We start from the raw sequence: 72089 nt of genomic DNA, 5'->3' as shown, positions 1-72089 counted from the left end.
ACACAGATGTATCTTTCTTTAACTTTTTAAAATTTATTTATTTGAGAGATAGAGGCAGATAGATACAAAGAGAGAGAGAATGAGGGCTGGAGAGATGGCTTAGCGGTTAAGCGCTTGCCTGTGAAGCCTAAGGACCGCGGTTCGAGGTCGGGTTCCCCAGGTCCCACGTTAGCCAGATGCACAAGGGGGCGCACGCATCTGGAGTTTGTTTGCAGAGGCTGGAAGCCCTGGCGCGCCCATTCTCTCTCTCTCCCTCTATCTGTCTTTCTGTCTGTGTCTGTCGCTCTCAAATAAATAAATTAATTTTAAAAGTTTTTTAAAAAAAAAAAAAAAACAAAGAGAGAGAGAATGAGTGTGCCACAACCTCCAGTCACTGCAAAAGAGGTCCAGATGTATGTGTCTCCTTGTGCAATGGCTAATGTGGATACTGGAGAATCACACCTGGATCCTTAGGCTTCGCAGGCAAGTGCCTTAACCGCTAAGCCATCACGCCTGCCGAGACGTGTCTTTCTTTTGGGGAAGGAGGTAACCTCTAAATCCCAGAAAAGTGGGGCAAAATATTGTTTCAGTGCTTTTTTCACCTTACAAACAATTCCCAGTTTTATGTACAGAGTTTATCTTCATGATTGTATAAAAGTATTTTGTTGTCCTTTGTGCATTGAGATAAGATCTCATGACATAGTCTGACCTTGATCTCACAATTCTTCTGCAGCAGTTTCCCACGTTCTGGGATTATGATATGTGTAGCTAAAAAATGAAATCTACCCCCAGAATGGTCTGTTTCTCCTTTTTTATATTATCAAGTCAATTAGACATAATAAGGGGTTTCAGCGTGACATGTGGTACATGTATATAATATATTTTTATCATATTCACCTCAGTCATCCTCTATTGTTCCCCTCCATTCCCACTATAGCCCTTTGTCTTCCTAACTAGTCATCTTTCTACTTTTTTGGTGGGAGGCAGGGATGGTAAACAGTGAGTTTCATTGGGATTATTGACCAGAGCAAGGGCTCCTTGCCAGTGGTGACACAACTAAAGAAAATGCCTATTCTTTCTCCCAGGGATCATTAACTGTTTATAGATACTGATAGAGCAGTGGTCTAATAAGCCCTCTTTTCTTACCTACCATTATCTACCTATAAGTCCAAAGGGAGGATCCTCATGGGCCCTTTTCCCTCCATGACAAGATGTTTGACATGCCCACTCATGTGTAGGTCTTGTCACAACCTGTGTGTTATCACAGTCACAACCACTGTGAAATCAAGAGTGCAAGCGTAATAACATGCTCCAAATGACAGCACTCCACAGCATTCCTCTTCATCCTCCAGTTCTTCCAGTTTTCCCACCCATTCCCTTCTACAATGTTTTCTGAGCCTTGGACATGATATACATGTCCCATTTATGGCTGAGAATTCAACAGCCCCTATTTAAAAAAAAATATTTATTTAATTTATTTGAGAAAGAGAGAGAGGGCACACCAGGGCTTCCAGCCACTGCAAATGAACTCCAGATGCATGCGCCCCCCATGTGCATCTGGCTTATGTGGGTCCTAGGGAATTGAAACTGGGTTCTCTGGCTTTGCAGGCAAGTGCCTTAACCGCTAAGCCATCTCTCCAGCCCAACAACCCCTATTTTTCATCATGTTGTGACTGGCAGTTGCTTCTCCCCATGACAGAAAAGCTAACAGAACACAAACAAACAGTGATTGAGAAGGCAACTTGATGAACACATCATGATCATTAAGCGAAAAAATAGCAGTAGCTTCTCCACTAGGGCCTATATCCTCCCAGCCATGGCCTTTAAAAAATATTTTTTATTTATTTATTTATGAGAGAGAGAGAGAGAGAGAGAATGAGCACACTAAGGCCTCTAGCCACTGCAAACGAACTCCAGACACATGAAGCCTGGAGTTCATGAATCTGGCTCTACATGGGGATTGTGGAATTGAACCTGGGTCCTTTGGTTTTGTAGGCAAGCACCTTAACTGCTAAGCCATCTCTCTAACCCACTGGGTGCTTTTTTTTTTTTTTTTTTTTTTTTTTTAATATAGAACACATCATGAATTTGTGTGTTGTCCTTGTGCAGGGCCAAGCTAATCTTCTCTGTTTCGTTCCAATTTTCGTATATGTGCTGCCGAAGCAAGCACTCACCACATGCTTTTGAATGGGTTTATAGTACCAGATGTGGATTCCCACCAGTGAAGTAGGTTTCAGCTCTAATCAAAAAGCAGTTGGGGGATGGAGAGATGGCTTAGCGGTTAAGTGCTTGCCTGTGAAGCCTAAGGACCCTGGTTCGAGGCTCGGTTCCCCAGGTCCCACGTTAGCCAGATGCACAAGGGGGCGCACGCGTCTGGAGTTCGTTTGCAGAGGCTGGAAGCCCTGGCGCGCCCATTCTCTCTCTCCCTCTATCTGTCTTTCTCTCTGTGTCTGTCGCTCTCAAATAAATAAATAAATAAAAATTTAAAAAAAAAAAAAAAAGCAGTTGGGCTAGGCGTGGTGGCTCACACCTTTAGTCCCAGCACTCGGGAGGCAGAGGTAGGGGGATCAGCATGAAATTCAAGGCCAACCTGACACTAGCTAGTGAATTCCAGGTCAGCCTGGGCTAGAGTAAAACCCTAACTTGAAAAACCAAACAAACAAACAAAAAGTGCAGTTAGTTACCTCTGTTGTTGACTTTCCAGTTGGTACTTCTTGCCTGGCCATTCAGCAGGATGGCATCATAGCTAAGTAAGCATTTAAATAAATTTTTTTGACAACTTCTGTAATTATAGACAATAAACCATGATAATTCCCTCTCCCCCCTCACTTTCCCCTTTACAACTCTACTCTCCATCATATTCTCTCCCCCTCTAAATTTGTCTCTATTATTTTGATGTCATGATCTTTTCCTTCTACTATGGTTTTGTGTAGATAGTGCCAGGCACTGCAAGGTCATAGATAGATATCCAGGCCATTTTGTGTCTGGAAGAGTGCATTGTAAGGAGTCCTACCCTTTCTTTGGCTCTTAAACTGCTTCTGCCAATTCTTTTGCAATGAACCCTGAGCACTGGAAGGTGTGGTAGAGATGTTTCAGTGCTGAGCACTCCTCTGTCACTTCTTCTCAGCACTATGGTGCCTTTTGACTTGTCCCAAGGTCACTGCCATCTGAAAGAGAAGCTTCTTTAAGCAAAAGTGAGAGTAGCATTAATATATGGGTATGAACATTAAGAGAAGTGCTTACTGGGCAGTTTGGTGAGCATAATATATGCATTTAGCCAGACACCAGCAGGTGTTACACCCCTAGGGCTCATGACTTCCCCCATCGTAGGTTTTTAGTACCAGGCATGTATTCCATCTCATGGAGCAGGCATCCTGTCTGAATAGACTTTCCCCCATAACAGACATGCCACTATTGTACCAGTTGGCTCATTTGGCCTGGCTGGCCAAACTTAAGGCTTGTAGTGTCCACTGTTGTTTATCTCCACTGATGACTTCTCTCACTTCTACAGATTGCATGCAGCTTTTTCCAGCTTTCAGTCAGCTGGTCTACAGGGAAGAAGTTTTCAGCTCAGTTCCAACAGGATTTCTCAGTGACCTTACAGCCCCAAGCATAGGCAGTCTTCAAAAATAGGGTCTTACCATCTATTCCTAGTGGAAAGCCAAGAGCCTTGACAATGGCCTGTAATGTCCTGGGGGCATTAGGTACCTCCCTGACCAACAACTCACTGGAAGGTATCCCATCCCTGGCAATGACACTAGTGTCTAAAAAAGTAGGTTATTCATATCCTCTTAGATTCTGATTAACCCTCCCACCACCCTTTCTTTTCTCAGTCTCTTCCCCTGACCTCACTTAGGCCTTTCCACCCCCAGGATTCTCTTCTGCTTACACATATACAAGATACCATTCCCTTACGTCCTCCCTTTTCTACCTTATTGGCCTCTGCTACCAAGTTTTATTCCAACTCAAATACAAGTCCAAAGATTTGTAGCTAGGATCCACATGAGAACACATGATGTTTGGATTTTTCGGCTGGGGTTACTTCACTAAATATAATCCTTTCCAGGTCCATCCATTTCCCTGCAAATTTCTTTTTTCTTTACAACTAAATAGAACTCTGTTGTATAATGTACCACATCTTCATTATCCTTTCATCAGTTGAAGGACATCTAGGCTGGTTCCATTTCCCAGATATTGTGAATAGAGCAGCAATAAATATGAATGTGCAAGTTTTTCTAAGGTAGTGAGATGAGTCCTTAGGATATATGCCTAGAAGTGGTATAGCTGGGTCATATGGTAAATCTATTTTTAGCTGTCTCAGGAACCTCCACACTGGTTTCCACAATGGCTGGACCAGTTGACATTCTCATCAACAGTGCAGAAGGGTTCTTCTTTTTCTATATCATTGCCAGCATTTATTGGCATTTGTTTCCTTGATGAAAGCCTTTCTGATCTGACAGGAGTGAGATGAAATCTCAAAGTAGTCTTAAGTTGCAGTTTTTTAGATGTTTATGGCATCTATATTTCTTCTTTTGAGCACTCTGTACTTAGTCCCATAGCCCATTTTAAAATTGGGTTGTTTGATTTCTTATTGTTGTTTCTTGAGTTCATTGTATATTCTGGCTATTATCCTGTCAGATGTATAGCTGGCAAAGATTTTCTCCCATTCTGTAGGTTGTCTCTTTGCTCTATTCAGTGTCCTTTGCTGTATAAAAGCTTTGTAATTTCATGAGGCCCCATTGGTTGATTAGTAATGGATTTATTTCCTGAGCAACTGGGGTTATATTCTGAAAGTTGCTATCTATGCCAATATGTTGAAGGGTTAAGATGCTCACCTGTGAAGCCCTAAGGTTTGATTCCCAAGTACCCACATAAGCCAGATGCACACGATGGAGCATGCATCTAGAGTGTATTTGCAGCCACTAGAGGCCCTGACACATCCTTTCTCTTGTCTGATTTTCTCTCCCTCTCTCTGTCTCTTTCTCTCATATAAATAAAAATAAAAAACATTTCTCAAGCTGGTATGGATGCACATAAGTACAGCCCCACACTGAGTGGGGGTTGGAGACAGGAGGCTCACTAGGACTCCCTGGTTAGCCAGTCTAATTAAGAAATGGCAACCTCTAAATTCATCAAGAGGCTCCATCTCAAGGAAACAAAGCAGATAAAGGAGGACACCCAGCGTCCTCCTCTGGCCTCCATATGTATGTGCAAAGGGTGTGTACATGTGCACACTCCAAATGCACACACACACACTACAGACATACACTAAAAAGTATATACAATAAAAGATGAAATGTGGATGACGTATTTTACAATCATTTGTCTCACATAGCTCTAACACCGCAAGTAATCACTCTCACTAAACTCTATTTTGCCTACATATGCTAGTTTTATGTCTTTAGCCCTTGTCATGTGTATGTGTGTATGTGCCACAACATGCATGTTTAAGTCACAGGGTAATTTTGAAGGGTCTGTACTCCACTTTTTTTTTGTTGTTGTTGTTTTGTTTTTCAAAGTTGGGTCTCACTCTAGCCCAGGCTGACCTGGAATTCTCTGGGTGGCCTTGAACTCATGGCGATCCTCCTACCTCTGCCTTCCAAGTGCTGGGATTAAAGTCGTGTGCCACCACACCCTGCTTGTACTCCACCTTACTTGACACAGGGTCTCTTGCCATTAGAAATGAACTACTAGACTACAAAGAAATGTCAGGGTATCTGGCCTGGGAGTTTCGGATTCTTCTGGCTCCTCCTCCAATTGTCATGGGATCGCAGATCCATGTACCACTTTGCATCCAGTTTCCATGGGAGAACTGAACCTGGACTGTCATGCTTTGCAAGCAAGCACCTTTTACTATTGAGTCATGTCCCTACTTCCTCTCCCTTGTCTTTTAGTAAAAGGTTCTACTCAGTGTTTTTAAACAGCAGATTTGGCCAGGGGTGGAGGCACACGCCTTTAATCGCGGTACTTGGGAGGCAGAAGTAAAAGGATTGCATATATATATATTTAGGGGTTGGAGAAATGGCTTACTGGTTAAGCGCTTGCCTGTGAAGCCTAAGGACCCCAGTTCAAGGCTCGACTACTACCCCAGGACCCAGGTTAGCCAGATGCAAAAGGGGGCGCATGCGTCTGGAGGCCCTGGCATGCCCATTCTCTCTCCCTCTCTCTATCTGCCTCTTTCCCTGCCTCTCTCAAAAAAATAACAAAAAAATTTTTTAATAAAAAAATATATACATATATATTTATTTACTAGCAGAGAGAGGTAGAGCAGAGACAGAGGGGGGAAATAAGAGACAGAAAGAGAATGGGCATGCCAAGGGCCTCCAGCCCCTGAAAAAAAAAAAAAAAAAACAAAAAACCTCCAGATGCTGTGCCAACGTGTATCTGTCACTAGGCTGTGCAGACCTTAGCAACTGAGCCATCGAACCTTGAACCAGTATCCTTAGGCTTCACAGCTAAGGGCTTAACCGTGAAGGCATCTCTCCAGCTTCCAAGATTTGATATTTTTTTAAACAAAAAGGTCAGTATGCTTTCTATCAGTTTTCCTATAGATGAATATAGATCATAGATTTAAATTTAAGCATGTCAAGTTACATGCCAGTGTCATATAGGGATTCTCTCAAAAGGCCAATAAATTGATAAAGCAATAATTAAGACTTCACTCTGTATTCGCACAGTGGTCTTGAACTCATGGCAGTCCTCCTACCTCTGCTTCCCTGGGATTAAAGGCGAGCACCACCATGCCCAGCTAATATTTAAGATTTTTATAATCCACTAAGATAAAAACAAGAAAAGAGCTGAGTAGAGAAATATCAGTAATTTTAGAACTAGAAAATGCATATGAACAGTTACTGCCGCAGCAAAGGAAAGGAAGCTGGTATATAGGTTACAACAAGAGAAGACATTAACACACAAATTGATCCAGGCAATAGACCCTTCAAAGGATCATAAAAGGGGGACATATGGTTTTGCTAAGAGCATGGGTACAATAGAGGGCTAGAAACAAGACAAGTCGGTATCTGGGCTAGAGAAATGGCTGTAGTTAAGGTGCTTGCCTACAAAGCCTTACGACCTGGGTTCAATTCCCCAGTACCCACAAAAAGCCAGATGTGCAGAGAGGTGCATTCATCTGGAGATTGTCTGCAGTGGCTAGGGTTCCTGGTACTCCCATTCTACCTCTCTGCTTGTAAATGAATTAAAAAAAAAATGTTTGGTTTTTCGTTTTTTAAAAAAGATACATCAGCCATGCATGATGGCACATCTTTAATCCCAGCACTGCAGAGGCTGAGGTAGGAGGATCGTTGTGAGTTCAAGGCCACCCTGAGACTACATAGTGAATTCCAGGTCAGCCTGGGCTAGAGGCAAAACATAACCTCACCAAAAAAAAATTTTTTTAATTTAAAAAAATCAATCACAGGCTGGAGAACTAATTTAGTGGTCAATTCACTTGCCTGCAAAGCCGAAAGACCCAGGTTCAATTTCTTATGCCCCACATAAACCAGATGAACAAGGTGGTACATGCATCTGGAGTTCATTTGCAGTGGCTGGAGGCCCTGGTGTGCTCATTTCCTCTTTCTTTCTACTTCTTTATCTCAAATAAATAAATTAAAAAAGAAAAGATGCATCAGACTGGAGATGGCTTAGCAGTTAAGGTGCTTGCCTACGAAGAACCCAGGTTTGATTCCCCAAGACTCAAATGCACATGCATCTGGAGTTCGGTTGCTGTGGTTAGAGGCCCTAGCACACCAATTCTCTACCTGCCTAATTCTCTCTCAACTAAATTTTTGAAAAAAGATACATCAATACCATGTTTTGCCAGTTTAGTTATTTTTAGGGGACAGAATGAGTAGTGTAGGTTGGATAATTATCATGTATTTCACTGTCATAACCACCTGTTTTTTTTTTCTACTTTTTTTTGTAGTATCTCAAACAGTTTAATTCATTTTTGTTTACAAGGAGAGGAGACAGAGAATGGGTATGCCAGGGCCTCCAGCTACTCTAAAAGAACCCCAGACACACGTGCCACCTTATGCATCTGGCTTATGTGGGTCCTTTGGCTTCTCAGACAAGCACCTTAACCGCTAGGCCATCCCTCCAGCCCCTACTTTTATTTTTCTATTATTTTTGTGTATGCATTCATACAATATGTATGTACACACACTTGCCATAGTGCACACATGTGGAAGTTAGAAGACAACCTCAGGATGTATCTCTTCTCCTTTATCATTGGTGACAGGGTCTCTTTTTATTTTTATTTTTTGTTTATTTTTATTTATTTGAGAGCGACAGACACAGAAAGAGGCAGGTAGAGAGAATGGGCGCACCAGGGCCTCCAGCCACTGCAAGCAACTCCAGATGTGTGTGCCTCTTGTGCATCTGGCTAACATGGGTCCTGGGAAATGGAGCCTCAAACCGGAGTCCTCCTTAGGCGCCACAGGCAAGTGCTTAACCTCTAAGCAATCTCTCAAGCCCAAAAGGGTCTATCTTGCCTCTTGTTACTCACAACCTTCTGCCTCCCATTGCCATAAATGCTGTTGTAGTGATTTTCATATTGCTCGGACAAAACACTCAACGAAAGCAGATGAGAGGCTTATATTTTCAAGAGGACGCTTCATCACGGCAGGAGAAGATAGTAGAACAGAGCCTGACATCGCAATTTGCCAGGTAGACTATAGCATCAAGACTGAACCCAGGACTGGAGAGATGGCTTAGCTGTTAAGGTACTTGCCTGCAAAGCCAAAGGACCCAGGTTTGACTTCCCAGGAACCATGTAAGCCAGAGGCACAAGCTGACACAAGTGTCTGGAGTTCATTTGCAGTGGCTAGAGGTCCTGGCACTCCCGTTGTCTCTCTCCGCTTCTCTCTCAAATAAAAATAAAACACTAAAAGATGGGGGCGGGGGAGTGGGCTGGAGACAGCTTAAGAGGTTAAGGTGTTTACCTGCAAAGCCAAAAGATCCTGGTTCAATTCTCCAGGACCTATGTAAGCCAGATGCACAAGGGTGTGCATGCATCTGGAGTTCATTTGCAGTGGCTGGAGGCCCTGGTGTGCCCAGATCTGGTAAGAGGACACTGCTACAACACCTCTAAGCCCACCAACAACACACCTTCTCCAGCAAGGCTCCCCACCTCCCCAAATTGCCAACAGCTGGGAGCCAAGCATTCAAATCGTGAGTTTATAGGGACATTTGATTCCAACCATCATTAAGTGCATTTGTATTGCAGGCGTCTGTGCCACGTTGCATCTGGAGTTACACAGGCACTGAGAAACAAGTCAGCAGGTTTACAAGTGCCTTTAATGGCTGAGCCATCTACAAAACAACTTTTTAGGTAACTGTGCGTGCTGGTGCAAGTAAGCCATGGCACAGCTGGAGATCACAGGGTCATTCAGTCCTGGCCTGTGCATCTCATTCATTAAAGGCAGTTTCTCACTCTGGATTAAAAAAAAAAAAAAATGCAGACAGACAGAATGGGCATGCTAGAGCCTCTAGTTGCTCCAGATTAACTCCAGACACATGTGCCAATTTATGCATCTGCCTTTATAACCTCATTCTGGATTCTTGCTCTGACAATTCTTTGTTGTACTCACAAGCTTCCAGGAAATTCTCATTTCCACCTCCAATCTTGCTGTCAGCATCAGCACGCTGGAATTATAGAAATCTGCCATGGCTTCATGTTTTTCACATACTTCCTAGGGATCAAGCTCAGGTATTCCAGATAGAGCAGAGCTTTATCCACTGAGCTATGTCCTAGCCCACTATATTTTTAAGGAGGTGGGGGAGCAGGGTCTCATTCTAGGTCAGCCTGACCTCAAACTCATAGCAATGCCTACCTTAGCCTCCCAAGTGGTAGGATTATAAGCATGGGCCACCACACTCAGTAACTGCCATTCATTTTAAAGGCATAGAAAACTGACTTCTGGAGCCAGGAAGATGGTTCAGGCAGTTAAGAGCACTTGCCACACAAGCATGTGAGCCTACACTGCAACTCCAGGTCCAGAAAGACTCTGTCTCAAGGAAATAGACATTAAAGGAAAACATACATCTCCTCTGGCCTCCACACACACATGCACACATCACACCACATATAATACACATATACAGAAAATGGGCTTAAACTGTGACTTAAAATCCTATATAAAATATTTGTGTCCTGATGCTAAATAAAAACACAATTATTGCTACAGAGCTATGAATTTAAATATCTAGTCTAGTCCCTTATTTTACATATTAGAAAACCAAGACACCCAAAAGGCAAGTTCTCTACTTCTGAGTTGTAACTCTTTCTACAATAATCAGTGTGATTAAGAACAGGTTTATCATCCAAGTTCCAAACCAAAAGTCTTATATACTGCTTGTTTTCCTATATATCTCAAGTAAAGCTGAAGAGCTTGTCAAAGTAATCCCACTTGCCAGACGTGGTGGCACATGGCTTTAATCCCAGTACTTGGGAGAGAGGTAAGAGGATGCGGTGAGTTTGAGACCAACCTAGAGCAGGACCTTACCTCAAAAACAAATAAATAAAAATTCAACTGTATAAGCTGTTGGAAGCTGTCTGGAGGAATGTTCAGCGAGGAGCTGATTCACTATTAGTTGTGCTATGGTGATCTTAATTCTTTACCATTCATGCATTAATGCATGATATCAACTCTTCTCTGCACCACACAACACTAAAACATCAGGGTTGTTCTAAGTTGCACATAAAAGCAACTCATCTTGAAATGGGAGTGTTAGAGTGAAAGACATTGCCCTAATCCCGAGGAAAGCTTACATTTGGAGTTGAGGCACATCCAAAAAATCAACATGTTAAAATAACAGTGTCTACATAAGTAGTGTATTGCATGTCAGAATATGAATTCAGGGGCAGGAGAGATGGCTTAGCAGTTAAGGCACTTGGCTGTGAAGCCTAAGGACCCAGGTTTGATTCCCCAGGACCCACATAAGCCAGACACACAAGGTGGCACTATCACCTATCTGGAGTTCACTTGCAAGGACTGGAGGCCCTGGCACACCCATTCTCTCACAAATAAATAAAATATTTAAAAAGAAAATGGTGGCTCATGCCTTTAGTCCCAGCACTTGGGAGGCTGGGGTAGCAGGAGTACATGAGCTCTATCTATCTCCAAAAACAAAGAAAAATTAAAAACAAAAAGAAATGTAAGTAATTATACAGGCTTGTGTCACTAAGGGAGATGCTATGGGCTATGAGTTGGGCTTTGGATCTTATTAAAGGTCAAATTTATGTCAACAGGTAGATGCAATCCTGTTTGCAGTGAGAATTTACTGGACCATTTATGATGTGCCAGTTGCCGTTAAGAACCACCTAACTCCCAACAACTTTAAGATTATATCCATTTTACCCTCAAGGAACTAAAGCACAAATTGTCATTTTGCCATCTAGTATGTAAGGCCTTAGAATTCAGTTACAGCCAAGCTCAACCTTTGGTTCCTTTCTCACCCTCACATTGCCCTCTACAGCTCTAACTTCTCTTCTGAATATCAAACTGTTTCTCTGCTCTCAACTATGTAATCTATTGCATGTTATGCCAACACTTCACACTGTAGATCCTCATACCCAGGACCACCCATCTCCTCCCCTCACAAAACTTGCTTGATTTAATGTTCCATTTCAACTATCTGGTCATCCATCTGAAGCCATACTACCAGACTCTTTCCAGGTGACAAAAAGTCAACCTGGACCACAGGACTTCTTTGTTAAAATTCCAGGAGGCTGAAAGAAGCAAAAGCAGGAGTTCCTAGGCTGGAGATGGCTTAGAGGTTCAGACACTTGTCTGCAAAGTCAAAGGACCCCAAGTTTGATTTCCCAGTACCCATATAAAAGTCAGATGCACAACGTGGCACATGTATCTGGAGTTTGTAACAACAGAGGCCCTGACACACCCACTCTCTATCTGCTTCTCTCTTTCAAATGAATTTTTAAAAAAATCTTTTAAAGACAGGCATGGTGGTGTATGCCTTTAATCCCATCACTCAGAAGGCAGATGTAGGAAGATCGCCATGAGTTCAAGACCACCCTAAGACTACACAGTGAATTCCAGGTCAGCCTGGGCTAGAGTGAGACCCTACCTCAACCTCCCTCCCACCCAAAAAAACTCCGACTTTTAAAAAGCAGGAGTTCCTCAAGCATGCCAGGCAAGCCACAAAAGCACACACTTATCCCGTCACAGTTGGTGCTTACATTATCTACTCCTCACAAGCCATGCAACATTGTAATTCTATTCTCGGTCCAGCATGTACAGCCATTTTTATTTGCTTTTTAACACATCTTAATATAGTAATAAGTGTAAAGCTTTGTTTTCCATCTTCAGCATCATGATGAGATCTTAGGTGTCTGGCTCTACCCTGAAGTTACAGCTTCTCTGGGATGGGACTTCTAAGCATATGCTTAGCCAAGAGGTTAAGAACATCTACCCTCAAGGTGTTAATTTAACGTTTCATTTAATGTCTATAAATGAGAAAATTCCTACCATTTCGTGATTACAACTGAGGTTTGGAGTTTACTCTGCCCAACATCAGTGGGCAAAGAGCACAACAGGCCCTCAGCCTATTTCATTCACATTAATGTATCCTGAGCCAGGCATGATAGACCACACCTTTAATCCCCAAGGCAAAGGCAGAGGTATAAAGATCACAGTGACTTCAAAGCCACCCTGAGACTACATAGTGAATTCCATATCAGCACAAATAAATACTGTTTTAAAAGCTCTCAAAAGGAATGGTATAGATGGTTAAAAACCTAGAGGCACCAAAAGACCAATCTTACTAGTTTCATATCTTTCCGCTAGAACTTTCTGGAGAAAATTAAAATTGCTTTTTCTTCTGCCAAATTTGTTGTCTCCACCTGTAGTACAACTTGGCTAACTGTATACAAACTCCTAACTTTAATTATGATAGTTCTCAACTGAAAACAAGATTTCAATAGATCCATTCAACAGGATAGTTTAAATTGGAAGAAAAAAAAGACAGTGCAAAAAATGTGTGAGTGCTGTAAGAGTTTAATTTGTAAGACAAAAGCACTACATTATAATTTAAACATAAGTAATCTTTCAGAAAAGAAAATTTAGTGCAAATTAAAACCCCATGAAAGCCCACTATAAGCTTTGTTTGAAGACTCTAGAAGTAAGATTCTAGAAATGGAAACATTTTGTTCCAATGGATTTTGTTGGGGGAGAAGAGTTTTGAAAATGTTAAATGGTACAGAGAACATCACGTAACTTAAAATCATGTTAACCAAGTACTGAAAAAAGGGACATGCTAGTAGGTCTTAATACATAAAACTACTTGATTAGCAGTAGCATGCTTTATATATCCATGATTGTAGAAGCAATACACAACAAATTTCTGAGCATTTCAGTTTTTTTACTGACTTAGCCAATCTCTGTATTACTCAAAATGCAATATTCCAATTTTTAATAAGGGTTCCGCTTCATCCATTTCATACCTGTTTTAGAAAAGTGTGATTAAGCTTGGAGTAGTCCAAGTCCATTCATACAACAAAAAAGGCAATTATATAATTCCTTTTAAATATTTATTCAAAGCAGTTTCCATGACATGTTAAATGTCACATTTAGGTACTGACATTAATAGACCTTCCAATCCTCTTCCAAAATTTAAAGCCAGGAAAGTAACCTTGCCTTCATATTCTGAAGTGGAAACAATACAGCCAATCCAACTACAAAATAAAATGTATACAAATTAACTTTTTTATTTAAACTGCTAACAAGGTTTCCAAAATAGAACCCCATAACCTCTTATTTTCAGTGTAATGAATTAGTGCCTATCTGTTCTGTGAAATCTTTTAAAGAATTCCATCACAAGGTAACAAGTTTGAACTTTATAACAACCTACTCTTACACAGGATCTTATAATGAAACATTGTAACATTTTTTTCACTCTTTTTAAAAATAACTGGGAATTGAACCCAAGTGCTCCTCTTTGCTTAGGCAATTAGTTGCTCTACCATTGAGCTAATAATATCCCCAGCCCTTCAGTGTTTTTGTAAGGCCCTTTTCCCTAACCTTTCAAGAACCATTCTTCCCCCTAAATTTTCCTGCCTTTAGAGGGGTAACAGAAAAATTCATTAAAATGTAGAAAATTGCCCTACAGCTCTATCTTATAATTACAGTTCCCTGGATCCCATATTCTTTACCTAAGGCCATTTATAATGTAAGGCTGCTAGAACTATGTCTTTCTTGAGAATCTAAGGTGCTAATGACAACAGGGCAATATATAACCAATCCAACCTAAGACTTGAACAGGTGTTGATTACCAATGTACAATGCAAGGGATGACTGAGATGACTTATACACGTACTGGTCAAGATACAGATAGTAAGGAATGTGTATTGCCTGCAGAAGTTCACAGTAAGTCAACTCGCCATGTTCCCAATCTACAGTGACTCCCTGCGTCTTCTCCCTTAGGTATATGCTAATACAGGTGGCCTACAGACCTCTTTAAAACATTATAACCAACCTTTCTCCAAATCAGATTACAGGCAAGTTGAAAGCAAATTACAGTATGGGAGGTTGAATTTGCACAACTGGATATTTATCTTGCTAGAATCATTTTACTCATTAAAAATTTCAGGGAAGACTTCTATGCTAAATCATAACCATTTTCATGTGGCCCATAGCAAATAGAGGTCATACCCTTCCCAAGTTTGTGAATGGTAGGGTGAAATAAAAACTTTATGAATAGTGTGGGTGGGGGGTTATCCTTAAATGTTAACACATTAACTACACTTGAGAAAACTGACCCCAAATCAATTTATTTATTAAGATATAACTGATTTATGCAAGGACCTAGATTTTTGATAATACAGGTTAAACACCCAAATTTAAAATAAAATAAACTCACTACAAGACTAACAATACTGTGATATATGTTCAAAATTCCTAATGCCTCAAGACCCTAAACATAAAGTACTTACAAAGTACAAGGCAGCCTTCACTACCCACCCCCCAAATTGCCAAGCAGTAAAAGCACATACACTAAATGAATTTCGAATGTACATCTAATAACTATCTTAATACTGAGCCTACCTCAGGATGAACTGGCACCTGAACAGATGATCTACATAACCCACTGAATTCTAACTCAGGCACAACAAAGTACAGTGAAGAAACTGCCATCCCAGTGTGCAAAGACGAATAAAAAGTTAGAATCTTGTAACACATAATGAAATTTAGGAAAAGGAATTGATAAAGGAGAAACACAAAAACCCACGAAGAGAAAACTCACCTGGCAGTAGACACCTAGTAAACCAAAAGGCATCAAATTTTGATTTAGAACAGTAAACCTAGAAAACTTACTATTTGAAATTAAGTGGAATTGATGGTTCTAACAAGCCTACCAAAATGAGAAATGAACTAAAAATATGGTAACAGTCCACTAACAGTTTCTGTAATAACTAGCATACAATTTTTGGTTAGTTTTTCTGCTTGTTAGTTCCCTGAAAATTTTCACCACTAACTTCTCACACACACTAAACACATCCTAACATTGTCCTTCTGAAACCTGAAAAGCCAACAATTTAAAATAAGGAGGGAGGGAGGGGAAAATAGCAACAAAACTTTAAAAGTTGCAGAACTTATGTTGACTAAGAAAACAACAGATTGTCAGCACTGACAACTCCCATTTTCCCTCAGAACCCAACAAGGGCTTAGGAAATCCAAGTCCAAAAGCAACAGAAGAGGTGAAAAGAGCCAAGCATGGTGGCTGGCGCACACCTATAATCCCAGCACTCAGGATGCAGAGGTAGGAGGATCGCCTTGAGTTTGAGGCCACCCTGAGACTAAATAGTGAATTCCAGGTAGGCATGAGCTAGAGTGAGACTACCTTGAAAAACAGAAAAAGAAAGCTAAAGTTGAAAAGGTTGACCCCAAAGCCAGCTAAAAACCCAAGACTTCCAGATCATCTGTGTTCAACTGCCTATCCTGGCAAGAAGCTCAAGACTTACTCTCAGCAGATAAAATAGTTCAGGTATAAAACAAGGTGGGCCTTCTTTCCTCACTCAAACATCACTGGCACCCTAACTTGTTACTCTCAGGCAAAAAGGAAGACCTCTAAGTAACCCTGACCAGTTTAGAATAATAAATATGTCGCTCAATAAATCCCATGGTTGTAAGCTCTCCTCCTGGCCCAACATTCTCAACATTAGTTTATAAAGTGTTCCTCTACTCTATGTGACTCAAGTATCACCTAACATCCAGAGAAATTTTCACAAAGGAAAGCCAGAAATCAGTTATAGTCAAAGCACCTTGGGATGAGCAAGTTGTTTTGTCTGTCTGAGTTGGGCACTTGCCATTGTCCGTGCTGGCCTTGAACTCAGTCTTAAGGATCCATTTCAGCTTCCCAGGATTGCGATTATAGGACTGAACTACCAGTGATAGCTTTAGTGATGAGAAAAAGATGGTGTGCACTAGAGATTATTTGTAATAGACTGAGCAGAAGCCTTGGGAATTTAAGATGACACTTTTTTAAAACAGAGAGGACCAGTTCATCAACATTTCCCAAGAACCCACTGAGTCCAATAGTTAAGAAGCTTAAAACTTGTGACAAAACTAAATGATGTCCTAGTAAAAGACTTTCTATTAACATCTCTATTCACAGTAAGAGTAGCTGAAAGACAGGAAAGATACACCATACCAAAATAAGCAAAAGCAATGGATTTAGGGGGAAATGAAAATAGAGAAGCAAAAGGAACTCATAAAAAGGGGACCAGTTCAGACTGGTAACATGTATGGCAAACAAGAAAAAAAAAACATAAAGCTATTTATCAGAAACTTGCACAAGAGCAAAAACTCCACTACTTAGAAATAAATCAGTGTTCAGTGGACAGAAAAAGTTGTCTAGGTCAATCAATTTGAGAATAGAACCATAAATGTGACTTAACGGAACAAAATAGCACAAAAACCAGGTTGTCCACAATTCAAGCAAAACATTGCTAGTCAAATCTGAGAATACTGGTTTCTCATTTCCTAAAGACAGTGGCCAAAACACAAGGCTTGTGAATATTCCCATCACACAGGATTTCATCTGGCAGAACATCATCAGCCATGCTAAACTGCCTTTACTCTACTTTTAACCACCCATTTAAGTTTCTGATGTCTAGTATTTATGCAAAATTGGCAGTGATGTATTGTAGCCTACTAACTCCCAAGACAATCTTTTTCCACTGATTTAGACTGGGGTCAGCAAGTCTTGTTCTATTAATAGGACAGGTCATTATCTCAGGTTTCCAGGTTTGTCATACTTACACAAATCTGTCCACTGTGATACCAAAGCAACCACAGGTAAATGATGAAAATGGCTGCATTTCATTTCACAAAAACAGACTTCAAGCCTTCAAGACCCATGATAACCATTCTCTCTGTGTGTGACACACACACACACACAAAATCAACTTACTACCATTGTCTAGCTCCACAAACTATTTGATTACTCAGCTAGTGCATCATCTATTGTTACTTTCTAGACAACTATTCTAAAGTCTGGTTTCGAGTAACTAATTAGTTTATTACCCATATTCCCTACCTTGCTAATTTTAGAATGAAAAAACCTGAAACACAACAATAAAGAGATTCTCTAACACAAAGAACTAAAATTTTTAGGTGGGAAAGAAAAAAAAAATCATTCAAACAAGCACTCACACACATAAACACAGTATGAATTTCTTTAATCCTCCCTCAACACCTGAATACCTGAAGCATAAGTCTATCACAGCTCACAAAGAGCCCAAAACTAACTGCATTTCTATTTTCATTAACAGATTTCCTTAAGTCTTTTGTTTTTTACTTAACGGAAGCATAAAATATTTAGTATCAGTGCAAACCAAGTGTTTCTTGCACATTTTTCCAGATTTGTTCTAAAAAACACAATACATATTAAAGAAATGGGCATTTGGGAAAGTATCTCTATGAAATGGAATGGCTACATAAGGAAGTAGTATTAAAACAATCAAATAGCAAACTGACCACATTAAGTCATTTCCAAATTAGGCAGAGGACATAGCATAGAAAAATTTTTAATTTTCCTAAAAAATTTTAAATTTCACTGCAATTTCAATCTTATGTCTCCATTTGACAAGGTTTATTTTTTTAATTTATGCTTCTACATAACTTTAGTCTAAGACAATTTTAGTATTCCTCAATTTTTCCTATTCTGATGATAAAAGGAGCCAATACATTTTTATACAAAAGGATTTATTAAAAAACCAGTAAGACACTACTACATCATGACACTGTCACACTGGGCTTTGAACACAAGACTTGCTCTACAATACTGGGGGGAAGGGGAGGGCATGAAACACAAGTTGATTCTGAAGCATAGCAATTAAGAAATAAAACAATGAAAAGTAAATTTCTTTTAATGAGAACTCAGAATTAAACTTCAGAGGGACCCAACGTCATACTTCCATTCGGGAACTTGATACAAAAAATTTAGTTTGAACTGCTATTAAGCAGGTGGCAGGAGCCACCTTCAAATGAATCTTCAAATTGGAAAATACTGCTTCACCACCTGGAGACAAAGAGAGAAAAAGATGTATCACTCTGGGCAGGCTACCCCCCCCTTACCAAAACTTACATAAAACTCAATTATCCCTATGTTCCACTACATGTAAATACTGTACAACATTAAATGTGTGGTATGTCTTATAAGTTAAAGCTGAACAGAAGATTCCATGAGCTGTAAATCCACATGTGCACCTCTGGTTTAAGATGTGATATGCTTTCATTGGAATTCTTTAAATTTATAAAAAGCATTTCAAAAAAGCATTACCTAAGGAACTCATTAAAAGGCCAGCCAATTTTTGGTAAAAGGACATTTTGACCCAAAAGCATATGATATATTTAACTTATTTTATTGGATCAGCATATCTCTTATTCATCACAAAGTTATGGAAAAGTAAAGTGCAACTAAAAGAAACAGTTATCTTATTATAAGTAATCAATAGATATATAGGAAGTTGTCACAACAGGAATTCAGCTCAAGAACTTCTTGCAATTACTGCTACAATGTCTATAAATGGGAAAAGCAAGCATTAAAATAGATTAATAAAATATAAAATTAAGACTGGAAAATCCAGAGACAAGCTGTATCCTTAGAAGAATAAATAGTTAAAATTATTCAGTAAGCTGACGTATTTAAACCATTACTGGGCCTGTAAAAAATGCATTAAAATTACATTACAAATAGTATTTTAAAAGCAAAGAAATAAGTGAAGGCAAAGCTTGAAGTATCCATTTTATTTTATAATGCTGATACAGGATGTTGGAAGAGACCATACCAAATGGCAGCATTCGAGAGCGTGAGCATCTCGTACCCTGTCCGCATTGAGCGGGCCTGTGAGAATCGTGAAGTCAGCGCGACACAGGGCCTGCAATGAAGTTCCCGCTGGCGGGTACAAACAAGGTATAATATCAGAGTTAGTAGGCAATACTTTTTTGCTGCAAATCCTTAATTTGTACCCATTAGCAGTACTTTACCTGTTAACTTTACTGACTTGTTAATAAATAGGACAAAAAGGTAAAAAACTTAAAAGTACCTGGGTTACATATCTTGAAAAGTCACTATGTAATAATACAAGCACTCTCTTGGTGCTGTGAAATTCTAAAATATTAAGTACTGTTTTTATACAATATTGATTATTATATAAGGTACTGCTTTAAAATAATTTTTAAAAAGATATTTTTAGAACATACCTGCTGGGGGATAAGTTGCAAATGGAATAATTTAGTATGGTTTGTAGCTATTTTGATGACCACCTCGCCTGGATACTTTCCCATAACCACTCTGCTGGTCTAAAATTAAATAAATAAATAAGTGTTAGCACCATGTGTGCAGTGGTTACATACTAACAGTCAAAACGGTGTCTAATTTTCTCAATAACAAAATGTGAAAGTCACCCCAAGAAGTAATTCAATTTAAAACTATGCAGCAAATTCTTAAAATGGCAAGTAGGCAAGGCAAGTTGATTACTTAATTGCTTGCATAAACTTGTAGGCAATTCTATGGCCCTTATATTGGTTTAACATTTAAAGCAAGGAAGGCTGACCCTTTCACAGCTGCCAAGCAAAATTACCTTAAAATTTACAAAGAATTACCAACCACAATTAATGCTTTGTCTCTGCCCTTCTAAGCAAAGGGCCCCATTCTCACCCAATTCGTCTTTGCTGACCTTCTGACTTAAGTTAACCTATTATTGTGCAGCAGGCCTAGTCACCTAAGAAAAAGGGTCTAAAAACTGGTCTAACCAAGGAAAAGAAATACCACTTATTGCAACTACTTGCCTCCAAAAAAAGGTAATTCTGATTCTAATAGAGCCTTTCCCCAGATGACTCAAAAGTCACTGCAGAGTAAGCAGGGACATCTATCTAGTTGCACAATGAGGCCAGGGCTTTTCAATGTCTAAAATTTCAAGTTTTCTTTTTATTTTTTGGCGTTATGAGGTATGGAGTTTACATTAATCTTAAAGAGAGGATACAATTAAATTTTAACTGGCAACATGTGATATTACTCAACTTTACGGAATTATTAAGACACATCATGCCAAGATTATTGGTTGGTCCAAGAATTGACATAAACAATCTCTGGAGCTTGCAAGATTTGACCTAAATCTTTTTTTTGAATGCAAGGTAAACAAAAGCCCAGCACTTATATGAAAAAATTCACATACACCCTACCCTTACATTGTGCATGTGATCAGGCTGGGAGGAACCTAGCAATAAAAATGGCTGCAGTTTAATTTCCAGGAATTTGAAACCAATGAAGTTTGCACTTGGCAAAACTACACTAACTTTTCTACCTATCCAAATTTGTACAAAATAAATGTCAAATAGCAGTTAATATAAAAAGTATAGTACTTACTGCTATAATCACCATATCCATAGTAGTTGTTGTAACCAGTGTAGTCATATCCTCCATAACCACCGTAACCTTGGCTGTTATATCCATAGTTGCCATAGCCTTGATTCCAATAGTTACTATATCCCTGGTTCCAGTTTTGACTGGGGCCTGCAGCACATTAATAGGTTCACTAAAGTCAGATCAGCAAAGATCTTTATTTACTTCAGGATAATTAAAAAGCAGAAAAGCTTAAGATAAACTTAAGGCTATAGCTTACCACCACCTCTTCCACGAGCTCTTCCAGCAAACCCTCCTCTAGATCCCCACTGTTGTTGTTGCTGATACTGTTCCTTCGACATGGCTACTTTTATTTCACACTAAAAGGGAAGAATCAAGTTATTGAATTAACTCAAGAAATACCTCAGCAGTTAAGGCACTTGCCTGCAAAGCCTAATAACCACAGCTTGAGTCCCCAGTACCCACATAAAAACAAATATATCAAGTGGCACATGCATCAAGAGTTTGTTTGCAGTAGGTAGAGGCCCTGGTATACCATTCTCTCTCTCTCTACCTATCTCTCTCTCAAATGAATAAATAAATATTTTTAAAGAGAGAAATTAAAGTAAATTACAAGTTAGTAAAAATGAGAATAGCCAATATTATACTTTAGATAGAACTGGCTAAGCTGGTATTTTCCTCCAAACTAGTAATCAGTTAAATCAATCATTAGTTACTAAAAGAAATAATTATCACTTCTGATGCTATTAAAAAGTGCTGGCAAAGCCGGGAGTTGTGGTGCACGCCTTTAATCCCAGCACTCCAGAGGCAGAGGTTGAAGGATCGCTGAGTTTGAGTCCACCATGAGACTACATAGTGAATTCCAGATCAGCCTGAACTAGAGTGAGACCCTACCTCAGAAAAGAAAAGAAAACAAAAAAAAAAAAAAAAAGTGCTGGCAGGCTGGTAGAGAAATTGCTTGGAGGTTAAGGCACTTGCCTCCAAAGCCTAAAGACCCAAGTTTGATTCCCCAAAACCCATGTAAGCCAGATGCACAAGGCAGCACCAGCATCTGGAGTTTGTCTGCACTGGGTAGAGGCCCCTAATGAATAAAGAAAATATTTTTAAAGAAGTGTTGGCTAGCCAAAAGTGGTGATGCACAACTTTAATCCCAGCACTCAGGAGGCTGAGGCAGAAGGATCCTTGTGAGTTCAAGACCAGCCTGGGACTACAGGTCAGCCTGGTCTAGAGTGAGACTACTGCAAGATAAAAAAGCAATGGCTAAAGAACTTTTCATACTATTTGTTAGATCTTAAAACTTTTTTTTTTATAAAAGCCTAACAACCAGGTTCAATTCTTTAGTACCCCTAAGAAAGCCAAATGCAAAAATGGCACATACATCTGGAGTTCATTTGCAGTGGCTACAGGTCCAGGCAAACCCATTCTATTCTGTTTCTCCCCTCTAATTGCAAATAATCAAATAAAGATCTGATGATGAAGATGAACTGAATGAGCAAACCTGTATGTAGTATTAGGTGAATGATGGAATTTATGGATCGGTTAATTCCATCCTTTATGATCATGCACAGGTAAAGCCCCTGCTGCAGAACACTCAAACTAGATGAAAAGTACTCCTCCAGCATTTCAGGACCGACATGTGATGGCCTTGATCAGATCATTAAGCGCTATAACCTGCTTGAAATGCATGTCGGGGACTGGATGCTCTTTGAAAACATGGGCTCATACACTGCTGTTGCTGCAGCTTCTATTCCCAGTCTATTCCAGAGGCCGACTATTTAGTTGTGATGTTACCACCAATGTGGCAACTCATGAGACAAGTTGATATGGCTTCCAGCATGAAGTGAAGGAGCAGGACGTCAGCACTCTGCCCATGTCTTGTGCTCAAGAGAGTGATTCCACTAGTATCAATGTGTACATATCATTCTTGTACCTCTTAAGTGTGAGTGTGGCTTGAATTAAGGAATTTGGGGGTCCATTTAACTTAATGACTGCTAGTTTTAAAATGTGTTAAGAGTAGGGCTGACAGATGTATCAGTATGGAAAGATAGGCAGTGGGGTCACACCTGTGTTCCTATGGAAACTACTTGAAAAAATATACATATGGTTTGTTTGGTTTTTTTTTTGGTTTTTTGAGGTAGGGTCTCACTGTAGCCCAGGCTGACCTGAAATTCACTAAGGAGTCTCAGGGTGGCCTCGAACTCACGGCAATCCTACTACCTCTGCTTCCCAAGTGCTGGGATTAAAGGCATGTGCCACCACACCCGGCCTACTTGAATATTTATTTTATATGGACTTTTATTCGTTTTTCAACCATACTAAAGTGTGACCCTCAGCTGCTAAGCAAGCATTTGTAGCTTGTGCAATGGCAGAATGGGCCCAAAGCTGAGTGACCTACTGCACCCTTAATCTCAGCACTCCACAGGGAGGACTGCTGTGAGTTTGAGACCAGCCTGGAACTAAAGAGTAAGTTCCAGATCAGCCTGGATAGAACATGACCTCAAATAAGGGGGGTAGGGGAACAGTTTGGACAGATGACTTAGCAGTTAAGGTGTTTGCCTGAACAGCCAAAGGACCCATGTAAGCCAGATGCACAAGGTGGTACATGCATCTGGAGTTCTTTTGCAGTGGCTGGAGGCCCTGGTGTGCCCAATGCCCATTCTCTCTCCTGTCAAATAAATAAAAATTAAAACAAGAGCTGGGTGTGATGTCTCATGCCTTTAATCTCAGCACTCAGGAGGCAGAGGTAGGAAAACACTGAGAGTTCAAAGCCACCTTGAGACTACATAGTGAATTCCAGGTCAGCCTGGGCTAAAGTGAGACCCTACCTTAAAAAAAAAAAAAAAAACTCCTCTTGCTTCTCAGTAAAAGCAAACTGTTGATCAGTAATTTTAATAAATAAGGAGCCAATAAGTACAAGCAAGCAACAGAAAGCTTAACCATTACAATAACTGGTTTGCCAATTAATGAACACGTTACTTACTTTACTAAGACCAACATTGTGGTATTTCTTTTCCATTATCTTCTTCACTGGTTCTTCTTCCTTAAAGGTAATAAAGCAGAACCCACGCCTTTTATTGGTCTTGTTGTCCATAGGGAGCTCTATGGATTCCACCTGATAACAAAAAACAAGATTTAGTATTCCACTTTGTGTTTGACAGTAATAAGTTTAATATAGTCTGCACTCCTAATCAAAGCCAAATTTCACAGTTACAGTTGCTGCCTAACTCAAGGATCACAAAGCCCTAAAACGGGATGGGGGGTGGGGGGAGAAGAGGGCATGGAGTGGGCAACCCTACCACGAACCAGTCTATGTACCTAACCCAAGGTAGGCTGCAGCTCAGTCTGAGATGACTGCTGCTAAGCAGCAAAACAGTATTTCCAATGTTGTTTACTCTTGCAAAAGCTTAAGAAAATTTATATACTCAAATTTTTGTGTGCAGTATCTCAATTCCTAGTAACTAAATCATGTGTTCTGCCTGAATAAACTAAAGGATAGTAACATACTGTATCTGGAGCCTAAGGTCACAAAATTCTCTCTAGGATTGGTAATTTCACTAAGTCTATACTCTAATAGAATTGCTATGTATGTTTCAATTGGTACGGCACTATATTTTAAAGTTTGTATTAACAATTAGTGTTTGGGTTGGAGAGAAGGCTTAGCAGTTAAAGCGCTTGCCTGCAAAGCCAAAGGACCCAAGTTCAATTCCCCAGTACCCACATAAAGACAGATGCACAAGTTGGTGCCTGCACCTGCATTTCGTTGGCAGTAGATGGAGGCCCTGACATACCCATTCTATCTGCCTCTTTCTCTCAAATAAATTAAATAGTAGAATTAGGGTTCATTATGTTTTCCCGAACAAATTTTGTTTTCTATTTCCCTTCTTCCACTCCACTGCTTTCCTATGGTTAAGAAAGTTTCCTTGTATGTCATACAGTTCAAATGCACAACAGAGAGGAATCCAGCTAGAACTGAGCCATTCCTCTTTTTGGACAGTTTTTACAATGTTCAAAAATGCTATGCAGGGGACAAAATTATCAACAGTCTGACCCAGCAGGAGAACCTGCATATTCTCCAACCTACCTGCCTATGGCCATACCATGCCTATTTCATCATATGGGTGTGGGGTGGCGGGTGGGGGGGGGACCAACTGCTTTCTGCCGAGATTTGAGGCCTGCTCCATGAAGAATTCATACCTCTACTGAAAACCTAGCCAAAAGCTTGTGACTAGGGAAATGTCATGGCCCTTGGTGGGATGCTACCATTATTGTTTGTTTTCCTAAATGAGTATGTGTCCGTCAAACTGCCTTCCAAGTATTTACATATCTGCCAGGTGTGGTGGCATACACCTTTAATCCCAGCACTCAGGATGCCAACGTAGGAAAATCACCACTGAGCTTGAGGTCAGCCTGAGCTAGTGACACCCTGCCTCAAAAAAACATCAGAAAAGCCAGGTGTGGTGGTGCACACCTTTAATCCCTACACTCAAGAGGCATAGCTAGGAGGACCACCACGAGTCGAGGACACCCTGAGAATACAGAGTGACTTCCAGATCAGCCAGGGCTAGCCTACCTCAAAAAGCAAAAATAAAAAAATTATATTGATGCAGAAAGATTAGTGCACTGTTCCCAGCTTTCATCAGAAGTTTCTGTAGAAGACAGCAATTACTGGGGAGCCTAAAAACTTGTCAGCAGGGCTTGATGGCGCACATCCACTTGGGAGACAGAAGGAGGACTGTCCTGAGTTCAAGGCCAGCTTGAGACTACATGGAAAATTTCAGGTCAGTCGGGGCTGGAGCGAGATCCTATCTCGTTAAAAAAGGGGGGGGGGCTGCTGGTATGCTTAGCCCTAAATCCCTGTATAACTTTATCACTCCTAAGGTCCAGGGAACATTGCAAAGAAGGGGGCACGAAGAATTTAAGAGAGAGAAGTTTGAGAGTGGTGCTATGAAAACACTTTTCCAGACATGGCTGCTCTACTCATGAACTCAGAGTAACCCTGTCAGCTACACTGCAAAAGTCCTGCCCAAGACTGGTCCATGAACATTCCATCATGGATGGTGGAGGGGGCTCCATGAGCCATTTCTTCAGTTTGTAGCCACTAGCAAGCTGCTAATACTCCAGTAACAACTGATTCCCCACACTACTCACATAAGAGACATGAGAAAGCAGTAAGGGATAGATATAACCAAATGCATTATGTACATGTATGACTTGGTTGAGGAATATTTTAGTATTTTTTTTTCTTTTTGGTTTTTCGAGGTAGGGTCTCACTCTAGTCCAGGCTGACCTGGAATTAACTCTGTAGTCTCAGGGTGGCCTTGAACTCACGGCGATCCTCCTACCTCTGCCTCCCGAGTGCTGGGATTAAAGGCGTGCGCCACCATGCCCGGCGATTTTAGTATTTTACTTATTTATATATTTGAGAGCAAATGCCCACACCAGGGCCTCTAGCCACAGCAAACACACACCAGATGCACATGCTACCTTATGCATCTGGCTTTACATGGGTACTGGGGAATTTAACCTGGGTCCTTAGGCTTCTCAGGCTAAGCCAATTATCCAGTCTAAGGAATAAATGCTTTTTTAAAAAGAAAATTTCCTCTATATGTTAGGTAACTCAATCTTTACTTCTTTCTTGTATTATCTATATTTCTTATTCTTTCTACTGATGCAGTAACTTTCAATCAGTTAAACTCAAACTTTCAAGGACAGCCTGAAACAAATCATGACCTGCCTCCTTAAAAATGATCAAACCAATAAATGTTTGCTTATTTCATCTGTGTGTCCAGTACTTTCAAACATATAGATGTCCAATAAATGAGGAAATGTTGCCTAACCTTCAAAGATTGGCTCACATCAATACTCCTTTTCTGAAATGTGTTATCTAATCTGTACTAACTTTAAATTGCTTTGAAAAACCCATGACTTTCAGTCACTAACTGTGCAATCACATTCACACCAATGTTGACACAAACTGGGTGGAAACACAACATACCTCACCAAAACCACCAAAGTACTCCCTTATTTTCTCTTCAGGTGTATCTGGAGAAAGGCCACCAACAAAAATTTTTTTAACAGGCTCTTTTGTTTTCATGGCTTTGGCCCTTTTAGGATCAATCACTTTCCCATTCAATTTATGTTCTTTCTGATCCATGACCTAAGGAAATTAATTTTTTTAATTTTAAATATGTAACTTAGCTAAGGTTCAAAAAAGACATATAATTATTGTTAATATAGTTAGCGCTAGCATTATGTTGACTTGCTCAAGATTAACTGTCATGTGATGATATAATATATGAATATCCAAGTATTAAGAACAGTAAAAATTGGGGAAGGGAGGGCACCACACAAATTTAACCCATAACTAGGTAATGATCATCTCTAATTACTAACATTAACAAAAAAATGGTCCTTATTTCCCCTTAAACCAGAACCAAAACAATGACTTAATCAAAGGCTGCTTGCCGACCCTGATACTTGGTTATTTCTGTCTAAAAATGTCAACTGAGGAAACAAACTATTTTGAGACTTAGGGGGCAGGGGATGACTGCTTTCCTAATAGAATTTTAAAATCGGAAATTTTCTGTTAACTTTTGTCAAGATGTTTAGTCATAGCACATCGTCTTATTTGGGCATTTAGAGTCCTGTTCTCCAAGATCTCCTTGGAGCTGCTTAGGGGACGAAGAGGCCTTGACATACTAGGAGTAAGCTATAGCCCAAGTCAAATCCCAGTCTTAAATTACTTCTAATTGAATAGAGCCTAGCACACAGATCGTATACGGTGGGTAATCCCACATGTGCCTCTCCCTTCATGAAGTGTACTGGCAAGAGCTAGGCATACTTGTGGTACATACATGGTAATTCCAGAAATTTAGGTGGTGGCAGAAGGTTCAAGGTCATCCTCAGCTACATACCAAGTTCAAAACCCAGGTTATGAGGGACTGTCTCAAAAAAAAAATGTATCGGGAATGAAGGGGAACAAAAAGTTGTGCACAATTTCATTATATTAACTGCCCAAGCTTCATTAGCTGATCAGAGTACATGACACACTACCTTATCTACACTCTCCGACTCTTTAAATAACACAAAGCCAAAGCCCCTCGATCGCCCTGTGATAGGATCTAACTTCAGAGTGCAGTCTACAACTTCACCAAATTTGGAGAAGTAGTCCTTCAGATCTTTCTTTGTAGTGTCCCAGCTAAGGCCTCCTATAAACATTTTCCTGTAAAGACAAAAAGCAGTATTAAAATGCTAAGAAGGAAATTAAAATTGTGCCTTAAAATTACCCACACCAATAACACACCTTTTCCAAACTGCATCAATATACTGGGACGTATACTAAAATGCCAGTCTTCTTACATGGGTATGTATCAAGAACATCCTATTCTGTGTCACTTAACACTGGTGCTCCTGATCAAAAAACAGTGAGCAAGTAGCAGTTTAGGTCTTTCAACTTGCTTTAAAAAATAAATAAAAAATAAAAAATTAGCCATGAATGGTGATGCACACTTTTAATCCCAGCACTTGAGTCAGAGTGTAGGAGGATCACCTTGAGTTTGAGGCCACTCTGAATTTACATAGTGAATTCCAGGTCAGCCTACTAGAGACCCTACTAGAAAAAACAAACAAACAAACAAAAAAAAAGAGTAATAAAAATTTTAAACAGGCTGGGTGGGGTGGCGCATGCTTTTAACCCCAGCACTTGAGAGGCAGAAGTAGGAGGATCATCTTGAGTTCTAGGCCACCCTGAGACTCCATAGTGAATTCCAGGTCAACCTGGGCTAGAGTGAGACCCTACCTCAAAAAACCAAATATATGTATTTTAAACAAAGCATGCCCAAAGTACAAATACTAAACATTTATTTTAAGAGAACTGTGGTCTCCAGTGACCCCCAAGCCCCGACTGTGCTGAAATTCCTCTACCTTTAAGCTCTCCCATCAAAGTTCAGAGCACATAAAATGTGAAGTTCCAAGGCTCATAAGCTGTGAACCAACTGCTGTGATATGCAAAGATCCTTAATCAAGACAAAAGTAATAAACAAGCTGGGCATGGTGGCACACACCTTTGATCCCAGCACTAGGGAGGCAGTGGTAGAAGGATATCCATGAGTTCAAGGCCACTAATACTACTTATTGAATTCCAGACCAGCCTGGGCTAGAGTGAAACCCTACCTCAAAAATCCAAAACAAGGCTGGGTGTGGTGGTGCACACCTTTAATCCCAACACTTGGCCTTCATCTCAGCACTTGGGAGGCAGAGGTAGGATGATGGCAGAGAGTTCAAAGCCACCCTGAGCTAGTGTGAAACCCTACCTCAGAAAATAAAAACAAAACAAACAACAAAAAAACCGTAATAAACAACTTGGTGAAAAGAAGTGTCCACTGATTCACATTTCACTAATTAACTTCATAAATGCCTTTTGCCTTTTAAAAACATTTAAGAAGTTTTTAAAGGAACTGTCAAATTTTATTACATGAGGGCTAAAATTTTCACAAGGAAAAAAATCATGTTTGTTCAAGATTTTTCTCATCTTTTTAAGTGGAAGGGATTAAAATATGACTCCAACCTCCAGCTCTATAAAGAAACTAAAGCAAGTCATCCATGCAAAACATTTTCACTTTGTAGTCTTTTAAGGTATTGCCACCAACACCCATTCTGGCAGTCAGAAGCCAATTACAGGCTCTGACTGAAATCAGTCTTTGTCCCAAAACATGCCTATACTTGAGAGGTTACTATTATTTTACCATAGACTTGTAACAAAGCTTTTCGGTTCAAAAGAATTCTTACTTTGAAATGTAAGGTTTAGATGCTACATATTGAAGCTTCTCATTTAAAGTTAGGTTTTCAACCTACAAATGTTTCTATAGCCCAATTTTCAGGAATACCTTAAAGTTTGCTATTCCTGAAGATTTACAACCAAAATGGTCTTTGAATCAATGCATATAGCCACAAACTATAATTCTATGAAGGTACTTTAAATGTCTGCTTACTTGCCAATTCCATAAAAATTTGACATTTCTCAATACTTTCAATTGAATAAGACATACTATTTTACTATAATTACTATAAACACATTTTAACCCAAAAGTCCAGAATACTTCATGGATGAAAACTCATTACCAACATTCATCTTGCTAGGTAAGAAGGATGATGCTATTTTTTTAAGACAAAAGAGACTACTTGTTTAAGTACCCATAGCCAAGCTCCACAGCAGATAGTTTTAACTGAGATTAACCATAAAATCACTTGTGCAATCTCAGAATATTCCCACCAGTAACTCAACAGTAGATTTCTTTGTTTTGTTTTTTTCAAGGTAGAGTCTCAACTTTAGCCCAGGCTCTCATGGAACTCACTCCATAGTCCCAAGACAGGCCTTGAACTCACATTAACTCTCCTACCTATCTCTCCCAGAGTGCTGGGATCAAAAGCATGCACCACACCACACCCATCTAACTCAACAGTTTTAATATACTTCAGACTAAACAAAATTAGAAAAGACTTTTACCCTGGGCCTTGTGGTGCATGCCTTTAATCCCAACATTTCGGCAGAGGTAGGAAGAATGCAGCTATAAACCAAAGGCCAGCCTAGAGCTACACTACATAGAGTTCCAGGTCAGCCTGGGCTACAAGAGAGACCCTACCTGGAAAAAAAGAAAAATCAAGACTTTTTTTTTGTTTGTTTGTTTTTGTTTTTCGAGGTAGGGTCTCACTCTGGCCCAGACTGACCTGGAATTCACTATGGAGTCTCAGGGTGGCCTTGAACTCATGGCGATCTTCCTACCTCTGCCCCCCAAGTGCTGGGATTAAAGGCGTACACCACCACTCCTGGCAAGACTTTTGTACTGTAAAAAGATAAACTTTAAGGAACAAGAAAATTCTGTCTCGTCCACGAATCAATCAAGATAAAACTATTATTTCTTGAAGGTAATATTTACTTTGGAAAAGTGTCAATTTATACTACCTACACAAGACTATCATAATAGGAGGAAAAGATCATGACATCAAAATAAAAGACTGATTGAAAGGGGTAGGGGATATGATTGAGAGTAGAGTTTCAAAGGGTAAAGTGGTGGGAGGAAGGGAAATTACCATGGGATATTGTTTACAATCATGGAATTTGTCAATAAAAATAAATGAAGGAAAAAAAGAAAATAGAGACGAAAAAATGGTGTTGAGCTGGAGAGATGGTTTAGTGATTAATGCATTTGCCTGCAAAGCCAAAGGATCCCAGTTTAATTTTCCATGACCCACATAAGCCAGATGCACAAGGGAGCACATGCATCTGAAGTTCATTTGGAGTGGCCCTGGTACGCCCATTCTCTCTCTCTGCCCCTTTCTCTGTCAAATAAATAAATTTCATTTTTACAAAGTGTCAAGTTTAGGGCTAGAGAGATAGCTTAGCGGTTAAATGCTTGACTGTGAAGCCTAAGGGCCCCGGTTCGAGGCTCGATTTCCCAGGACCCACATAAGCCATATGCACAAGGGGGCTCAGGCATCTGGAGTTCGTTTGCAGTGGCTGGAGGCCCTGGCATGCCCATTCTCTCTCCCTTTCTCTGTCACTTTCAACTAAATAAAAAGTATAAATTTTAAATTATTAAGAAACAAAATAACTACATAGAAATGTTAACACCTACCCAGCATTTCAAATAGGAAGTTATTTTTCTTAAATATTAGGTATGAATGCCAATTCACCAACCAGCCCTGTTAAGTGTGTTAAATAAAACTTCTGGGGCTGGAAAGGTGGCTTAGCAGTTAAAGTGCTTGGTCTGCAAAGCCAAAGGACACAGGCTAGATTCCTCAGGACCCACATAAGCCTGATGTACAAGGTGGTGCATGTGTCTGTAGCTTATTTGCAACAGCTGGAGGTCCAGGTGCTCTCATTACCTCTCTCAAATAAATAATAAAATATTTTTTGTTTGTTTTTGTTTTCCGAGGTAGGGTCTCACTGTATCCCAGGCTGACCTGGAATTCACTATCGAGTCTCAGGGTGGCCTCGAACTCACAGCAATCCTCCTACCTCTGCCTCCCGAGTGCTGGGATTAAAGGCGTGCGCCACCACGCCCGGCTTTCAAATAAATAATAAAATATTTTTAAAAAGAAGAAAAAACTTTCTACCTTATAGACATAGACAGGGGTCACTAAAGATATTTTCTTTTCAATCAGGTATGGTGGTGCACACCTTTAATGCCAGCACTTGGGCAGAGGTAGGATAAGCACTGTGAGTTCAAGGCCAGCCTGTGACTAACATGAGTTCCAGGTCAGCCTGGACAAGAATGAGACCCAACCTAAAAAACACCAGATACTATCTTCCTAAACAAACCCATTTTAGGTTTTTTTTCTAGATAGGATTTCACACTAGCCCATGTTGACCTGGAATTTAGTATGTAGTCTCAGGGTGATCCTCCTACCTCTGCCTCCCAAGTGCTGGGATTAAAGTCCTGTGCCACCACACCCAGCAACCATGTGATACTGTTTACAAATATGGAAGTTGTTAATTAAGATAATAATAATGAAAACATTAAATGTATGGTCAACTCTATTTATTTAATTTTTTTGAGCCAGGGTTTCACTCCAGACCAGGCCAATCTGAAACCCACTCTATAGCTCATGTGGACCTTGAATCCTATCTTGATCCTCCCAAGTGCTGGGCCTAAATACATGAGCCACTGTGTCAAGCACAATTGTTAACTTTTGGTGTATCCCATACAATCATTTCCATAGTTCTCAAAAAACTGTAGTAACAATTAATTCAATTTCAAACACCGTTGACCTTCTTTTTCTTTTAACCTTCAACTATTTGGAATGAAATGCTATGTTTTGTTGGGTTTTCTATTTCTAATGTTTGTATAGCCGAAGCTGGATTCAAGCCCATGGCAATCCTCCTGCAGGTTTCCCAAGGGCCATGATCATAGGTGTAAGCCACTACACTCAACTTCTTTGGGCCAAATTTTTCTACAAACTACACACTGCCTTATTGTTCACAATTAATCATGAAATCAATGCTTTTTCAGTCACCACTACTAAGTTGCTGTGGAATTTCCAATGGGCTACTAATACTAGTACATCTCATTTCTTAGCTCTTTAACAAATTAAACGAATTTTCTTATTTTTGCCAGATCAATCAGTAGTTGATATATTCTCTGTCTTCTCTATTTTATAGGGTAAGCAGCTGGGTCTCAAACTTTCCAAATTTTGTACAATGTACATTAACTTCTGAGCTACAGCCCAAGGGGCTCCTTGTTAAGACATATGTTTTAGTGTATGACAAGTGCGGACACTCTGGCTTTTTCATCTGCTCTAAGACAGAACAGATTACCAGAAAAAGAAACACAACACCAAATCTATTCCACCTTTACTAAATGGAATTTATTAAGTATATTCCATTTTTTAAGAAAAGGTTAATCTGTTAATCCTAGTTATGAACAAATTCTGCCTCTCCAGAACACTGCAGTCATTTTTCCATATTATGATGTGGCATAAGGAAAATGGAGACTTAAATTATTTTATACTACTCTATCTTGTTTAAAGCACAATGCCTACTGCCTGTACATCAGACTACCATGAATGAAAGACTGACTTCTAAGTTGCTGTCACTCCAGAAAATTCCTAAGCAGCCAAGTTAAAGCTACCAAGAGACTTTTCCAGAAAGCAACAAAAATGACTTCTAATACTGCATAAAATGTGTTCTTTAGTTCTAAGTGAACCAATAATCTCAAACTATAGGACTGCATCTTCAGTACATATTAACAAAGTTTCCCTTTTTTGAGACATCTTGCTAGGTAGCTGACTGAGGCCAGCCTCAAACCTGCCTCAGCTTCTTGAGGGCTGAGTGCTGGGAATTACAGGAAGGGGGGGAAGGGCAGAGAATGGGCACATTGGGATCTCTAGTGACTACAAATGAACTCCAAACACAGGCACCATGTGCCATCTATCTGGCTTACATGGCACTTGGAGAATCAAACCTGGTCCTTAGACTTCAACAGCAAGTACCTTAACCACTAAGCCATCTCCGCAGCCCATGAAGTTTATTTTCTTAATAATCCTACTTTTAAAAGCAAAATATTTCTGAACTCCTAAAGGTAATACAGTAGGTCTACTTAAAACACCAATTCAGAAAAGCTGGGCGTAGCAGCAAACGCCTTTAATCCCAGTACTCAGGAAGCAGAGGTAGGAGGATCACTGTGAGTTCAAGGCTGCCCTGAGACTACATAGCAAATTCCAGGTCAGCCTGGGCTAGAGTGAGACCCTACCCTGAAAAACCAAAAAAAAAAAAAAAAAAAAAAAAAAACCCACCAATCTGGGGCTAAAGAAATGGTTTTGTGATTAAGGTGCTTGACTAGGAAGTCTAAAGACCCAGGTTCAATGGCCCAGTACCCACTTAAGCCAGATGCACAAGGTGGCACATGTGTCTGGAGTGCATTTACAGTGGCTACAGGCCAAGTCATGCCCATTCTTTCACCCTCCTTTTAAAATATATATGTATTAAAAAGGACACCTATTCAAGGGGCTAGGGATATGGCTCAGTGGTCAAAGGTACTTGCTTACAAAGCCCATTGGTGAGTTCAATTCCATATTACCCATATAAAGCCAGATGCAGTGGCCAGAGACCCTTTCTCTTACTCCTTGCAAATAAAAGTTTAAAAAGGGCATAAAACTCAGTGAAGCTTCTCTGTATTCACAGTTACTGATACTACACCAAGTTAAATAAATGATAAGCATTAAGATCTACAAACTCAGTGCCAAGGTCTCTCCATGCTATGTAGTGTCACTCAGAAATCTAAGCTATATTATGAGCAACACTTTATTTTAGGCAGAGAGAACACATATTGCCTGGATACTCTAGCTCTGCCACCTACTAACTACACAACTCAAAAGGGAGAAAATAAACTTAAAACTGTTAAGATTAGCTGCAATTAAGACTAATTTAGGAGCTGGAGAGATGGCTTAGAGGCTAAGGTGTTTGCCTGCAAAGCCAAAGGATCCTGGTTTGATTCTCCAGGACCCATATCAGCCAGATGCACAAGGGGGTGCATGCATCTGGAGTTCGTTTGCAGTGGCTGGAGGCCCTGGCACAACCATTCTCTCTGTCTCTCAAATAAAGAGATAATTATATATTAAAAAAAAAAACACGACTAATTTAGGGTCTAGAGAGATGGTTTGATGGTTAAGGCACTTGCCTGCAAAGCCTACTAACTGACCTGGGTTCAATTCCCCACAACCCACATAAAAGCCAGATGCACAAAGTAGCAAATGAGTCTGGAGTTCATTTGCAATGGCTAGAAGACTTGGCATACTTCTCTCTCTCTCAAATAAATTAAAAAAAATAAAATAACTGGGGGCTTTACCTCCTTTGGCATTCTCATGGGCAGGAGCTCTTTAGATAATCTGGCTCCTTCTCTTAATCTAATAGTCTCTGGAAAAAACCATGGTCTTAAAATACTGCATAAAACTTCAAACATCCCAAGTTTGAAAACATAAGACTAAGACTGGGGAGAAATGCTGAACAACTAAGAGTACTTGCTGCTTGGGCTGGACAGATGGTATAATACAATAGTTAAGGCATTTGCCAGCAAAGCCAATGGACCCAGGTTTGATTCCTCAGGACCCATGTAAGCCAGATGCACAAGGTGGCACATGCGTCTGGAGTTCGTTTGCAGTGGTTGTAGGCCCTGGAACACCCACTCTCTCTCAAATAAATAAAAATTCTTATAAAAAAAAAAAAACTCAGGCTGGAGAGATGGCTTGGCGGTTAAGCTCTTGCCTGTGAAGCCTGACGACCCAAGTTTGAGGTCCCCAGGACCCACGTTAGCCAGATGCATAAGGGAGCACACGCATCTGGAGTTTGTTTACAGTGGCTGGAAGCCTTGGTGCGCCCATTCTCTCTCTCTCTGCCTCCTTCTCTCTGTCACTCTCAAATAAATAAATAAGAATAAACAAAAAAAATTTTTTAAAAACTCAGCACTTGGGAAGCACAGGTAGGAGGATTGCCATGAGTTTGCGGCTACCACCAGCACTCAGTCATGGCCCACCTGCAATCATAAAAGACAGTACATATTGAGAAAATGTTGGCTGATAGAAAATGTTCCAATTTAATAATCCAAGTATGAGCTAGGTCTAATGGCTGGTACTTTAAATGCCAACATTCAGAGGCTGAGACAAAAAGCACCTTACATGACACTATCTCAAAAAAACTAAAAAAAGGGGCTGGAGAGATGGCTTAGCGGTTAAGCACTTGCCTGTGAAGCCTAAGGACCCCGGTTCGAGGCTCGGTTCCCCAGGTCCCACGTTAGTCAGATGCACAAGGGGGCGCACGCGTCTGGAGTTCGTTTGCAGAGGCTGGAAGCCCTGGCACACCCATTCTCTCTCTCTCCCTCTATCTGTCTTTCTCTCTGTGTCTGTTGCTCTCAAATAAATAAATTAATTAATTTAAAAAAAGAGAGAAAAAAATTAAAAAAAAAAACTAAAAAAAGCTGAGCGTGGTGGCGCACGCCTTTAATCCCAGCATTTGGGAGGCAGAGGTAGGAGGATCGCCGTGAGTTCGAGGCCACCCTGAGACTTCATAGTGAATTCCAGGTCAGCCTGGGCTAGAGTGAAACCTTACCTTGAAAAACCAAAAAAAAAAAAAAAAAAAAAAAAACAACCTTTCTGGGTGTGGTGGCCCATGCCTTTAATCCCAGCACTTGGGAGGCAGAAGTAGAAAAATGGCCCTAAATTTGAGGCCAGCCTGAGCCTACATAGTTAATTCCAGGTCAGCATGGGCTAGAAGACCACCCTACTTTGAACCCCTCCCAAAACCAAACAAATTTATTTTCGATGGTAATGGTATCTGAGATTACTCAAAAGGCACCACAGTGCTGATTAGAAGTGACAGAAGAATGGCCAGCACTGAAACATTTCTCTAACACCTTCCAAGGCTCAGGGTCCACTGCAGAAGAGGTGGTGGAAAGAATTTAAGACCAAGCCTGGCATGGTACCACACGTCCTTAATCCCAGCACTCAGGAGGCAGAAGTATGAATGAATGAAGATCAACACGAGTTCGAGACCACCCTGAGACTAGTGAATTCCAGGTCAGACTAAGCTAGAGTGTCAGGTACCTCAAAAAAATAAGTAAATAACTAAGAGACTGATTGAGCAGGTGAGGGGATATGATGAAGAGTGAAGTTTTGAAGGGTTAAGTTGGAGGGAGAAAATTATCATGGTTTATTGTCTGTAATTATGGAAGTTGTCAATACATTTAAAAAAAAAACACCTGATTTTCAGCCAGGTGTGACAGCACACACCTTTAATCCCAGCACTCGGGAGGCAGAGGTAGGAGATCAGCCTGTGTTCAAAGCCACCCTAAATCCACATAATGAATTCCAGGTCAGCCTGAGGTAAAGTGAGAGCCTGCCTCAAAAAAAGAGCAGCCGGGCGTGGTGGCGCACGCCTTTAATCCCAGCACTCGGAAGCAGAGGTAGGAGGATTGCCATGAGTTCAAGGCCACCCTGAGATGACAGAGTTAATTCCAGGTCACCCTGGACCAGAGTGAGACCCTACCTCAAAAAAAGAAAGAAAGAAAAACCAAAAAAGGCTGAGACTCCTGAGGTCACAGATTTAACATACCAATATCAACAACATATATTTTAAGCCACTTTCCCCGACTAAGTCTTTATGGCAAAATCTATTCATTACACTTACTCCCAATTTTAATAGGCTGAAAAAAAGGCACTTCTTGCAAAGCCTGCTAGCCACCACCTAAAACCACATACACAAGGTGGCGCACGTGTCTGCATGTATCTGGAGTACCTTTGAGCAGGAGGCCATGATGGGCCCATTCCCATTCCCTCCCTCCCTCTTCCTCCCTTCCCTGGCAGCCATGTGAAGCCCATACACTCTCTATGGCCGCCACATGCACAAGGTGGTGCAGCACGTGTCTGGAATTCCTTTGAGGCAGCAGCAAGCAATGGCATACCCACCTCTAATTTTTTAAACCCCAGACTGCACGTACACCTAGTGCACATGTGCTACCTTGTGTCACCCTGCATCTGGCTTATGTGGGACCTGGAGAGCGGAACATGGATCCTTAGGGTCGCAGGCAAGTGCCTTAAAATCTAAGCCATCTCTCCATCCCTAACCTTTTTTTTTTTTTTTGTAATTTCTATTAATTTTTTTTTTTTTTGATTTTTCTAGGTAGTGTTACCACTCTTGCTCAGGCTAGGCTGGAATTCACTGTAGTCTCAGGGTGGCTTCGAACTCCCAAGCAATCCTCCTACTCCTGAGTGCTGGGATTAAAGATGATGGCTCTATTAACTTTTAAACACTACTTGATAACAACTTCCAACAGTTTGAAAAACAGCAGAATGTTAATATGGTATGCTTTTCAGTTATGTACCACAAGGGACCACTCAGTATCACCTTTTACAATAATGCTATTTAAACATACCATTACAAATTTTTTTGGTATTTTATCATTATTCTTAAAATCCGACAATGATTAACTATAATGAAATCTCACCACCATTTAACAGATGAGCATTTTTCTTTAGAAATGACTTACTAGCTGACTATGTGGGAAATTTTCTTTAAAACTATCACATGATGGAGTTACTTTAAAATTTGTATAAAAACTACTCTTGGAGGGGCTGGAGAGATGGCTTAGCAGTTAAGGTGCTTGCCTGCAAAGCCAAAGGACCCCGGTTCAATTCCCCAGTACCCACATAAGCAGGATGCACAAGGTAGTGTATGCATCTGGAGCTCGTTTGCAGTGGCTGGAGGCCCTGGCATGCCCATTCTCTCTCTCCCTCTCTCAAATAAATAAAATATTTTAAAAAACTACTCTTGGAGATACCTTAACAAATTAAAAAAAAAAAAAAACAGGCTTTTAGTATCCGATCCGGCTTACAATACACAAATACATTTCTAAGTATTTAAACTACATTCAAGATTGGACAATATAGTTCCTCCCCCCTCAAAACACATTTTAATTAATTAAAACCTAAGTTCCAATATTATTTCATTATGAAACAATCCTTCCTTGAGCTTTCTATTTATTAAGATGACATTTTAAAAGTATGAAATTTTATTGTTCAAAATTAACACATACAAATAGTAGTAAACTTCTCATTTTCCTGTTTTTTTTCAATAGGGTCTCCCCCTATCACAGGCTGACCCCCTAAACTCACTGGAATTAAAAGTAGTACATGTAGTCAGGCATGGTGCATACTTTCAGTCCCAGCACTAGGCCAGCTTGAGACCACATAGTGAATTCCAATTAAGTATGCGTGGTAGTTTGAATAAATGACCCCCAGTGTTTTATTAGCTTGTCCCCTAGAGGCAGCGTCACTAGGTGGATCTTAGGGTCCACCCCTAAGGTGTGGTGATAGGTTTGACATTCCAATATAAAGATATGTAAAGTGCCTAGTTCTGCCAGGAGTTCCTGAAGTGTGCTGTGTGGCTTCTCTCTCTGCTTGGACCCGTGAAAGCAGGGCCAGCTTCTTCTGCCATTATGAAATTTCCCCTGAATCTGTAAGAAGTTTCAATAAATCCCTTCCTCCATAACTGTGCTTGGTCTGGAAGTTCATCTCAACTAACCTGAAATACAGTATGGAGCTGGGCATAGTGACGCACACCTTTAATCCCAGCACTCAGGAGGCAGAGGTAGGAGGATCACTACGAGTTCAGGCCACCCTGAAACTATATAGTGAATTCCAGGTCGGCCTAAACTAGAAAAAGAACCTACAACATTAAAAAAAAAATAAAAAAAACAATTCAAGCAAGGGGCTGGAGGGATGGCTCAGTGCATAAAGTGGTACATATGTCTACAGTGCATTTGCACTGGCAGGAGGTCCTGGTGTGCCCATTCCCCCCCCCACACCTGCCTCTCAAATAAATAAAACATTTAAAAAATCAAGCAGATAAAAAAGATTAGGAGCAGGAGGTGGCTCAGTGGTTAAGGTGCTTGCTTGTCTGCAAAGCCTAACAACCCAGGTTTCACACCTCAATACCTATGTAATTCAGATGCACAAAGTGGTACAACCATCTGCAGTTCCTTTGCAGAGGCTAAAAGCCCAGGCACATCAATTCTGTCTCTATCTGCTTGCAAATGAATGAACAAAAAATCTGAAGAAAAAGAAAAATCTAAATAAAAGAAAAAACAGGGCTGGATGGATGGCTTAGCAGATAAGGTGTTTGCCTGCAAAGCTAAAGGACCAAGGTTCGATTCTCCAGAACCCATGTAACCCCGATGCTCGAGGCTCTGGCACACCCATTCCCTCTCTCTGCCTCTTTCTGTCAAATAAATAAATAAAATATTAAGAAAAACATTGCTGGGCATGGCAGGGCATGCCTTTAATCCCAGCACTCAGGAGACAGAGGTAAGAGGATTGCCATGAGTTCAAGACTACCCTGAGATTACATAGGAAATTCCAGGTCAGCCTGGGCTAAAGCGAGACCCTACCTAGAAAAAACAAAATAAATAAATAACTAGAGTGAATACTTAACATCTAATAAATTATACAAGATAGCTTTTGTTTGGTTTTACGTATTTTACTTTTTATTTACTTATAAGCATAGAGATACAAAGAATATGGGCACACCTAGACCTCTAGCCACTGTAAAGGAATTGAAGACGCAAGCACTTGATGCATATGGCTTTACATGGGCACTAAGGAATGGAACACAGGTGATTAGGCTTTGCAGGAAAGTGCCTGAACAAAATAGCTTTTTCTTAAAAAAAAAATGTTATTAAGCAGGCATGGTGGTATACACCTTTAATCCCAGCACTTGGGAGCCAGAGGTAGGAGGCCACCCTGAGACTACATAGTGAATTCCAGGTCAGCCTAAACTGGAGTGAAACCCTACCTCAAAATACCAAAAAAAAAAAAAAAGAGTAGTCTATTTTTACTTGAGAAAAGGAAAAAGGCAAGGAACTCCAGACACATGCATCATCTTGTGCATTTGGTCTGCATGGGCACTGAGGAATCAAACCTGGGTCTCTGGGCTTCGCAGTCAAAGGCCTTAACAACTAAGCCACCAAAACAGCTTTTTAAGTTTTTTTTTTAATTCTTTTGTTTATTCTAGGTAGGACCTTACTTTAGCCCAGGCTGACCTGGAATAATTATGTACCTGCTTCAGAGTGACCTCAAACTCACTCGTGGCGATCCTACCTCTGCCTCTTAAGTGCTAGATTTAAAGGTGTGCACCACCACATCCAGCAAGATAGCTTTTATAAAGACGGACTAGAGAGCTGGGCGTGGTGGCACACAGCTTTAATCCTAGCACTCAGGAGGCAGAGGTAGGAGGATCGCTGTGAGTTTGAGGCTACCCTGAGACTCCATAGTGAATTCCAGGTCAGCCTAGGCTAAAGAGAGACCCTATCTCGGAAAAAAAAAAAAAAAAAAGAGGGACTAGAGAGACAGACAATGGTTCAGTGGTTAAAGGCACTTGCTCACAAAGCCTAACTGCTGGTTTTTGATTCCCCAATAACCACATAAAGCCATATACAAAGTGGCACATGCATCTGGACTTTGTTCACAGAGGCATGAGGACTGGGCCCACCCATGCTCTCTCTTTCTCACTCAAATATAACAAAAAATGTTTTAAAAAATTAGACCTTTAGGGCTGGAGGGATGGCTTCGTGGTTAAGGCGCTTGTCTGCAAAGCCAAAGGACCCAGGTTCAATTCCCCTGGACCCATGTTAGCCAGATGCACAAGGGGGCGCATGCGTCTGGAATTTATTTGCAGTGGCTGGAGGCCCTAGCACACCCATTCTCTCTGCCTTTCTCTCTCCCCCACACAAATAATTAAAAAAAAAAAAAAAACTAAACCATTAGGTGTTTAAATCAACATTTCTTTTTTCCTTACAAAAATGCAATAGTGGGGGCTAGAGAGTTAAGTGCTTGCCTGTGAAGCCTAAGAACCCCATTCAAGGCTCGATTCTGCAGTCCTCACTTAAGCAAGATGCACAAGGTGGCACATGCATCTAGAATTTGTTTGCAGTGGCTGGAGAACCTGGTGCACCCATTCTCTATCTATCTTCCTCTTTCTCTGTCGCTCTCAAATAAACAAACAAAAATATTTTTTTAAAACTGCAACAGTGCCGGGCATGGTGGCACATGCCTTTAATCTCAGCATTTGGGAGGCAGAGGTAGAAGGATTACCATGAGTTTCAGGCCAGTCAGGAAGTGCAGTGAATTCCAGGTCAACGTGGGGGGAGATGCTGGAGAGATGGCTTAGTAGTTAAGGAATTTGCCTACAAAGCCAAAGGACCTCAGTTCGATTCCCCAAGACCCACATAAGCCAGATGCGCCAGGTGGTACATGCATCTGGAGTTCCTTTGCAGTGGCTGGAAGCCCTAGTGCACCAACTCGTATTCTTTCTCTCTCCCCCTCTGCCTTGTTCTCTCTCTCAAATAAGCAAACAAAAAAAAAATTTTTAATACCATTTTGGGGCTAGAGGGATGGCTTAGTGGTTAAGTCATATGCCTGCAAAGCCAAAGGACCCACATTAGATGAACAAGAGGGTGCATACGTCTCAAGTTTGCAGTGGCTGGAGGCCCTGGTGTGCCCACTCATTCTCTCTCTCCCCCTTTCTCTGCCAAATAAATAAATAAAATTTTAAAAATTAAAAATAGCATTTTGTCTTTTAAATAAGGAGCTGAAGAGATGGCTTAGCAGGACCCATGTAAGCCAGATGTGAAATGGCACACGTATCTGCAGTTCATCTGCAGTGGCCAGAGGCCCTGGCATGCCCATTCTCTCTCTCTCCTTCTCTCCCTAATAAACAAATAAAAACAAAATAATAATGAAGGCTGGAGAGATGTCTTAGGGGTTAAGGACCCATGTTTTACTCTCTGATCCCATATAAGGCAAATACATAAAGGTGAGGCAAGCACAAGGTCACAATGCCCACTAGATGGCACAAGCACCTGGAGATCAACTGTAGTCTCTGAAGCCCTGGCATGCCAATTCTCTAAAATTTAAAAAAAAAAAAAAAAAAATTAGCCAGGTGTGGTGGTGCACACCTTTAATCCCAGCACTTTGGAGGCAGAGGTAGGAGGATCACTGTGAGTTTGAGGCCAGCCTGAGACTACATAGTGAATTCCAGCACAGCCTCAGCTACAGTCCTACCTTGGGGGAAGGGGTAGTAATGGTGTTTCCTTAACCTAAAGATTAAGGGTCTGGTTAACTGAGCTCACTATACCTTCACAACTTTATGAAGTTTTGTATTGAAAAGCAATTTTAATATCACTGCTGAAATCATAAAGACTTGAACTTTTTACACTCTTACAATGCTTTAAAGTCACATTGCTTTTTAGCAATGCGTTATATTTTTTAAAGCTATTTTATTTTATTTGAGAGAAAGAGGCAAAGAGAGGAAGAGAGAATGGGCACACCAGAGCACCCACCCACTGCAAATGAACTCCAGACACGTATCATCTTATGCATCTGGCGTATATGGGTCCTAAGGACTCAAACAAGCTAAGCTATCTCTCCAGCCCTATTTGTGGTTTTTTTTTTTCCCCTTTTGAAGCTGTCTCACTGTAGCCCAAGATGATTTGGTACTCTGTAGCTCAGGCTGGCCTTGGACTCATGATGATCCTCCTAGGCCAGCTTTGCCAGTACCAAGATTAATGGTGTCAACATGCCTGGCTTTGTTTGCTTTTTAAACATTTGCTGACATTTTCATCTTCATGGGTCTTGTAAGACTAAAGGATGTGGACTAGAGAGATGGTACAGTGATTAAAGGCACTTCCTTGCAAAGACTAGGTTTGATCCCCCAACACCCACACAAAGCCAGATGTACAGAGTTGAGTATGTGTGTCTGGAGTGTTTTAACAACAGGCCCTGGCAAGCCCATTCTTATTCTCATTCTCTGCTTGCAAATTAATAAAAATATTTTTTCAAAAAGACTAAAGCGAAGCTGGCATGGTAGCACACACCTTTAATCTCAGCACTCAGGAATCAAAGGTAGGAGGACCACCATGAGATCAAGGACACCTTGAGACTACATATTGAATACCAGGTCAGCCTGGGCTAGAGTGAGACACTACCTCAAAAGACAAACAGAGACTAAAGAGGGATACAGGATGGATTTAATGGCTTGAAGACTAGATAATTAAGAATTTGGGGCTGGGGAGATGGCTTAGCGGTTAATGTGTTTGCCTGCCAAGCCAAAGATCTAGGTTCGATTCCCCAAGACCCACGTAAGCCAGATGCACAGGGGGGCATACACATATGGAATTTGTGCTGTGGCTGGAGGCCCTGGCGCACAAACTCTCTCTCTCCCTCTCAAGTAAATAAATAAAGATAAAGGAGCCAGGCATGGTATCACACACCTTTAATCCCAGCACCCAGGAGGCAGAGGTAGAAAGATTGCAGAAATAGGAGGATCGCTGTGAGTTCAAGGCCACTCTGAAACTATGTAGTTAATTGCAGGTCAGCCTGAACCAGAGTGAGACCCTACCTCAAACCCCCACAAAAAAAAAGGAAAGAGTTTACATACAGTATATGATGTTGAAACTATCACCTTGATTACTGCCCAAACTCCAAGTATAAGTCTTCCCTCCCTGCACCTAAATTTCCTTAAATACATAGCATGACCATGCTAATATAACACTCTAAAAACTAAACCATGCTAACCTTTAATCCACAAAGCAAATCACTAACAGTTATCAACTATTAGGACATGGGATAATAATTATATATAAGCAAGCTATGAAGCCAGTTTTCCCATAGTGGACATTTTTCAACATTCAAGTCAGAAAACCAAGAAACCGGCAATGCTGTATCACCTGAGACCACATCTGAGAGTGAGCATCCTCGTTCCCAGCATCCCACTAAGTGTCCTATCTATCTGTGTTGAAGCAGAACTCAAAGCAAATCAGACCTATCCTGACAAGTTATATAGCACTCCCATTTGTTAATGTGCACACTTGAAGCAGTTTTTACATGAAATGGAAAGGGCATTCTATTTTTTAAACATGTTTTCAAGCATGGCTTCCAATAGCACTTCAAGGCTTTTTAAAAACTTGTCATCCAAGGTGGAAAAGCAAAGGCTAAAAAAACAACTTTCCACCACAGCCAGGGGCATGGCTTGCTTGGTCAATGATGGACCTGGCCCCAGCGCTCATATAAAAAAAGAAAAAGCAGCCGGGGGTGGTAGTGCACGCCTTTAATCCCCGCCAGGCTGCCCTGAAGCTACATAATGAATTCCAGGTCAGCCTGGGCTAGAGTGAAACCCTACCTCAAAAAAAAAAAAGAAAAGAAAAGAAAAGAAAACCTTGTCATCCAGCCAGGTGTCATGGCAGATGCCTTTAATCCCAGCACTTGGAAGGAAGAGGTAGGAGGATCATCCTAAATTCAAGGACACCCTGAGACTATATAGTAAAGTCCAGGACAGCCGGGGCTAGACTAAGACCCTACCTTGAAAAGCCAAAAAACAATTAATTAATTATTTAATTAATTAATTCAGGGCTAGAGAGATGGCATGGCAGTTAAGGCACTTGCCTATGAAGCCTAAGGACCCAGGTTTGACTGCCCGGTACCCCCACATAAGCCAGATGCACAGGGTGGCATGTGTCTAAAGTTTGTTTGCACTAACTGGAGGCCCTGGCATGCCCATTCTCTCTCTTTTTTTTTTTTTTTTTGGTTTTTCGAGGTAGGGTCTCACTCTGGTCCAGGCCCATTCTCTCTTTAACTGCCCCATTCTTGCTCTCTGTCTCAAATAAATTAGTTAATTAAAAAAAAAAAATACACACACACACACACACACACACACAGAGTCTGGAGAAATGGCACAATGTCTAATGTGTTTGCCTGAGAAGCCTAAGGACCCATGTTCTACTCTCCAAATCCCATGTTAGCCATACACACAAAGGTAAGGCAAAGCAAGGTTGCACATGCCCACTAGGTGGCGCATCTGGAGTTTGATTGCAGTGGCTGAGGTCCCGGCATGCCAATTCTTTCTCTAAAATCAAAACAATACATTCAGCAAGGGGTTGCTTATGCTAAAGGAGAAAGTGCCCAAGTTTAAGGTAAGTATGTTTAACACAAAAGGAAGGACTACCAAGTGTAGTAGAGCTCATGTGTATAAACCCAGAACCTGTAAAGCTGTGAGTTCAAGATCAACTTAGGTTACACTGCCTCAAAAAACTTTAGCCTGGTGGCACACACCTTTAATCCCAGCACTTGGGAGGCAGAGGTTGAAGGATCACTATGAGTTCAAGGCCATCCTGAGACTCCATAGTGAACTGCAGGTCAGCATGGGCTAGAGTGAGACCCTACCTGGGGCGGGCGGGGGGGGGGGGGGGGTGGCACTTCAAATTAATCCTAAAATTAAAAGATTAATGTTTTGGTATCTTTCATAATAGGTAGGAAATTGAATTTATTGCTTCTGAGATAAAGATGTAGCTCAAGGACACATTTACCTAAATGTGAATAAGGCCCTAGGTATCATCTCCAGTATGGCAAGGAGGGGGATATTTAAAAGAGAAAAAAAAAAAAGATGAGGGCCAGAGAGATGGCTCAGAGGTTAAGGTGCTTGCCTGCAGAGCCTAACAACCCAGGTTTCATGTCCCATAATCCATGTAAAGCCAGATGCAAAGTGGCTTATGCATCTGGAGTTCATCTGTATTGGCTAGAGGCCCAGGTACATATTCATTCTCATTCTCTCTCCCTCCTTTTAAAATAAAATATTTTTAAAAAATAATGCTCCTTTGAATTTAACTCTTCAGGTTTTGCAATTTAACCTGTAGAAAGGTGTCAAAACTTCTAAAGTATGTTAACAGCAAAATCTATCTACTTTGGGTCAACTTCACCCTTCACAGTAAGCCCAACTTGACTAAATCAAAGGCCAGTAAATTTAATGAGACTGTCTTACAAATAATTCTTTTCTAACACAAATGTTCAGATTATCCCAGAAACACAAGGGCATGATTATCAATTCAACCACTTAGAAAGAAAATATGTGTAAACCCATTTTTAGACAGGAAAACCTCAAATAACGCCTGAAAGGGAAGAATCACACTTCAGCTAATACTAATGGTTATGACCAAATCTACTGACCTGTCAAGAGGCACAATGCACTTTGTTAACTTGAGACTTTGCTTCCTACCCAACTTGAGGGGGAAGAATTAATGTACCTAGTAAAGGTGAAAGCCAACAATGTTCTGCTGTTCCATTGTTTTTTAAGTTTTAAAACTTCCACCCCACACAGCTTGCTATATTACATAGACATGTATATAGCTCACCATACACTAAAACCTACCCAAAAGAGCTGAAGCTTGGACTACATACCAAAATGCAAAGTGGGAAATTACTGGCATCCTTTTTAAAAAACATTTTATCCGAGAGAGAGGCAGATAGAGAATGAGCACAAGCCAGGCGTGATGACACACGCCTTTGATGTCAGTACTTGGGATGCAGAGAGGAGGATCACCATGAGCTCAAGGTCACCCTGAAACTACATAGGTCAGGTTAGGCTAGGGGGACACCCTACCTTTAAAAAAAAAAAAAAAAAAAAAAAAAGCCAGGTCTGGTGGCACACATTTTTAATCCCAGCATTTTGGGAGGCACACTGTGAGTTCAAGGCCACCCCTAGAGTACATAGTGAACTCCAGGTCAGCCTGGGCTAGAGCAAGACCCTACCTCAAAAAACAAAAAGTCCAAAAACAAAAAAAAATATTAGCACAGGGCCTCCAGCCACTGCAAACGAACTCCAGAAGCATGAGCCACCTTATGCATCTGGCTTTACGTGGGTACTGGGGAATTGAACCTGTGTCCTTAGGCTTTACAGGCAAGTGCCTTAAGCACTAAGCCATCTCTCCAGCACCCAAAGTTAAAAATTACAATGCAACGTCTTATTTAAAAAACATAGTCGGAGGCTGGAGTGACACTTAGCAGTTAAGGCGCTTACCTGCAAAACTTAAGAACACAGGTTCAATTCCCCAGTACCCATGTAAAGCCAGATGCACAAGATGGCACATGCTTCTGGAGTTTGTTGCCAGTGGCTAGAGGCCCTGGCACATCCATTCCCCCCTACCCCAAAAAAGCAGGCCACGGTGGCACATACCTTTAATCCCAGCATTCAGGAGGCAGTGGTAGGAGGATCACTGTGAATTCAAGGCCATCCTGACACTACGGAGGGATTTCCAGGACGGTTGAGCTAGAAGAGACCCTACCACAAAAACAATAAAAAAATAAAAATATAGGCTAGAGGGCTGGAGAAATGGCTTAGCAATTAAGGCGTTTGCCTGCAAAGCCAAAGTACCTCGGTTTGCTTCCCCAGGACCCACGTAAGCCAGATGCACAAGGTGGCGCATGTGTCTGGAGTTCGTTTGCAGTGGCTGGAGGCCCTGGCGCGCCCATCCTCTTCCTCTCTCTCTGCCTCGCTCTCTCAAATAAATAAAAAACAATTTTTTAAGACATGGGCTAGAGAGATGGCTCAGCAGTTAAGGAGCTTGCCTGCAAAAGCCTAACACCAGATTCAATTCCTCAGTACCCACATAAAGCCAGATGTACAAAGTGATACATGTGTCTGAAGTTCATCTGCAGCAGTTGGAAGACCTGATGTGCTCACATTCATCATCGTTCTGTCCCTCCCCCCCCCCTCTCTGGAAATAATTTATTAAAAAATAATAAACCTGCAAGCCGGGTGTGGTGACACACACCTTTAATCCCAGCACTTGGGAGGCAGAGGTAGCGGTGTGAGTTCCAGGCCAGCCTGGATTAGAGAGAGACCCTACCTGGAAAAAAAAAAAAATCAAAAACACAACTATAGGGCTGGAAGGATGGCTTAGAGAGGTTAAGGCAATTGCCTGCAAAGCCAAAGGACCCAGGTTCAATTCCCCAGGACCCACATTAACCAGATGCACAAGGGGGCATATGTGTCTGGAGTTCGTTTGCAGTGGCTGGAGGCCCTGGCACACCCATTCTCTCTCCCTCTTTCCCTGTCAGAGACAAATAAGTAAATAAATAAACAAATAAAATATATTTTAAAAAACATATCTAATCTCTGTGGTGGTGGCATATGCCTACAGTCCCAGCAATTCAAGAAGCTAAGGAAAGAGGACTTCATCAGCTTGGGCAACCTAAGACTCAAAAAAAGAGAAAGAACTGAGCCAGTGGATAACAAATGATCATTATCTAAAATGTTAACATTAACATTTTCATTAGTTTCTCAATTTTCCCCAAAAGGTGACCCCCAAAAAGCTGTAAAACTATATGGCAAGAATAATTTTCAACAGTCAAAATAGTGACCTTCATCTAAAATATAGTAAATTTAAGTTCCTCTAAACAATTATATTAAGATTCAAAAATACAAGTCAAATATAGTAATTTCATCTTATATTAGCTAATTATTTGTGACCACGAGGCACCGAAACACCTAACCATTTTCATTTACTATGCCAAAACTGATTCCAGTATTGTTTCTGCTTTTTCTTTTGCCTACTAGTTTTCTTCATTTCCAATTTAAAACTGGTCAAACTCAGTGGTAAGACAGTAGTAAATCTTGTGTGACATGAGTTCAAAACAATAGTTTTTATAGAAATATGTAAGATGACTCATTAGCTCTCTAATCTCCATCAGTAGTGAACAAACCCCCCTAGAAAACTCAAACAAGACCCCAAAGGCAGAAAGACATTTAAGGGAAGGGAAAGTGAGATAAAAAGAACAATACTCAACCTACCCGCTTCCAAAGAGAAGTCATGCAAATGTGAACACATGTCAACCAACTGTAATTAACATTCCAGCCAAATCACACTGAAAATAAAAAATCTGGTAAGAGCTGTAGTGGAAAGCCACACTAGCCCACCAATGAATGTTACTTACACAATACTCATTAAAAGTGCATCTACAAATACAGCTGGAAATAAAGGTTTTTGTACTATGCACCAAGTAATGAACTACTTTTGACAACTCTAGAATACTTCAGTGTAACATGCAAAACATCTTACACACAGAATATTTTCTATTAATCTAATTTAGCATTAAACTTACAGAACGTCAACCAAAAGCATTTTCATCTTAACGAAAATGTGAAATATTAATAACTTTTGTACTTGCTCACACATAAAACGAACATTACTAATTACGTTTAGCTTAGGCTTGCCAAACTAATTACATGCATTACCACAGACCAAATACCAAGTAATGGCATCAATTTTGCCCAAAAACTATCTCGAAAGGTTTTATTTCCCAGGCATAAGACATTCCACTGTATTAATATCTAGAATTTCCTGGGAATCAATGGGCAACTAAATTACACAGCCTCTGAATGTTGTATTATTGAAATCTTTACAATACAAAAATAAAATTTAAAAGTTTTACCATTCTTCCCGCTGTGCCGCCGCTGCTTCAGTGTGTCGTGGGGAGGAGTTTGAATGGCTAGGGAATTAACAACCGGTACAGCAACCAATCAAAATTCTAGTTTTAGTTTTTCACATTGTTAGGGTTAAAACTAATTCATTTATGCTTCAGTTCAACAACATAACTACAAAGGCAGCTGTTCTCTAACTTCAAAACTCAGAGCTAACAGAAAAGCCTGCCCCCAAAATACGTTATGGTCCTTCTGTCCAAAGAACAGAATTCAGAAAACAAAATTCAAAATGTTAAATGCTTAAGTTGTCTAATATTTAACATATCCCTTTCTCGAAATAAGCTGTATATATAACAGCTAAAGATTACATCTGTTTAAGTTCACTTCCCCTCCCACCTCCACTCCCCGAAAGCCAGTACAACCAGTACAGAGTCGAAGTGCTTCTCTCACCCACCCCAATTTCCTTACAAACCCCGTGTTCTTCCCAACCCAGTAACGAGAAATCACGTTTTCTAATACTAGGTCGAAATGACTTTCAACTTTCCATCAAAACATTTTTCCTACGGTTTAAAAAAAATTTTTTTTTTCACTCACAGCCCCGTTATAAAAAGCATGAAAACAGTAAGGCAGGACCCGTAGTCTGTCATGGGAACAAGAACACCCGACGAGGAACATGATTTTTAGACCCTCCTGTTTGTGTATCACGCTCTTGATTCCCAAAAGCCACATCGTAAAAGCAGCTTTAGGTAGCAAATACAACAATTTCTATTCCAATTAGAGGAAACACATCAAATCCTCAAAAATACTGCAAAAAACTTGTCCCACTGCACAACACAGGCTTATTCACTGCATGATAAGGGGGGGGTGGGCTTCCTTGCCCAGAGAGAGAGGGCCCGAATGAGAAACCACAACAGGCTCCTGGACACTGAAAAGGCGGGAGGGATGGGAAAAAATGCAGGTTGCACAGAAAAAGTAAGGTGAGAGTACAATCTGTACAAACAGGGAAGCCAGAAGGTGAGGGCGCGAAAAGAGTAAGTCGGTGGGGGGAGGGCAGGCAGCAGGCCGGAGGTGGGCACGGCTCGAGTCCAGTGCAGGGCCCTCCGCCTGGGAACTTAAGGAAAGCCCACGGAGCAAAGGCAAGACACCCACGGGAGACCCGGGGCCATTCCAACAGACTCCCTTTCCCTGGCGTGGAAACGCAGGGCCTGAACGATAGCGTCAAGTGGAAAAAAAAAAAAACACCCAAAAACAAAAGCAAAAACCGAACGAGTCGAAAAGGCAAAACTTTGAACTTGAAAGGCGAAAAGAATAGTCAGTAACGTTGGGCCGGGGGGCTGGGGGGGGGGCGCCGGCGCGGGAGATGACGGACAGGGATATGGAGGAGCCCTACACGGTTTTCCCGAAGCAAGTGCTTGTCAATCCTGGCTAGCACCGACCGAAGAGACCTCGGTGATGCTGGCGGAAAAGCTTCCTGCGATTGCACGTCTATGCCTGGAGCGCCGGGAGAACGGAGGGGAGGGAGGGGGAGGAGGGGACAGCGTGGATGAAGACAAGGTCTCCCGGCGAGGCGGGAAAAAATCGCGGCGGCTCCCCGGGTGGGAGGAGAGCCGCGGCGAGGGAGGAGAGGAGGGCGGGCCGGGCAGCAGCGGCGCGCTGACGGCTGGAGGTGGGAACGTGTGCCGTGGGGGAGGGGACGGGGGCGGCCGGCGGGCAGGAAGCGCAGGCCCCGGGGAGAGCCCCGCGTAGACCAGGGCAGCCCCGAGCCCGGAGGACCAGAGGCCCGGAGGGCGGGAGCGAGGCCTAGTGGCGGGCAGCGGGAAGACCGAAGGGGGCCCGAGGAAGCCCGCTTGCCCCGGCTTTGCCCCTACTCACCCTTCATCCTCCTCGTTCTTACTGGCATCGATCTTCGCCCCCTCCGACTCGGCGCTGGCTCCTTCGGTGCCTCCGGCCGCGGTGCCGCCCCCGGTTCCGCCGCCCGCTGCCCCCGGCGCCGCTGCCGCCGCCGCCGCCGCCGCCACCATGGTTCCCTCCTGATCGCCTGCTGAGCTGCCCGCCGCCGTTGCCGCCGCCGCCGCCGCCGCCCCGTCCCCGCCGAACTGCTCCTCCGACATCGTGCTACTGCCTCCGCCGCTGCCGCCGACACGACACCCGCCGCCGCCGCCGCCGCGAACCGAAACTAGCAGCAAAGTAATCCCGGCCGCCGCCGCCGCGCCGCGCGCCCGCTCTGCCTCGCCGAGCCTTCACACAAGGCGGGAGACGCGCGCGTGGCTGCGAAGGCTCCGGCGCCTCTCTCGTCCCCGGCCTGCCCCCCTCGCCTCCCACTCTCGCGCGGCGCGCACTCCCACTCTCTCCGGCTGCGCTCAAAAAGAAGCAGCAGCAGCAGCGGCGGCCACTCTCGCCTCCTCCTCGCTTTAATGGCGCCGCCGCGGACCACCTAAAATGGCCGACGGAAGAACGGCGCGTCCCGGTCACGTGATGTCAGAACGCGCCCTTTGCGCCTCCTCCGCCCCCTCGGCCGCTCGTCCCTCCCACCCAGCCCCGACACACACTCACACACACACACGCTCGCACGCACGCACGCACACACACATAAGTACACACGCGGTCCCGCCCTCCCGCTCCCTTCTATACCTTCGTCGCACGCGCCCCCGTCGCGCAGCGAGGGGCCTTTAAAGGGAACCGGAAGTGGCGTGCGCTAAGGCCGCCGCGCGGGGACCATCGAGAACAAGGAGCGCTGGTTCGAAGGGGCGGCTAGAGAGACCCCCTTGGCTTTGGCCCCGCCCCGCCCTGCCGCGGATTCCTGGAGTCCGCGCACCTCCCCTCGGCCGCGGCGGGCGGGCGGGCGGTGCCGCGGGGGGGGCGGGAGGGTGTGGTTTCGCCTCCCGAGAAGCGGTCCTGCTTGTCGGCTGGCTCGCGGCGGATTTTACGGTCGGCGTGCTCGGTCTCAGGGCGCCAGCGCCCGCGCCGCCCGCGCCGGGTGACATTGAGGCCGCTGGGCTGCCGGATGGCTGGCTAGCCGAGGCCCGCGGACTGTTAAGGCTGCTCACTCTAGAGAGACGTGTGCTTGTCTCCTTTCATCCTGAAAAGGTTCTTCCAAAGAGGCGAGGTAACGCGGGTTTTCAGAGAACAGGACTGGTTTGGCTTGGCGTTATTCATCACCGCATCCAAAAATCTGCCAAGATTCTTTGAAAGTACTAAGTGCGTGAAGTCAACGCAAGGACTCCTTTCCTTTAAATGAGGGTTAGTCTGTGACCTGAGCAGGCTATATAAATGTCATTGAATCACCTTTCCGAGCTTTCTGAGTTAGTCGTGCCGAGTTGGTGGGCTTGAGAAAGAAAAACCACCGTTGGCCGTATAATGCAGGATAACAGTGAAGTTATTTGTTAACACACCTATTACAAATTCCAACCTATGTTTGAGAACTGGACTGTTTCGGTTTTGGGATATGCACCTTCTTGTAATATCCTTTACAGAAAATAAAACTTCTGGGTATTTTTGTAGTCAACTTGGCTAACAAGCAGGGGATTAAGGGAAAGGAGATGGGAGTGGAAGGACAACTGAAAGTAATGGGAGGGGATTCTGATCAAAATACACTATATAAGTGCATGAAAAGTTGATGAGCTGAGGGAGGGATCTCACTCCTTCATTCCCAGCGACAACTCTGGAGGCTGACATAAAATGATCGCTCAAATTTCGAGGCCAACCTCAAGTGAAATCCCTTCAGAAAAAGAAAGAAGAGCTGGGCGTGGTGGTGCACGCCTTTAATCTCAGCACTCGGGAGGCAGAGGTAGGAGGATCGCGGTGAGTTGGATGCCACCCTGGGACTATATAATGAATTCCTGGTCAGCCTGGATCAGAGTGAGACCCTACCTCGAAAAGCCAAAAAAAAAAAAAAAAAGAGAGAGAGAAAAAGAAAATTGTCAATTAAAAAAATGGGAGGGTTGGCGTGTTGGCGCACGCCTTTAATCCCAGCACTTGGGATGTGGACATAGGAGGATCGCCTTGAATTCAAGGCTACCCTAAGACTCCATTGTGAATTCCAGGTCAGCCTGGGCTAGAGCAAGACCCTACCTTGAAAAACCAAAGGAAAAAAAAAATGGGAGGATTACCATGGTTTATTGTCTATAATTATGCAAGATGTCAATAAATAAATAAAATATTTAAGTATGTGCTTTCCACTACATAATTCAGTTTATATTAATTGGACATTACCCCCTAAAAGTCTCAAAGATGAAAAATAAAATAATTAGCAGAATTTGGATAACCATCAAAACAAGAATGTGAGCCAAAACTGGAAATGTCTTAAAGTAATACTCTTGGGCTTGAGAGATGGCTCAGCAGTTAAAGCACTTCCCTGTAAAGTCCAAACAACCCAGGTTCGATTCCCCAGTCCCAGGTAAAGCGAGATGCACAAAATGGCACATACATGTGGAGTTTGTCTGCAGCGGCTATAGGGCCCTGGTGCACCCATTCTCTCTGTCTCTCTCTCTCCTTGCAAATAAATATTTTAAAATAGTAGTCTTGGGGTGGAGATATGGCTTAGCGGTTAAGGTGCTTGCCAGCAATGCCAAAGGGTCCAGTTTGAATTCCCTAGGGCCCACCTAAGCCATATGCACAGGTGGTACATGTGTCTGGAGTTTCCTTTGCAGTGGCTGGAGGCCCTAGCATGCCCATTCTCTATCTACCTCTCTATTTATCTTTTAGATATTTAGATATTATCTTATAAATAAATAAAAATATTGTAAAAAATGATAAGTCTTATCAAACTGATGTAGTGCATAAATCACAGAAAGGTAATGACAAAGTTTATCTTTGACAAAGTGGAAAAGAGTCCCCATTTGTCTACTGCCGAAATAGTAGCCAAGGTAAAGTGGTTATTGGGCTGAAATCAAATAGGTCAGTTGAAGACAATTATGAAGATGAACTGAAGGGAATCTACAGAATCTTTTAGGGCTTCAAGAAGGTATGGCTCCTTCCTTTGGCTCCATTTGATCTCTTTTTTTAAAAAAAATGATCCGTGTGAAAGGGGAAATTTTTTTTAATTTTATTTATTTATTTATTTGAGAGCATCAGACACAGAGAGAAAGACAGACAGAGGGAGAGAGAGAGAATGGGCGCGCCAGGGCTTCCAGCCTCTGCAAACGAACTCCAGACGCGTGCGCCCCCTTGTGCATCTGGCTAACGTGGGACCTGGGGAACCGAGCCTCGAACCGGGGTCCTTAGGCTTCACAGGCAAGCGCTTAACAGCTAAGCCATCTCTCCAGCCCTTGATCTCTTTTTGAAGTAGGATCTCCACAGCCAAGGCTGACCTGGAACTCACTCTGTAACCCAGGCTAGCCTTGAATTCACTCTGACCCTCTAACTCAGTCTCCCAGTGCTGGTATTAAAGAGGTTAGGTGAGCTGGGCATGGTTGTGCACACCTTTAATCCCAGCACTCAGGAGGCAGAGGTAGGAGGATCACCGTGAGTTCCAGGCCATCCTGAGACTACATAGTGAATGCCAGGTCAGCCTGGGCTAGAGCAAGACATTCTACCTCCAAAAAAATAAACGCTTACTCAGGCTGGAGAGATGGCTTAGCACTTAAGGCACTTGCCTGCAAATTAAAAGGACCCAAGTTTGATTCTCAAGGACCCATGTAAGCCAGATGCACAAGGGGGCACATGCATCTGGAGTTCTTTGCAGCAGCTGGAGGCCCTGGCCCACCCATTCATTCTCTGTATTTCTTTCCCTCCTCCATCCCTCCCTCTCCCTCTCTCTGCCTATTTCTCTCTGTCAAATAAATAAATAAAAATAAAGGGCTGAAGGGATGGTTTAGCTGTTAAGGCATTTGCCTGCAAAGGCAAAGAACCCAGGATCGATTCCCCAGGACCTATGTTAGCCAAATGCACAAGCATCTGCAGTTCTTTGCAGTGACTGGAGGCCCTGATGCGCCTAGTCTCCCTCTCTGTCTCTCCCTCCATCTTTCTCTGTCAAATAAATAAATAAAATATTTTTTAAATAATAAATAAAACAGAAGGCGGGAGAAATGGCTTAGCAATTAAGGCACTTGCTTGTGAAGCCTAAGGATCCAAGTTCAATTCTCCAGGTCCCACATAAGCCAGATGGACATGGTGATGAATGCAACTGGAGTTCGTTTGCAGTGGCTAGAGGCTCTGGCATGCCCATTCTCTCTGTCTCTGTCTCTGTCTCTGTCTCTCTCTCTCTTTCTCTCTCTCTCTGTTTCTCCTCCCAACCCCTCTCTGTCTTTCATGAATAAATGAATTAAAATAATTCTTTAAAAAAAAAACTGAAAGTACATAGTGAAGTCCAGGTCAGCCTAAGGTAGAGTAGTACCCTACCTCGGGGGGGGGGACGGGGGGACGGGGACTTAGTAGCAGAGGCCAGTAAGTTAAAAAGGAGATATAAAGGGAAGAGAAAGGAAGGGAAGAGGGTACTCAACAGGTTGGTATTGTATATATGTAAGTAGAATGATTGAGATGGGGAGGTAATATGATGGAGAATGGAATTTCAAAGGGGAAAGTGCAGGGGGGAGGGTATTACCATAGGATATTTTTTATAATCATGGAAAATGTTAATAAAAATTGTGAAAAGATAAAAAATAACAGAAAAGAAAATTTAAAAAAAAGAATTTCCCAAATGGTCCATAGTAATTAACAGCCCAATAGCTTCTGGAATTTTTGGAATTTGAGTGATACTCAAAGTCCTTCAAATTGTAGCATTGTGTTTTATTTGTTTTGATTTTCAGACAATGTCTCTAACCCAGGCTGGCCTGAAACTCACTGTGCAGGCCAGGTTGGTCCCAACTCAGAGCAGAACACCTGCCTCACCATCCAAAGTGCTGGGCTTATAAGAGCGAGCAACCACTCTTAGCCTGATAACCTAAATATTCACTTTGTGCCCCTATATCCACCTGGCACTTCTCTTCCAACCACATAACTTCAGCCTCGTGAACTATCCATCCATCAAAGCCCAATCCTGGGCTGGAAAGATGGCTCAGTGGTTAAACGGGCTTGCTTGCAAAGTCAGCTGGCCCAGGTTCACTTCCCAAGCAACTCTATATAAAGCCACAAACAAAAAGTGCTACAAGAATCTCCGGTGTGCCTATGTGTATGTGCATGTGTGTACACACCCACACACACACACACACACACACACACGTGCAAATAAATCAATCGTGTATTTCTATGAAGTCTACACAGACCCCTTGTGGAATTACTCAGCCCCTTACCCTACCTCTCAGGTCCATAGAATGCTACTAGAAAATTTTCAGTGCCAGGGATGGGATACCTTCCAGCGAGTTGTTGGCCAGGGAGGTCCCGGATACCTCCAAAACATTACAGGCCATTTACAAGGCCCTTGGTTTCCCCCACTAGGAATAGATAAAACCCTGTTGCTAAAGACTCCACATACTTGGGCTGCAAAGTCACTGAGAAACCAGGCTGGAGCTGAGCTGAAAACCTGCTCAATGTACACCAGCTGACAGAAAGCTGGAAGAAGGCATTCTACATGTAGTTCAATGGGAGAAAGAGAAATCACCAGTGAACGTGCCCGACAGTGGACACTGCAAGCCTTATATTTGGCTAGCCAGGCCAAAAGAGCCAACGGGTGCAATAGAGGCATGTCAGTCAAGGTGGAAACCAACTGTCCTCTAATTGGAATGGATACCTGCTCCATGAGGGAATACATCCCTGATACTGAAAACCTACAACAAGGTAGTCATGAGCCCTAGAAGTGTAACATCTGTGCTATCTGGCAAACTGCCCAGTAAGCACTTCTCTTAATGTTCATACCCTTATATTAATGCTACTCTCACTTTTGGCTAGAGAACCTTCTCTTTTCAGATGGCAGTGACCTTGAAATGACCCAAGAGGAACCATGGTGCTGAGAAGAAGTGACAGGAGTGCTCGGCACTGCAATATCTCTTATCACACCTTCCAAAGCTCAGGGTCCATTGCAGAAGAGGTGGCAGAAAGAATGTAAGAGCCAAAGTAAGGGTAGGACTTCTTACGACGTGCCCCTCCAGACACAAAATGGCCTGGATATCCATGACCTCACAGTGCCTGACACCAACTACAGAAGACCATCATAATAGGAAGAAAAGATAATGACATCAACATAAAAGAGAGACTGATCAAGAGGGGAGGGGATATAATGGAGAATGGAGTTTCAAAGGGGAATGTGGGAGGAGGGAGAGGATTACCATGGGATATTGTTTACAATCGTGGAAGTTGTCAATAAAAAAAAAAAAGAAAAATTATTTATTTGCAAGGAGAAAGAGAGAATGAGTGCACCAGGGCCACTAGCCGCTGCAAGCAAACTCCAAATGTATGTGCCACTTTGTGCATCTGGCTATACATCGGTACTAGGAAATTCAACCCAGCTTCTTAGGTGTTGCAAGCAAGTGCCTTAATGGCTCACCCATCTCTCCAACACTTTTTTTTAATTCAAAAAAAATGTTATTAACAAATTCCTTGATTGTAAACAAAAATATTGTAATGCCCTATCTCCCCCCATTTCCCCTTTGAATCTACGTTCTCCATCATATCCCCTCCCCCACTCAATCAGTCTCTCTTTTATTTTGCTGTCATGATCTTTTCATCCTATTATGATGGTCTTTTGTAGGTAGTGTCAGGCACTATGAGGTCATGGATATTCAGGCCATTGTGTATCTGGGGGGAGCATGTTCTAAGAAGTCCTACCTTTCCTTTGGCTCTTACATTCTTTCTGCCACCTCTTCTGCAATAGACAATGAGCTTTGGAATGCGTGATAGAGATATTGCAGTGCTGAGCACTCCTGTCACTTTCCAGTACCATGATGCCTTCTGAGTCACCCAAGGTACTGCCATCTGAAAAGAGAAGATTCACTACCAAAGTGAGAATAGCATTACTATAAGCGTGTGAACATTAAGAGAAGTGCTTTGTGTGCAGTTTGATAAGCATAGTATATCCATTTAGCCAGACAGCAGCAGACATTACAGCCCAAGGGCTCATGACTACTCCTGTTTTAAGTTTTCAGTATCAGGGATAAATTCCCTCCTTTAGAACGAGCCTCCAGTCCAATTAGAGGACAGTTGGTTTCCACTATGACAGACATGCCACTATTGTACCCATTGGCTCATTTGGCCTGGCTGGCCAAATATAAGGCTTGCAGTGTCCACTGTTGAGTATCTTCACTGGTGGTTTCTCCCTCTCCCATTAAACTCCATGCAGAATGGCTTCTTCCAGCTTTCTGTCTGCTGGTCTACATGGAGGAGGTCATCAGCTCAGTTCCAACAGGGTTTCTCAGTGACCTTGCAGGCCAACTATGTGGAGTCTTGAGCAATAGGGTCTTACTATCTATTCCTGGTAGAAAACCAAAGGCCTCAGAAATGACCTATAATGTTTTGGGGACATCAGAAACCTCCCTGGCCAACAACTCACTGAAATGCACACCATCCCTGGCACTGAAAATTTCCTAGCAACAATCTACAACTCCTGAGTGCTTCATTGTCCAAAAAAGTAGGTTTCAATATATTTATTTATATCCTCTTAGATTTTGACTAGCCCTTCCTCCACCTTTCCTTTGCTCAATTTCTTCACTTGACTTCACTTGGGCCTTTTCACCCCCATTAATCTATTCTTCTACTTACACATATACAATACCATCCTATTAAGTACCCCCTCCCTTTCTTTTCCCTTTATGTCTCTTTTCTAGCTTACTGGTCTTTGCTATAGAAGTACAGTCATCTATAGCTAGGATCCACATATTGGAAAGAACATGCAATTTTTGCTTTATGGGCCTGCATTACCTCACTTAATATAATCCTTTCCAGATCCATCCATTTTCCTGCAAATTTCATAACTTCATTTTTCTTTACCTCTAAGTAGAACTCCATTGTGTAAATGTGCCATATGTTCATTATCCACTCATCAGTTGAGGGACATCTAGGCTGGTTCCATTTCCCAGCTATTATAAATTGAGCAGCAATAAACATGGTTGAGCATGTACTTCTAAGGAAATGAGATGAGTTGTTAGGATATATGTCTAGGACTGCTATAGCTGGGTCATTATGGCAGATCAATTTTTAGCTGTCTCAGGAACTTCCACACTGATTTCCACAATGGCTGGACCTGATTGCATTCCCATCAACAGTATAGAAGTGGTCCTCCTTTTGCACATCCTTGCCAGCATTTATGGTCATTTGTTTTCATGGTGGTAGCCAATCTGACAGCTGTGAGATGGAATGTCAATATAGTTTTAATCTGCATTTCCCTGATGAGTAGGGATGTAGAACATTTTTCTTTTAGATGCTTATATGCCATTCGTATTTCTTCTTTTGAGAACTCTCCATTTAGTTCCACAGTTCATTTTTTTAACCTTTTTAATTGGTGACTTCCATAATCATAGACAATAAACCACGATAATTTCCTCCCCTCCCCCACTTTCCCCTTCCAAATCCATTCACTATTATATTCCCTTCACCCTCTCAATTAGTTTCTCTCTCTCTCTTTTTCTTTTTCGTTTTTCTTTCTTTTTTAAAAAATTTTATTAGCATTTTCCATGATTATAAAAAAAAATCCCATGGTAATTCCCTTCCTCCCCCCACACTTTCCCCTTTGAAATTCCATTCTCCATCATATTACAACCCCATCTCAATCATTGTACTTACATATATACAATATCAACCTACTAATTACCCTCCTCCCTTCTTTTCTCTTCCCTTTATGTCTCCTTTTTAACTTACTGGCCTCTCCTACTAAGTATTTTCATTCTCACGCAGAAGCCCAATCATCTGTAGCTAGGATCTACATGTGAGAGAGAACATGTGGCACTTGGCTTTCTGGGCCTGGGTTACCTCACTTAGTATAATCCTTTCCAGGTTCATCCATTTTTCTGCAAATTTCATAACTCCACTTTTCTTTACCACTGAGTAAAACGCCATTGTATAAATGTGCCACATCTTCATTATCCACTCATCAGTTCAGAGACATCTAGGCTGGTTCCATTTCCCAGCTATTATAAATTGAACAGCAATAAACATGGTTGAACACGTACTTCTAAGGAAATGAGATGAGTCCTTCGGATATATACCTAGGAGTGCTATAGCTGGGTCATATGGTAGATCAATCTTTAGCTGTTTTAGGAACCTCCACACTGATTTCCACAGTGGCTGGACCAGATTGCATTCTCACCAGCAGTGTAGAAGAAGGGTTCTTCTTTTTCCACATCCCCACCAACATTTATGATCATTTGTTTTCATGATGGTGGCCAATCTGAAAAGAGTGAGATGTAATCTCAATGTAGTTTTAATCTGCATTTCCCTGATGGCTAGTGACGTGGAACATTTTTTTAGATGCTTATATGCCATTCGTATTTTGTCCTTTGAGAATTCTCTATTTAGCTCCATAGCCCATTTTTTGATTGGCTTGTTTGATTCCTTATTATTTAACTTTTTGAGTTCTTTGTATATCTTAGATATTAATCCTCTATCAGATATATAGCTGGCAAAGATTTTCTCCCATTCTGTAGGTTGCCTCTTTGCTTTATTCACTGTGTCATTTGCAGTGCAAAATCTTTGTAATTTCATAAGGTCCCAGTGATTAATCTGTGGTTTTATGGCCTTAGCAATTGGGGTTATATTCAGAAAGTCTTTGCCAAGACCAATATGTTGAAGGGGTTTCCCCTAATTTTTCCTCTAGCAGTTTCAGAGTTTCAGGTCTGATGTTAAGGTCTTTAATCCATTTGGACTTAATTCTTGTGCATGGAGAGAGAGAAGACTCCATTTTCATCCTTCTACAGATAAATACCCAGTTTTCCCAACATCATTTGCTGAAGAGGTTATCATTCTCCAATGAGTATTTTTGGCATTTTCATCGAATCTCAGGTGGCTATAGTTACCCAGACTTACATCAGGGTCCTCTATTCTGTTCCACTGATCTACATGTCTGCTTTTGTGCCAGTACCATGCTGTTTTTGTTACTATGGCTCTGCAGTATAGGTTTAAATCAGGTATGGCAATGCTGCCAGCCTTATTTTTGTTGCTCCTTATTGTTTTAGATATTCAAGATTTTTTTGTGATTCCAAAATTTTTGGGTTTTTTTTTTTCTATTTCCGCAAAGAATGCCATTGGAATTTTGATGGTGATTGCATTAAATGTGTAGATTGCTTTTGGTAAGATTGCTATTTTCACAATATTGATTCTCCCGATCCAAGAACATATATTTGCATTTCCTTGTGTCTTCTGCAATTTCTCTCTTGAGTGTTTTAAAGTTTTCATTGTAGAGATCCTTCACGTCCTTGGTCAGGTTTTTCCAGGTACTTTATTTATTTTTATTTATTTTTTTGATGTGATTGTGAATGGGAGTGATTCTCTGATTTCATCCTCTTGTGTTTGTTGTTGGCGTATAGGAAGGTTACTGACTTCTGGGTATTAATTTTGTATCTTGCTACGTGGCTATAGGTGTTTATCAGTTCTAACAGTTGGCTGGTAGAGTCTTTAGGGTCCTGTATGTATAGAATCATGTCATCTGCAAATAATAACTTGTTCTCTTCTTTCCAATTTGTATCCCTTTTATGTGCATCTCTTGCCTTATTGCTATGACTAAGACTTCCAGTAGTATGTTAAATAAAAGTGGGGACAGTAGACACCCTTGTCTTGTTCCTGACTTTAGTGGAAAAGTTTCCAGTTTTAACCCAATTTAGTAATATTTTGGCTGTAGGCATGTCATAAATAGCCTTTATTATATTGAGATATGTTCCTTCTATTCCCAGTCTCTGTAGGACTTTTATGAAGGGATGTTGAATTTTGTCAAATAATCAGGTGAGTTTTGTCCTTCAGTCCATTTATATAATGTATTACATTTATCAATTTGCATATATTGAACCATCCTTGCATCTCAGGGATAAAGCCTATTTGGTTGGGGTGAATGATATTTCTGATGCATTCTTGTATTCTGTTTGCCAATATTTTGTTGAGAATTTTTGCATCTATGTTCATGATGGAGATTGGTCTGTAATTATCTTTTTTTGTTCTATCTTTGCCTGGTTTTGGTATCAGGGTGATGCTGGCTTTGTAGAAGGAGTTTGGTAGGATTCCTTCTTTTGCTATTTTATGGAAAAGCTTAAGAAGTGGTGGTGTTAGTTCTTCCCTGAAGGTCTAGTACATTTCACCAGTGAATCCATTTGCACCTGGATGTTTTTTAGTTGGGAGTTTTTGATGACTGCATGGATCTCCATACTTGTTATATTTAAGAGATTATATATTTAAGAGATTAATCCCATCCTGATTTAATGTAGGTAGGTCATATGAATCAAGAAAATCATCCATTTCTTTCAGATTTTCATACTTCATAAAGTATATGTTTTAATAGTATTTCCCTATGATATTTTGAATTTCTGTGGTATCTGCTGTGATGATGCTTTTTCATCTGTAATTTTATTAATGTGTGTCTCTTCTCTCTTTCATCAGATTAGCTAAGGGTTTATCAATCTTGTTTATCCTTTCAAAGAACCAGCTCTTTGTTTCATTATTTCTTTGGATTTTTTTTTTTTTTTTTGGTTTCCATTTTATTAATTTCTGCCCTAATCTTTATTATTTCTTCCCATCTACTGATTTTTTTTTTTGTTGTTGTTGTTCTTTTTCTAAGGCTTTAAGGTGAAGCATTAGGTAATTTACTTGAGACCTTTCTAATTTCTTAAGATAGGCACTTAAAGCTATAAAGTTCCCTCTTAGGACTGCCTTCATTGTGTCCCAAAGGTTTTGGTATGTTGTATTCTCATTATCATTTGACACTGAATTTTTTTGTTTATTCATTTATTTATTTGAATGTGACAGACAGAGAAAGAGGTAGAGAGAGAAAGAGAAAGAAAGAGAAAGAGAATGGGCACACCAAGGCCTCCAGCCATGCAAACAACCTCCAGAATCATGTGGCTCCTTTGCATCTAGCTAACGTGGGTCCTGGGGAATTGAGCCTTGAACGAGGGTCCTTAGGCCTTACAGGAAAGCATTTAACTGCTAAGCCATCTCTCCAGCCCTGACTTTTAATTTTTTGATTTCCTTCTTGATTTCTTCATTGACCCATTCATCATTTTGTAGCATATTGTTTAGTTTCCATGATTTTGTTTAAGCTGTGTAGCTTTTCTTGCTATTGATTTGTAGTTTGATTCAATTGTAATCAGATACAATGCAAGGAATTATTTCAATTTTCCTGTATTTGTTAAGATTGCCTTTGTGTTCTAATATATGGTCTATTTTAGAAAATATTCCATGTGCTGCTGAAAAGAATGTATATTCTGCAACATTTTGGATGAAATGCCCTGTTATTATATGTTAGGTCCATTTCTTCTATGAGCTCATTTAATCCAGATGCCTCTGTTTATTTTTTGCCAGGATGACCTGTCAATTGATGAGAGTGAGGTGTTAAAGTCACCCACTACAACTGTGTTTAGTGCTATCTGTGACCTTAGTTCTAATATCATTTGCTACTATCCTGAATTCTTATGTTTGATCTTTTCATAGTGTCCCAAATATCTTGAAATTCCCATTCATCTTTTCCTATTAGTTTGTCTTTCTCTTTTTTGGACTGTATTAGATCTGTCACCTGGGTCTTCTAGTTTATATATTCTGTCCTTTCCTTCATCCATGTTAGGTGCATATATGTTTAGGATTGTAATGTCCTCCTCTTTGAGTGTGCCTTTAATCAATATAAAGTGACCTTCTTTATCTTTCTTAACTATTGTTGGACTGAAGTCTACCTTGTCAGATAATTAGGATAGCAACCCCTGCTTGTTTTCTAGGCCCATTTGCTTGAAACACTGTTTTCTACCCTTTCACCCTGAGATAGTGCCCACCTTTTGTAGAAAGGTAAGTTTCTTGGAGGCAACAAATTGAAGGATCCTGCTGTTTAACCCAGTCTACATACCTATGTCTTTTGGTTGGGGCATTGAATCCATTGATATTAAGAGATATTATTGAAAAGTGTGTATTTATTTTTGCCATTTTTTTGTAGTTCTTCCAGTTTTACCTTTGCTCTCTTGTGTTAACTAGTATTTGAGTATTGTTTGTTTTTTCCAGGTTCCTTATATGTGTGCTTTTCTTTCTCTTCAGCATGGAGGATTCTTTCAAGTATTTTCTGTAGTGCTGATTTTGTCTTCAAATATTCTTTTAGCCTGCTTTTGTTGTGGAATGTCCTTATTTCTCTGTCTATTTGAATTGATAGCTTTGCAGGATAAAGTAACCTTGGTTAACAGTTATCTTTCAGAACTTGGAATACATCACTCCAAGCCCTTCTGGCTTGTAAAATTTGTGTTGAATAATCTGCTGTAATCCTGATGTGCTTGCCCTTGTGGGTAACTTGATTTTTCTTTCTAACTGCTTTCAATATTTTTTCTTTGGTTTGTATGTTTGGTAGTTTAATTATAACATGGTGAGGAGAGTTTCTTTCCAGGTTTTGTCTGGTTTGTATTCTAAAGGATTCCTGTATCTTCATTGGTACCTCTTTTGCAATTTGGGGGAAGTTTTCTTCTATGATTTTCTTGAAGATGCATACTATGCCTTTGGAGTGAAATTCTCCTTCTACTATACCCTGAAATCTTTTTATTTTAATTTTTTGTTCTTTATTTATTTATTTATTTGAGAATGACAGACACAAAGAGAAAGGCTGAGAGAGAGAGAGAGAATGGATACGCCAGGGCCTCCAGCCACTGCAAATGACCTCTAGATACGTGCGCCCGCTTGTGCATCTGGCTAACAGCTAATGTGGGTCCTGGGGAATCAAGCCTTGAACTGGAGTCCTTAGGCTTCACAGGCAAGTGCTTAACCACTAAGCATCTCTCCAGCCCTATCCTGAATTCTTATGTTTGATCTTTTCATAGTGTCCCAAATATCTTGAAATTCCCATTCATCTTTTCCTATTAGTTTGTCTTTCTCTTTTTTGGACTGTATTAGATCTGTCACCTGGGTCTTCTAGTTTATATATTCTGTCCTTTCCTTCATCCATTCTACTGGTAAGATTCTCTACAGAGTTTTTTATTTCATTAGCTGTGTTCTTCATTGCTAGTAATTCTGACTGGTTTTTCTTTATTGTTTCTATTTCCTTTTTTATGTATTGTATTGATCTCTTTATTTTATTAAATTGGTTTCCTGTGTCTTCTTTGATTCCCTTGATTTCCTCTTTGACTTCTTTGAGCATATTTATAATCATTCTTTTGAAATCTTTCTCAAGCATTTCCTCTAACTCATTCTCACTAGAGGTCATTTCTGATGCATTAATACTTTTTGGTGGATTTATATTGTCTTGATTTTTGGTGTTTCTTGTGTTATAATGTATGTAATTTTGCATCTTTGATTAATTTAATGCTTGGATTTCTAGGTAGCTATAGTATTATTAGATGTATCAGTCAATCTGATATTATACATCTTCATGGTAAGAGTTTAAGGTGCTAAGTGTGCCTCTTAAGACTCTCAGAGTATCTACAAAAGTGACTCTAGGAGTTGGGTTTGCCTGCTATGAGAGTATTCAAGTAGGCTGAGTGGAACAAAATACTGATAGATTCTAAAATTTAACTAAAGGATGTGCACATTCAATGAAAAACAGCACAGGGTATTTATGCAAGAGTAGGTATTATGATAACCAGAACCTCTGAGAAAGTCACTGTCCCTTAGGGTGTGTGGTGCCCCACACCCTTAATCCTGTCAACCAGGAGGTTAAGATTTCTGGTCTGTTGAAGATTCCAAGTCAATTTATGACCAAGTGAGACCCTTCCCTAATGTACAACAGAAGAGGAAACAAAGCCACTATAAATTAAGAAGCAACAAATCACAAGCCCAAAATATAGCTTATTTAAGAAAGGTAAATTTAATCATCTATCAGATTTAATGTATAGTTTATCCAAAATATTTCCAATGAAAACTCTCACATTATAGGTTAAGGAGACAGCTCAGGTTAAATGCCTGCCTTACAAGCATGAAGACCTGAATTGATGCCCAGAACCCATATGAAAGCCAGTGGTGATGCATGCTTATAACCCCAGTGCTGGGGAAGGTCCCTGCAGCTCACTGGCCAATCCTACCAGTCTGACCTGCCATGTTCTCTAAGTCAAAAGTATTCTAGGGCTGAAGCGGTGGCTTAGTGGTTAAGGCACTTTCCTGCAAAGCCAAAGGACTCAGATTCATTTCCCCAGCATCCATGTAAGCCAGAAACACAAGCAGGCGCATGTGTCTGGAGTTTGTTTGCAGTGGCTGGAGGCCCTGGTGCACTCATTCTCTTCCTCTCGCTATCTTTTTGTTTTATTTTGCTTTGTTTTTTTATTTTATTTATTTATTTATTGTTTTTCAAGGTAGGGTCTCACTCTAGCTCAGGCTGACCTAGAATTCACTATGTTGCCTGAAGGGTGGCCCCAAACTCATGGTGATCCTCCTACCTGTGCCTCCCAAGTGCTGGGATTAAAGGTATGCACCACCACACTTGGCTTCTTGTCTCTATCTACCTCTTTCTTTCTCTCCCTCCTCCTTAAGTAAGTAAATAAATAAATAAGGGCTGGCGGGATGGCTTAGTGGTTGAGGTATTTGCCTGCAAAGCCAAAGGACCCAGGTTTGATTCTCTAGGACCCACCTTAGCCAGATGTACAAGGGGGCACATGTGTCTGGAGTTTGTTTGCAGGCTAGAAGCCCTGGTGCACCCATTCTATCTCTCAAATAAATAAATAAATATAAATAAAATAAAATAAAGAAATTTAAAAAAATATTTTAAAAAAGTATTCTAACTATGCTGATTTGTTAGTTGTCAACTTTGCACTTACACTCTACACTGAGGAGAACCCAGGAGTATTTCCCAAATCTTCTTCCCTTTATGGCTCTGAGTAGAGAGATTGCAAAGTGAAGCACAAGAGAGTCCTTTCAGAATGCTATAGCAAAATGTTGTACCATCAAAATTGACCTTTTTGCTATACCATAATGTTGTAGATTATAAACAACAGAAATTTATTTCTTAGCTGGGTATATGGCTCAGTGATTAAAGACCCAGGCCCTTTCTTGCAAATCTGACAGCCTGGGTTCAACTTCAGTTCTCCAGTACCTACCTCAAGCCAGATACACAAAGTGGCACATATATCTGGAGTTTCTCTGTGGTGGCAGGAGGCCCTGGCAGTCTTTCTCTTTCTCTCTCCTCCCTCACAAATACATAAAAGACTGTTTTGTTTTGTTTTGTTTTGTTTTGTTTTGTTTTGTTTTGTTTTGTTTTGTTGTTTTGTTTTGTTTTGTTTTGTTTTGTTTAGAGATAGGGTCTTGCTCTAACATAAGCTGACCTGGAATTCACTCTGTAGTCTCAGGGTGGCCTCAAACTCACAGGGATCCTCCTGTCTTTGCCTCCTGAGTGCTGGGATTAAAAGTATGTGCCACCATGCCTGGCTAAAAGACTATTTTAATTTTTTAATATTTATTTATTTATTGGATAGAGATTGGCAGAGAGAGAGAGTGTGTGTGTGGGCATGCCAGGGCCTCCAGCCACTACAAATGAGCAGGCGCCATCTTGTGCACCTGGCTTACGTGGGTAATGGAGAATTGAACCTGGGTCCTTAGGCTTCGCAGGCAAGCACCTTAACCACTAAGACATCTCTCCAGCCCTAAAAGACTATTTAAAAATAAGAAGAAGTTTTGAATGAGGAGACGACTCAGGCATTAAAGGCACTTGCTTGCAACACCTGCTGGTCTAGGTTTTAGTCCCCAGTACCCACATAACACCAGGTGCACAAAGTAGCATATGCATCTGGAGTTCATTTTCGGGAGATACAGGCCCTGGTTTGCCCATTTCTCTCTTACATTCTCTCTCTCAAATAAATAAAAATTTAAAACACAAAGCATTTCTTTTTTTTTCCTTTGTTTTTGTTTTTCGTTTTTCAAGGTAGGGTCTCACTCTAACCCAAGCTGACCTGGAATTCATTATGTCGTCTCATGGTGGCCTCAAACTTGTTGGGAGCCATGAACCAAACCTCGGCCATGTTGACAGAGACTGCCATATAGCAAGTTAAAGTTTCTACTTCCTCACCTAATACTCAACTACCAGAAACAAAGACTGCAATATAGCAAGTTAAGTTTCTACTTCCTCACCTAATATTCAACTACCAGAAACAATGGGATCGTACACCTGGCCAAACATTCCTCCATCCTACCGGTAGCTGATAAAGAAACAAAGGCATTGCGGTTTAACCAGTAACTCTGTGATCTTTGCCCTAACTATGTCCCCTTCCCCCACAACTCCTTGCCCTGACCACATCCCCTTCCCCCTACAACCCTATATAAACCTATGTGTCAGAATAAACTCTCGAGGCGTGACAAACGTCTAGCATGGTCTCCTTCTTGTGTTTGTTTGCCTACTTTCATTCAGGTTGATTTTCACCTCACCTCTTTGTTCGATTCCCCACTGGCCAGGGCAAAATTCATGGTGATCCCCTGTCTAGGCCTCTCAAGTGCTGAGATTAAAAGTGTGCCCCACCATGCACAGCCACAAGAAATTTCTTTCTTGCCTTTGTAGGGGTTGGAAAGTACAAGACACAGTGTTAGCAGACTCTGTCTGAAGAGGACCAACTTAAATCACAGGTTGGAAGAAACAAGACAGATTTCTGTGGAGTCTTTTTTTCTTTTAACATGTTTGTATGAGTATAGGATGTGTGTGTGTGTTTGTGTGTGTGTGTGTGTTCTGAAATGTAACATTTTAATTTTGATATAAATTATATAAATTCTTTCCAAAAGTATCTGAAACATTGCACTGTACAACATAAAAACCAGTATTGGGAAGCTACAAATTGTAAATAAGGCACAAAATTTATTTACACTCATAATTGCATCCTACACTGTTTTATAAATCACACTTCCAACACCTCTTTTTTTTATATTATAGATTATTTCTTCACATTTTCTGGTATTTAGCATAATGTTCAAACATAATTCACACCCCATGACCTCCTTCTGTCAGGCTTAAAACATTCACAAGACTAAATAAACAATAGAGAAAAGTACTAAGTACTTAATAGACTTGATCTATTTACTTCAGAACAGAAGAGACCATGTTCAATACTAATAAAACTGAAGAGTTAAAACTTGTTTTGGGGGCCTGGAGAGATGGCTTAACAGTTAAGGTGTTTGCCTGCAAGGCCAAAGGACCCAGGTTCTATTCTCCAGGACCCACATAAGCCAGATGCACAAGGTGGCACATGTATCTGGAATTCATTTGCAGGGCTCGTCCCCCACCAAAAAAAAATTATTTTGTGATTAACCAGGAAGCATATGAGCTATTCAAGTACCACTAAAGGAAACCAAAGTGAATCTGTCAAGTAGCAACCTAGCCACAGGCTGGTGTCTGTCTCATCACTGTCATAGTCCTCTATTATCAGGTCTTCTATGTCCTCTTTGGAGGCTGGCTGGCAGGCAGGTCACTGCCACTTTTCTAACTCAAAGGAAGAGACCAGGTTTAAGGGTCAGCAGGTTGAGTGTGTTCATACTGGGTTTCCTCTGCGAGCTGTCTTCTGTTATGTTGGCCTTCATCTCCATTGTCAGGGTCAATAATTCCATGGTCCCGTCAATCTTCCAAAGTGTTGTTTCAAAGGACATCTTGCAATATCTTGAATAAAAGAAATCCGACCTTCGTTTTGCACTGGAATGGTTAGCAGAGCAAGACACAGCTGAGTCTGCAGACAAAAGCAGAGAGGCAGAAGTCAGAAAAAAGTGCTTTTGCCCCCAGGCAATTTTCCCCGATATATTTTGTTTATTAGAAACCATGGAAGTTTATGCAAGTTGAAAATTTGATCCTCCTTCTTGAAAATCAACCTTCAGGCTTTGTTAGAATGTATCACACCTTGTTACAGTCAGGTTCCTATTGCTGGCAGAAATCACCCAACCAAGAGCAGCTTGTGCGGGGGGGGGGGGGGGGGGAAGGCTATAATACCTAAAAGCCTCCCCCCCCCCACAATACACTGTCTCCAGGAGGTGTTAATTCCAAAATCTCTATCAGCTGGGAACCTAGCATTCAGAACACCTAAGTTTAGCGGGGGACACTTGAATCAAACTACCACATTCTGCTCCTGGCCCCATAAACTGATAACCATCCATGATGTAAAATGCACTGCATTCAGTCCTTCCTTTAAAAAGTCCCCATAGTTAGCAGGGACTTCTGTTTAAGATGGCGGCGTAGGAACCATACCAAAGCAGCCTAGGGGAGAAAAAGCAAAAAAAAAAAAAAAAAAAAAAAAAAAAAAAAAACAGCAAAATACACACTTTTACTAAAAAGTGAGGTGTATAAGAAATTAAAACAGCAGCAGGGAAGTAGGAGAGATCCAGAACCCACACATGCAGGCAGAAGTGGCTCCAGGAGCTGTGGCACCTGCCTGCGGGGCCACAGCAGCCAGGCTCAGCTTGAGCCACAGGAAAAGCCACATGAGGGGATTTTCCACTCATACCAAAGCTATTCCCAAACTCGAGAAACATGAAGGGAGCCGGGCGTGGTGACGCACGCCTTTAATCCCAGCACCTGGGAGGCAGAGGTAGGAGGATTGCCATGAGTTCAAGGCCACCCTGAGATGACAGAGTTAATTCCAGGTCAGCCTGGACCAGAGTGAGACCCTACCTCGAAAAACCAAAAAAGAAAAGAAAAGAAAAGAAAAGAAACATGAAGGGAGAACAGCAGTGAACAATGGCGGAACAGATCACCAGGGAGATGATCACGTGGACCAATGAGAGAACTAGAGCCACCATCAACAGCCTTCTCTCCCCCGTTGCCAGTGCCCAGCTCCAGTGAACAGAGCAGCATTCCAGTGACCCAGCCAGCCTACTTGAACCCACAGTGCACCAACGAGGGACCCAAGCAGGAGCAGCCTAACTGATACCAAAATCATCCCAAAAGGTAACTGGGATTACACCAGGTGTTGCAGTCTGGTTTGCATTGCTAGTAGAAATCACC

At 41.4% G+C, this 72089-nt stretch overlaps 1 protein-coding gene, 1 non-coding gene and 1 pseudogene across 5 annotated transcripts; all 3 read right to left on the bottom strand.

Annotated features, from left to right (window-relative positions):
• Positions 1–2043: 2043 nt before the first annotated feature.
• Positions 2044–2149, bottom strand: LOC123459029. The gene has a single exon (XR_006635959.1). It is a non-coding gene; the product is annotated as a U6 spliceosomal RNA (small nuclear RNA).
• Positions 2150–18183: 16034 nt separating this feature from the next.
• Positions 18184–52304, bottom strand: Hnrnpd (heterogeneous nuclear ribonucleoprotein D). 4 transcript variants are annotated; one of them, XM_012947713.2, is made up of 9 exons: positions 52031–52303; positions 50170–50226; positions 27916–28084; positions 26858–27019; positions 23843–23974; positions 21122–21221; positions 20866–21012; positions 19701–19799; positions 18184–18516 (listed from the first exon to the last, which is right to left on the bottom strand). In XM_012947713.2, exons 1-8 carry the CDS (start codon positions 52267–52269, stop codon positions 19732–19734), a joined length of 1074 nt encoding a protein of 357 aa, XP_012803167.2. In that variant the 5' UTR covers positions 52270–52303; the 3' UTR covers positions 18184–18516; positions 19701–19731. The 4 variants fall into 4 exon arrangements, with proteins under 4 accessions (XP_012803167.2, XP_044998895.1, XP_044998896.1 ...); XM_045142960.1 differs by lacking the exon at positions 50170–50226 and having other exon boundaries at positions 52031–52304; XM_045142961.1 differs by lacking the exon at positions 20866–21012 and having other exon boundaries at positions 52031–52300.
• Positions 52305–70425: 18121 nt separating this feature from the next.
• LOC123458689 overlaps positions 70426–72089 on the bottom strand; it is a 22558-nt pseudogene continuing 20894 nt past the window's right edge.

This window comes from Jaculus jaculus, chromosome 2 (assembly GCF_020740685.1).
Source record: "Jaculus jaculus isolate mJacJac1 chromosome 2, mJacJac1.mat.Y.cur, whole genome shotgun sequence".
Taxonomy (NCBI): domain Eukaryota; kingdom Metazoa; phylum Chordata; class Mammalia; order Rodentia; family Dipodidae; genus Jaculus; species Jaculus jaculus.
This window is presented reverse-complemented; position numbering and strand designations above follow the sequence as displayed.

What these genes read in the sequence shown, in the direction of transcription:
- Hnrnpd (XM_012947713.2), bottom strand. Translation starts at nt 52,269, where the DNA reads ATGTCGGAGGAGCAGTTCGGCGGGGACGGGGCGGCGGCGGCGGCGGCG. An exon ending in AAGAACGAGGAGGATGAAGG is followed by an intron (nt 50,227 to 52,030) that starts GTGAGTAGGGGC and finishes TTAATTCCCTAG; the next exon opens with CCATTCAAACTCCTCCCCAC. An exon ending in GCGGCACAGCGGGAAGAATG is followed by an intron (nt 28,085 to 50,169) that starts GTAAAACTTTTA and finishes TTGTCTTTACAG; the next exon opens with GAAAATGTTTATAGGAGGCC.